This window comes from Salmo salar, chromosome 28 (genome assembly GCF_965601325.2).
Source record: "Salmo salar chromosome 28, fSalSal1, whole genome shotgun sequence".
Classification (NCBI taxonomy): Eukaryota; Metazoa; Chordata; class Actinopteri; order Salmoniformes; family Salmonidae; genus Salmo; species Salmo salar.
This window is the reverse complement of record NC_138318.1, coordinates 10,154,673-10,215,620: the sequence shown is the minus strand read 5'-3', so window position 1 is coordinate 10,215,620 and position 60,948 is coordinate 10,154,673. Positions and strand designations below refer to the sequence as shown.

General features: G+C 43.6%; 1 protein-coding gene across 1 annotated transcript; it reads left to right on the top strand.

The window, feature by feature from the left end:
• The first annotated feature begins 7,278 nt into the window (after nucleotides 1–7,278).
• ipmkb (inositol polyphosphate multikinase b) lies at nucleotides 7,279–30,521 on the top strand. The gene is made up of 6 exons (XM_014179330.3): nucleotides 7,279–8,170; nucleotides 9,547–9,632; nucleotides 10,477–10,573; nucleotides 10,975–11,147; nucleotides 26,139–26,220; nucleotides 26,446–30,521. The coding sequence occupies exons 1-6, from the start codon at nucleotides 7,966–7,968 to the stop codon at nucleotides 27,090–27,092; spliced, it is 1,290 nt and encodes a 429-aa protein (XP_014034805.1). The 5' UTR covers nucleotides 7,279–7,965; the 3' UTR covers nucleotides 27,093–30,521.
• The last annotated feature ends 30,427 nt before the right edge of the window (nucleotides 30,522–60,948 follow it).

Sequence of the window (60,948 nt, the reverse complement as noted above, 5' to 3'; positions counted from 1 at the left end):
CTGCTATTTTTATACTTTTTAACTGGAACCTCCATCAGAAGGTAGCCATCAGAAGCTAGCCAGCTAATTAGCTACTAGCTTTTTAGTCATTGTTAGCCACTGCTAGCAGTCTTTACCTTTAGCTCAGACACTAGCCGCTTTAGCCCGGATAGCATGGATAATACCTGCCAGTCTGCACAGCGCGATATTAGCCCTGAGCATATCGGACTGCTTTTTTCCCACTACATCACCTTATTCCTGCCGCAAGCTCTGGACCATTACACTGGATCATCGCAGCTAGCTAGCTGCTACCGGGTGGCTATTGTGGCTAACGCCCTTGCCCAGAAGCAAGCACCAATCTCCCGGCTAGCAAACGAAGTACACCAACTACAATACCCATCTTGCCTATTGGCCTAGACCCATTGTCGACATGGAGCCCCGCCGATCTGTCATGACTGGTCTGCTGATGTAATTCGGCCGATGTGCTCTCAATCGGCCTATGTGTTATGGATGTCGGTGAAGACCCTTCTGCTTGCCCCGGCCCGCTAGTTTCCTGAACACCATGTCTTCCGCTCGCCTAGCGTAGTAACGACTACCGAACGGCTCCCTGTTTCATCTATTGCTGCTCATTGGACCCTATGATCACTCGGCTTCACAGCTGATGCCTGCTGGACTGTTCATTAACACAATACTTCATTTTGTTTCTCTGTCGGCCCCAGCCTCGAACTCAGGCCCTGTGTGTAGCTAACTGACCCTCTCTGCCCATTCATTGCCATTTACCCATTGTTGTTGTCTTAGCTGTTTACCCGTTGTTGTCTTTACCCATTGTTGTCTTAGCTCTCCCAATCAACTCCTGTGATTGTTTTATTTTACTGCGGAGCCCCTAGTCCCGCTCAACATGCCTCAGATAGCTCCTCTGTCCCACCCCGCACACATGCTGAGACCGCACCTAGCTTAACTGGTGCCTCCAGAGATGCAACCTCTCTCATCGTCACTCAATGCCTAGGTTTACCTCCACTGTACTTGCAACCTACCATATCCTTGTCTGTACATTATGCCCTGAATCTATCCTACCACGCCCAGAATTCTGCTCCTTTTTTTCTCTGTTTCCAACGCACAGACGACCAGTTCTTATAGCCTTTAGACGTACCCTCATCCTACTCCTCCTCCATTTCTTTGGTGATGTAGAGGCTAACCCAGGCCCTGTGTGTCCCCAGGCGCTCTCATTTGTTGACTTCTGTAACCGTAAAAGCCTTGGGTTCATGCGTGTTAACATCAGAAGCCTCCTCCTTAAGTTTGCTGTATTCATTGCTTTAGCACACTCCGCCAACCCTGATGTCCTAGCTGTGTCTGAATCCTGGCTTAGGAAGGCCACCCAAAATTCAGAAATTTCCATCCCCAATTACAACATTTTACGTCAAGATAGAACTGCTAAAGGGGGCGGAGTTGCAATATACTGTAGAGATAGCCTGCAGAGTTCTGTCATACTATCCAGGTCTATGCCCAAACAGTTCGAGCTACTACTTTTAAAAATCCATCTCTCCAGAAATAAGTCCCTCACTGTCGCCGCTTGTTATAGACCCCCCTCAGCTCCCAGCTGTGCCCTGGACACCATATGTGAATTGATTGCCCCCCATCTGTTAGGTGACCTAAACTGGGATATGCTTAACACCCCGGCCGTCCTACAATCTAAACTAGATGCCCTCAATCTCACACAAATTATCAAGGAACCTATCAGGTACAACCCCAAATCCGTAAACATGGGTACCCTCATAGATATCATCCTGACCAACTTGCCATCTAAATACACCTCTGCTGTTTTCAACCAGGATCTCAGCGATCACTGCCTCATTGCCTGCATCCGTAATGGGCCCGCGGTCAAACGACCACCCCTCATCACTATCAAACACTCCCTAAAACATTTCTGCGAGCAGGCCTTTCTAATCGACCTGGCCCGGGTATCCTGGGAGGATATTGACCTCATCCTGTCAGTAGAGGATGCCTGGTTGTTCTTTAAAAGTGCTTTCCTCAACATCTTAAAAAACATGCCCCATTCAAAAAATGTAGAACTAAGTACAGATATAGCCCTTGGTTCACTCCAGACTTGACTGCCCTTGACTAGCACAAAAACATCCTTTGGCGTACTGCACTAGCATCGAATAGTTCCCGCGATATGCAACTTTTCAGAAAGTCAGGAACCAACATACACAGTCAGTTAGGAAAGCAAAGGCTGGCTTTTTCAAACAGAAATTTACATCCTGCAGCACTAATTTCAAAACGTTTTGGGACACTGTAAAGTCCATGGAGAATAAGAATACCTCCTCCCAGCTGCCCACTGCACTGAGGCTAGGAAACACTGTCACCACCGATAAATCCACGATAATCGAGAATTTCAATAAGCATTTCTATACGGCTGGCCATCTACGGCTGGCCACCTGGCTACCCCAACCACGGCCAACAGCTCTGCACCCCCCGCAGCAACTGGCCCAAGCCCCCCCTCTTCTCCTTCACCCAAATCCAGACAGCTGATTTTCTGATAGAGCTGCAAAATCTGGATCCCTACAAATCAGCTGGGCTAGACAATCTGGACCCTCTCTTCCTAAAATTATCTGCCGCCATTGTTGCAACCCCTATTACTAGTCTGTTCAACCTCTCTTTCGTATCGTCTGAGATTCCTAAAGATTGGAAAGCGGCCGCGGTCATCCCCCTCTTCAAAGGGGGAGACACTCTAGACCCAAACTGTTACAGACATATATCCATCCTGCCCTGCCTCTCTAAAGTCTTCGAAAGCCAAGTGAACAAACAGATCACCGACCATTTAGAATCCCACCGTACCTTCTCCTCTATGCAATCCGGTTTCCGAGCTGGTCATGGGTGCACCTCAGCCACGCTAAAGGTCCTAAACGATATCATAACAGCCATGGATAAAAGACAGTACTGTGCAGCCGACTTCATCGGCCTGGCCAAGGCTTTCGACTCTGTCAATCACCATATTCTTATCGGCAGACTCAACAGCCTTGGTTTCTCTAATGACTGCCTCGCCTGGTTCACCAACTACTTCTCAGATAGAGTTCAGTGTGTCAAATCGGGGGCCTGTTGTCCGGACCTCTGGCAGTCTCTATGGGGGTGCTTTATCTTGGCCAGGTCGCAGTTGTAAATGAGAACTTGTTCTCAACTTGCCTACCTGGTTAAATAATGGTGAAATAAAAAATGTATAAAATAAGTGGTGGCTTTATCATGTTATGGGTATGCTTGTAATAGTTAAGGACTGGGGAGTTTTCAGGATAAACAATAAACGGAATGAAGCTAAGCAGAGGCAAAATCCTAGAGGAAAACCTGGTTCAGTCTGCTTTCCACCAGACACTGGGAGAGGAAGTCACCTTTCAGCAGGACAATAACCTAAAACACAAGGCCAAATCTACACTGGAGTTGCTTACCTGGAAGACAATGAATGTTCCTGAGTGGCCGAGTTACAGTTTTGACTTAAATCTACTTGAAAATCTATGGCAAGACCTGAAAATGTTTGTCTAGCAATCATCAACAACCAACTTGACAGAGCTTGAAGAATTTTGAAAAGATAATGGGCAAATGTTGCACAATCCAGGTGTGGAAAGCTCTTAGAGACTTACTCAGTTAGGCTCACAGCTGTAATTGCTGAAAAAGGTGCTTATACAAAGTATTGACTCAGGGGTGTTAATACTAAATTATCAAAGATTTCTAAAAACATGTTTTTTTGTCATTACGGGGTACTTTGTGTAGATGGTTGAGACTTTTTTTTAAATCAGGCTGTAACACAAGAAAATGTGGAATAAGTCAAGAGGTATGAATTATTTCTCAAGGCACTGTGTGCGTGTGGGGGGGATGAATGTTGGAAGTCAGAGCTTAGAGGTTAGAGGTCAGTGCCAATTAAACACTGTAGCCCAAATCCAACACCTCCCCCCTGTTATCTGAAGTGTGCGTTCATTCATTCCCCCTCAAGGACTTAAAAACGTAAAAGCATTGGATTGTTGTAGACTGTAGAATAGATTGAGTTCACACCATATTTCTTCCAACAGTTCAATAATTGCACACTTCAGCGAGGGGGAAGTGAACAAGTGCACACTTCAGGGAGAAGGGCTGTCTGGGCTAAATGGAAGAATATATCTACAGGAAGTGCCCTATTTCTGTGTGTGTGTGTGTGTGTGTGTGTACACCGATGAGTTGATGATACTATCACAGAGACGTAGCGGATCAAAGTGCTACCATGGTGACGCCAGCAGCACTCTGTTTAGCTGCTCATTTCATTATCTTTATCTGTTCCAAGCAAAGTGGCTGAAAGCATACTCTCTCTCTCTCTCTCACACACACACACACACACACACACACACACACACACACACACACACACACACACACACACACACACACACACACACACACACACACACACACACACACACACACACACACACACACACACACACACACACACACACACACACACACACCTGTATCTCTGTGTGAGGGAGAGATAGTGTGTGAGTATGTATGAGTGTGTGTGTTTATGTGTGTGTGGTGTCTAGTGTTACAATAACACCAGGGAACAGAGAGGCTGTTAAACTTTATGGAGGAGAGAGAATGGACACTTAGTGACCTTCTGACTAATAGATGTTGTCATAGCAACCATCATTTCCTCTCACACTCTACCTACAAGGCTGTGTGGACACCCCAAAAACATAAGACACACAGAAGTATGTACCCTATCTCTCATCAACAAGATCTGTAAATGTGACATATTATTAATGAACATCTATTTTTGATGCATTCATTTTGCATGGTTGCATTGTTAATTCTGCGTGGTTACAGTGTTAAAACAGAAACAACTCAAAGGTTAACAATTTAGGCATTCATTCTGTGGAGGAACTTGACTGGCCTGCAAAGAGCCCTGACCTAAACCCCATCGAACACCTTTGGGATGAATTGGAACGCCGACTGCGAGCCAGGCCTAATCGCCCAACATCAGTGCCGACCTCACGGATGCTTATGTGGCTGAATAGAAGCAAGTCCCCGCAGCCATGTTCCAACAACTAGTGGAAAGCCTTCCTAGAAGAGTGGAGGCTGTTATAACAGCAAAGGGGGGGACCAACTCCATATTAATGTCCCATAATTTTGGAATGAGATGTTCGACGAGCAGGAGTCCATATACTTGGTCATATAGTGTATCTTACCTGGCATGCCTGCTGGCAAGGTTGGGAGACTTTAGGAAAGCAAGCAATAACTAAATGTACTGAATAAGACATTCCTTTCAGTCTGTTACCCAGATTTTAGCAGAAATGCAGAGAAGCATATGTAGTGTCTTTAAAAAAGAAACACCAGTCAGAAGGATACAGACAGCTCAAGAGGTATGCTTGGATATGCATAAAAGTTGACACATATTTGACATAGAATTAAGCATAATTTACGCAAATTCTCCACCCCCAAGCCACCGTCACCTACTTTGTGACTCATCAGATTTTTGGGGTGTGTGTCCCCGCCATTAAGCATCATCATGTATTCTCACGGCTAACTGTGAACTGTCAAAGCGCAGTGGTCTGACGCTTTGGCTCCGTGCATCACGAGTTCGCACCAAGTTCTGGGCTGCTCTCATATACACACCAGGGTTGGGTTCAATTCCATTTAAATTCCAGTCATTTTAGGAAGTATACTGAAATCCCATTTCTCTTAAATGCTTTTAAATGAAGAAAATGTAAAATTGGAATTTGGTTCACTTTCTGAATTGACTGGAATTTAAATGGCAGAGACCCCAACCCTGACACACACATACAAACACATTTGTCGCCTACTACCCCTCTCACAGTCTTTTTTTCTACTTTTCCAGAGACCACTGTGAAGGTCTCCCTCCTTACCTCTGAGTCCCTCCGTCTCCCTTCCTCCCTTGGTCTTTATCTAATCTATGTTACTCTTTGTCCTCCCATCACCAGGTTGCTACGCAACTGTGTTCCATTGATCTAGAAGAGCAGGATGACAGGCACACATAACTGTGATGACACACACACGCACAAGTCGACAGACGCACGCACGCACACATTCTCACACACACACACACACACACACACACACACACACACACACACCACGCACGCACGCACACACACACACACACACACGCACACACAGACACACAGACACACAGATACACACACACACACACACACATGCACGCACACACACACACACACAGACACACACACACACACACACACACACACACACACACACACACACACACACACACACACACACACACGCACACACACAGACACACAGACACACACACACACCTTTAAATACCTTTATTCCAATTGCACCGTTGACACAAAACGAGGGACACAGGGAGGGGAAGAGAGAGGAGAAAAGGAGGGGGAACGGGAGAGAGAAAAGGCAAAGAGGTAGGGGGAGAGAGAAGTGGGGGGCTGGGAGATTGATGCAGCGTTTCTTCCATATTGATACAGATTGCCCTGGTCTCCTCTGCCACCTGGTGGACAAGACACCACATTGTTCTTTACGTGTTGTTTTCATGTTTTTTTTTTTTGGGGGGGGGGGGGGGGGGCTATTTTGTGTTGTTCCATGATGGGATTGTTCAGCCTACTTGATTAAAATCCTTACATAATCTAAACATTATGATTAAATTAAATGACTATTATGCATTATGGGTGGGTCTATAAACAGTATACTAATTATCTCCAAAGTTATGATTGTTGAGTGGAAATCTCGAATGCAATTAACTTGTTTAGAAACCAACCATGTTTACAAGATGTGGCTCAATTACGAAGATTTTATAACAGATAAGGCCTATAATTACCACTATAGGGGCAGTGTGATTTGTTCTTGAGTCTTAGTTACAGGATGTGACGTCAATGAAAGCGCTGGAAAGAAAACTAGTGATAACGTACCATGACTCCTTTTACTTTATGTTCGTATTCATATATTTTATTATTTAGTTTTTGCATTGAAGAGAAGAAACCGGCATGTAAGCGTTTAGTTTACCATGAGTGTATATCATGCGTATCTCCGTACATACGACGAATACAACTTGAAGTTTCAGAATGATAAAGTCATCAACTACATTAAATTCATTTGTGCACAGTGATGATAAACCTCATGCAAATGTAAAACATTAAATCAAATCATGGTTTTACCTTACTCATCTAGAATGTAGGCGTAGTCTACATTAGAATTTGTAGGCATTTTTTTTCGACAGTGATGGAAAAGCCACTGCACTGAAGCTGTTGCCAGAAGTAGACAGAATTGCGACAGTAGGGGCAGTGTCGCAAGTGTAGGTTAGGTAGGTAGCCAGCAAGATGACATATTGATAGCCTCCCACATTGGGTACTGTTCGAATGTGAACGTCATTGCAACTATTTAAATATATCGATAGTGTGTCCGTCATTACATTGTTTCCCATGCTTGTTTTTGATTGAGAAACAATTTCGCGTTGAGGAGCCTGTGTGTCAGATGTGATGTTACCGCTAGCAGCCTGTATTTTAGCATTGTGGGACGTGCAAATGTAAGCAGACAACAACGGGGCTTGTTTGTGTGTGTATCCCAAATACCCAACGATACGGTCGCGCTCGAGGTAGTTTCGAAGAGACAAAACATTTTTCGAGATTGCATGCGGATATCGGTCTTGTGTCATCAGAACATTTTTTTTTTGTGAGAGGAGTGTGTACGTCTCCCTTGTGAGGAAGTGGGATGTGGCCAGAGTGTATTAATGTTGCCGACGAAGATATGAAAATCATTGTAGCAGTGCTTTTGGAGCCTCGCTACATTGTAAATACTAGGTTAGACTTGGCGCTTAACGCGAGCCCATTTGACGTATTCGATGAAGACATCCCTCGGTGTTCGGAATCGTGCTGGGGTCGCTCTGATTACATAATATCAACATGTGAATTATAGATTGACTATATTTTTATTTTATTTTTTTGGTTGAAAACCATTGAATTGCTAATGTCAACTCAACGTCAGATAGTGGACTCGTCTTTAGCTTTGGGAAGACTGGAAATCAATAGTCCCATGCTGAACCTGGGAACTTGCCTCTCCGGCTCAGTGAAAGAGAACACCGCTCAGGGAGGATCGCAGGCGGCGCACCTGAACGGATGTGTGCCACTCTCCCATCAGGTGGCCGGTCATAAGTATGGCGTTGATAAAGTAGGTCAGTGACTGGACTTATCAGATATGTTCTCCTTTCGCCGCCACGGTGCATGTTGTTTATCCACCACTGAGTTACATTTAATTGTGCAATCTTGGTCTGCATGGTAGAATAGCTCCCTTTTTTTTTTTTTTCAATGACAATACCTCAGAAAAGCTGACAGAAGTAGGCTAAACTTTCCCCCCAGGATTCTTTATCACCAGGACAACGCTATGGAGCAAACAAGCCATGGTGATAGTTTTCATAATGTCAGTCAATAACAGAATAGACCACCTGCTTGTAGCCTTTTGTGTACTTTAGTTGAAGCCTGTAGTATCTGCTCTCCTATTGTAATCAAGCAACTGAAATCCAGTTTGGCTTCTATCACCGCTATCACTCTTGATCATCCACTTAGTTGTAGCCTACAAACTCACCGAGCAACTTACCCGTGGCTATAGCTTAAATCATGAATTAGGCTCACAAATCCAATGTTTGAAGTAACACTCCCTTAGCTGAAAGGGCCAATGTATTATTTCTGTCCTTGGAGACAGTGACAGAGCGCCAGTGTCAGTCGGATGTAATCCTTGTTGTCTCTCTGCTAAGAGCCGTTCAGTTGAATCCTACCCTCAGCCAGGGCTTGGGTGTCAGACTCGTATTTAGGTCAAGACTCTTGACACACGTTTAACCTCTGCGTTGATTAAACGCTGACGCTCGGAGTGTTCGTTTCCTACCAGTGGGAAGGCCAGGCCGGGGTAAATTCTTTGTCATAGACAGTATCGCTAACTGTAATCCCCAATCCCACAACCAACCTGAGCGTATTCTAATCAGCATAGCCTACTGTATATGACGTAATGTACAGAAACATGCCGGTGCTTTCTTCTCAGTTTTTCAATTTCACTATTTCAACTGATTTTAGTTGGAAGGTTCAATCTGTGCCTGAGGCTGTAACATTTAGTTGAGTGGATTGCATTCTTTCCCCACTCCATTCTATCTAATATTGGAGCCAAGTCTCTGAGTGAGTGTAAAGTGTCTTACTATATATGATACTGGTGCCCAGGCGTCTTTGATAAGGTGCATCGTTTTTTTATGACTTCACGTTAAATACGAGTTAACCTTTGCACTTCTCAGCTGGGTATTACTGGCAAACTGTTTGGCCCTGTCTGAACACTTTAGAAAGGCCTCCTTCCTTTCTCTCTTGAAGTAACTACAATTCGAAAATGGTTGCACAATTGTGAAAGCTAGGGCCCTCTCGGTCACATTCTCCAATCCAGTCATGTCTGATCATTGATTATTTAGCTGGAAGGATGTCCTTTTGAGATATTCTGACTTGACCTTTATGCTGCAACCAGGACTAGATCTTTGCTAAGTGTCAGAATGGCCCACACCTTTTGTTTCAACAGGCATATTGCAACATCCTGATGGCACAGTACTCAAACAGCTACAGCCCCCTCCCAGAGGTCCTAGAGAGATGCAGTTCTACAGCATGGTAACCATCCACCTTTTAATGCAAAAAATAAATAGATATACATGTTATTGTCTGAAGGTACAATCATTTTCACTGTACAGTGTGCGCTCTATGAAATTGCTGTTCTGCATCACTTTCGATTCATTTCATTTTTTACTAGGGAGCAATTCTCCCATGTCAGTTTGAACAAAGTTTATGTTCAAGTTGACGTGCAGATTAAATGAGTAAACGAAAAGTGAGCGATTAGTCCTAAACCATTCTATCGTTCGATCGCCCAGAATAGTTCTTAAGGAAGCCTAGCAGTCTGTCCCCTTTACAGTGGCCCTGGGGGCCTTTGTTATGGCAATACTGGGCACAGTAATGTAGTCCACATCTCTACTAGCTCAATCAATGGGCAAGGTCAGCACACTCCCCACGTATAAACCAGAGGGCTATCTGTTTATTTAAGGGCTTAAGAAAGGTGTTTGCCTCAGCATGTCCACTGCAACAACATTTAGCCAAAGCATTATCAGAGATTTCCACTGGCACCGCTTACTCTACTATTGTTAAAGTGGACTGAATGTACACAGGATGAAATGGTTGCTTTGGAAATACTCTCTTACAGAGGAATCACGTATTACAAACTTGGCTACTTTCACCACCATCATTTCACTGTAGTGAACGATAAAAGGGAAGGAAAATAATGTTTGTTTTGTACTATCGCATTACTCTTAATATTTGTTCTACATGCGACATGTTGGTGAAACAACATCCCAATCAATGAAGACAGACATTCCCACATAGAGATGGTGAATAGTTCCCTCAACAGAGCTGATATAATTCTTCAAGTATAAAGTATGTCCTAACCATCCTTTGCTTCTGACAGGTCTACGCCGAGGACTGCTGTGATCCGTGTCTGTTGGACCTTCAGCGTCACCTCCCCAAATACTTTGGCACCTGGTCCTCTCCTGAATCTCCTAACGGTAAACACCGGCACATAGAAAAATCCTTAAACCTACCTGGGATATTATTTCAACATGTACCAGGGCCTGTATTCACAAATAAACTCAGAGGAGAAGTGCTAATCTAGAATCAGGTTCCTCCCTGCCCATAAAATGTTAGTCATTATGGTCTAAAGGGCTAAACTGATCCCAGGTCAGCACTTCATTCAAAAAGACTTCTGTCATTCTGATGGTTTCACAGCAGAGCTCTCTATCTGTTAAATGTAAACAATCATGTCAGTGTTCTGCTTTGCTACTAGAAACATGACACTGTAGTGGTGAAACAAAGCCTCGTCTATCATTCTGGTGGCCAAATGTGTTGATTTATTTCGAAATGTCTCTCCCACGCCTTATTTCTGCGCCGCCCTCTGATGACATCACAGAGCTGTACCTGAAACTTGAGGATGTCACTCGGCGGTTCCAGAAGCCCTGTATTATGGATGTGAAGATAGGCCAGAAGAGCTACGACCCCTACGCCTCCTACGAGAAGCGGGACCAGCAGATCAAGAAGTACCCGCTAATGGAGGAGATTGGCTTCCTGGTTCTCGGAATGAGGGTGAGTCTCCCTATTCAGCCTCATTATGAGCCCCTCCCATTGGGTTGGAAAGGCCTCTCTAACGGCTACTGCCATTCATGTTAATGAGAGGGGCTATATGAGACCTTGGAGGCAGTACCTTAGGCCGTTTTTACGCTGCAATTACATTTACATTACATTTTAGTCATTTAGCAGACGCTCTTATCCAGAGCGACTTACAGTAGTTAATGCATACATTTCATTTCATGCATATTTTTTTTTTTCTTTTTGTACTGGCCCCCTGTGGGAATCGAACCCACAACCCTGGCGTTGCACACACCATGCTGGCGTTGCAAACACCATGCTCTACCAACTGAGCCACAGGGAAGCAGGGAGCCGGGAGCCACGGCATCGGAAAAAATACTCGCGACTACTTATTACTGAAGTGTAAAGCTGAGAAATTCTCCCGTCCTCTATGCCACCTGTGGAGGTTGTGGGTGAGACTCGGCCAAGAGTAACCCCTCTCCGATGTAAACATGATTGTCTCTTCAAGCGAAGTACTCGTACAGTAAAAGATCTTAATAGCAGAGCAATGTTTTTAAAACAGCTGAAATGTATTCCTTGTTTTATTGAGTTTGTACCTGAAATTGCAGTAAATGCCTATTCCGTTCTGAAGTTGACTGATGAACAGCACAGTTTGTGAAGGAGCGCATGCTTAAAAACATATTTTTTTTCTCCAAAAAAGTAACTTTTTCCAATCTTCCTAAAGAGCCACATGCAGTCCAAGAGTTTTGATTTCTATATACCACCGGAAAGAGCAGATACTACATTTTCTAACACCTACATTACCGTTCAAAAGTTTGGGGTCACTAGAAATGTCCTTGTTTTGGAAAGAAAAGCACTTTTTTTGGCCATTTAAATAACATGAAATTGATCAGAAATACAGTGTAGACATTGTTAATGTTGTAAATGACTATTGTAGCTGGAAACGGCTGATTTTTAATGGAATATCTACATAGGTGTACAGAGGCCCATTATCAGAAATCATCACTCCTGTGTTCCAATGGCACGTTGTGTTAGCTAATCCAAGTTTGTCATTTTAAAAGGCTAATTGATCATTAGAAAACCCTTTTTGCAATTATTTTAGCGCAGCTGAAAACTGTTGTTCTGATTTAAAGAAGCAGTAAAACTGCCCTTCTTTATACTTGAGTATCTGGAGCATCAGAATTTATGGGTTCGATTACAGGCTCAGGGTTTTCTTACAGGGTTTTCTAATGATTAATTAGCCCACTTTTGAATGGTAGTGTACATTTGCCAAACAACTCAAAAAATGAGGGGTTGGGCTCTGTTTCAGAATATCACTTTTTTTGTAGAATCACCATGTTTACATGTTTTCAACATGTGAATACTAGCGACACTCAGCAATAGCTTGTTTGGGGAAAATATTCATTATATTTTTTTCTATTATATTGTAATTGTAAATTATATGTGTTGATTGTCATAAGGACGGGAATTTAAACGTGTCTTGGCTGCTAAATAAACTAGTTGATTTCATTGGCACGGCACAGCAATATAGCCTAGGCTACTAGCACAGACGTAATAACAGATCATAATTATACTCAAAATATGCTATTCTGTTCTTTTGAAATACATTTTCTTAACATCATAATGTTTCTTAATACATTTTTTATTTTTATTGAATCGTTATTTGACTAGGCAAATTCTGATTTACAATGATGGCCTACACTGGCCAAACCCGGACGACACTGGGCCAATTGTGCGCCGCCCTATGGGACTCCCAATCACGATCACCGGTTGTGATACAGCCTGGATTCGAACCAAGGTGTCAGTAGTGATGCCACTAGCGCTGAGATGCAGTGCCTTAGACCGCTGTGCCACTCGGGAGCCCACTTAAGACCCACCTAAACAAAATTATAATGGGTTTCTTTGTGATGGTGTACAGTTGACGTCGGAAGTTTACATACACTTAGTCATTAACACTCATTTTTCAATCACTCCACAAATTTCTTGTTAAACTATAGTTTTGGCAAGTCGGTTAGGACATCTACTTTGTGCATGACACAAGTCATTTTTCAAACAATTGTTTACAGACAGGTTATTTCACTTATAATTCAAATCAAATCAAATTTATTTTTATATAGCCCTTCGTACATCAGCTGATATTCTCAAAGTGCTGTACAGAAACCCAGCCTAAAACCCCAAACAGCAAGCAAAGCATGTGAAAGAAGCACGGTGGCTAGGAAAAACTCCCTAGGAAAAACTCCCTAGAAAGGCCAAAAACCTAGGAAGAAACCTAGAGAGGAACCAGGCTATGAGGGGTGGCCAGTCCTCTTCTGGCTGTGCAGGGTGGATATTATAACAGAACATGGTCAAGATGTTAAAATGTTCATAAATGACCAGCATGGTCAAATAATAATAATCATAGTAGTTGGCGAGGGTGCAACAAGCACGTCCGGTGAACAGGTCAGGGTTCCATAGCCGCAGGCAGAACAGTTGAAACTGGAGCAGCAGCACGGCCAGGTGGACTGGGGACAGCAAGGAGTCATCATACCAGGTAGTCCTGAGGCATGGTCCTAGGGCTCAGGTCCTCCGAGAGAAAGACAGAAAGAGAGAATTAGAGAGAGCATATTTAAATACACACAGGACACCGGATAAGACAAGAGAAATACTCCAGATGTAACAGACTGACCCTAGCCCCCCGACACATAAACTACTGCAGCATAAATACTGGAGGCTGAGACAGGAGGGATCAGAAGACACTGTTGCCCCATCCGATGATACCCCCGGACAGGGCCAAACAGGCAGGATATAACCCCACCCACTTTGCCAAAGCACAGCCCCCACACCACTAGAGGGATGTCTCCAACCACCAACTTACCGTCCTAAGACAAGGCCGAGTATAGCCCACAACGATCTCCGCCATGGCACAACCCAAGGGGGGGGGGGGGGGCGCCAACCCAGACAGGAAGATCACGTCAGTGACTCAACCCACTCAAGTGACGCACCCCTCCCATGGACGGCATGGAAGAACACCAGTAGGCCAGTGACTCAGCCCCTGTAAAAGGGTTAGAGGCAGAGAATCCCAGTGGAAAGAGGGGAACCGGCAAGGCAGAGACAGCAAGGGCGGTTTGTTGCTCCAGCCTTTCCGTTCACCTTCACACTCCTGGGCCAGACTATACTTAATCATAGGACCTACTGAAGAGATAAGTCTTCAGTAAAGACTTAAAGGTTGAGACTGAGTCTGCGTCTCTCACATTGGTAGGCAGACCATTCCATAAAAATGGAGCTCTATAGGAGAAAGCCCTACCTCCAGCCGTTTGCTTAGAAATTCTAGGGACAATTAGGAGGCCTGCGTTTTGTGACCGTAGCGTACGTGTAGGTATGTACGGCAGGACCAAGTTGGAAAGATAGGTAGGAGCAAGCCCATGTAATGCTTTGTAGGTTAGCAGTAAAACCTTGAAATCAGCCCTTGCCTTAGTAATTTCACTGTATCACAATTCCAGTGGGTCAGAAGTTTACATACACTAAGTTGACTGTGCCTTTTAAACAGCTCGGGAAATTCCAGAAAATGATGTCATGCTTTAGAAGCTTCTGATAGGCTAATTGACATCATTTGAGTCAATTGGAGGTGTACCTGTGGATGTATTTCAAGGCCTACCTTCAAACTCAGTTCCTCTTTGCTGGACATCATAGGAAAATCAAAAGAAATCAGCCAAGACCTCAGAAAAAAATTGTAGACCTCCACAAGTCTGGTTCATCCTTGGGAGCAATTTCCAAACGCCTGAAGTTATCACGTTCATCTGTACAAACAATAGTACTCAAGTATAAACACCATGGGACCACGCAGCCGTCATACCGCTCAGGAAGGAGACATGTTCTGTCTCCTAGAGATGAACGTACTTTGGTGAAAAAAGTGCAAATCAATCCCTGAACAACAGGGATTGATTTGTGAAGATGCTGGAGGAAACGGGTACAAAAGTATCTATATCCACAGTAAAACAGTCCTATGTCGACATAACCTGAAATGCTGCTCAGCAAGGAAGAAACCACAACTCCAAAACCGCCATAAAAAAGCCAGACTATGGTTTGCAACTGCACGTTGGTACAAAGATTGTACTTTTTGGAGAAATTTCCTCTGGTCTGATGAAACAAAAATAGAATTGTTTGGCCATAATGACCATCGTTATGTTTGGAGGAAAAAGGGGGAGGATTGCAAGTCGAAGAACACCATCCCAACTGTGAAGCATGGGGGTGGCAGAATCATGTTGTGGGGGTGCTTTGCTGCAGGAGGGACTGGTGCACTTCACAAAATAGATGGCATCATGAGGCAGGAAAATGATGTGGATATATTGAAGCAACATCTCAAGACATCAGTCAGGAAGTTAAAGCTTGGTCGCAAATGGACAATGACCTACATACTTCCAAAGTTGTGACAAAATGGCTTAAGGACAACAAAGTCAAGGTATTGGAGTGGCCATCACAAAGCCCTGACCTCAATCCTATAGAAAATATTTGGGCAGAACTGAAAAAGCGTGTGTAAGCAAGGAGGCTTACTTGACTCAGTTACACCAGCTCTGTCAGGAAGAATGGGCCAAAATTCACCCAACTTATTATGGGAAGCATGTGGAAGGCTACCTGAATTGTTTGACCAAAGTTAAGCAATTTAAAAGGCAATGCTACCAAATACTAGTTGAGTGTATGTAAACTTCTGACCCACTGGGAATGTGATGAAATAAATAAAAGCTTAAATAAATCATTCTCTCTACTATTATTCTGACATTTCACATTCTTATAATTAAGTGGTTATCCAAACTGACCTAAGACAGGGAATTTTTACTAGGATTAAATGTCAGGAATTGTGAAAAACTGAGTTGAAATGTATTTGGCTAAGGTGTATGTAAACTTCCGACTTCAATTGTATATTAAATAGATTATCATTAGTTAAAATAGGCATTGGTGGCTATTGGTAGTGTTAAATAGGCTTACAATGCATTCGGAAAGTATTCAGTATTCTTTTTTCCCACATTTTGTTACGTTACAGCCTTATTCTAAAATGGATTAAATAAAACATCTCATTAATCTACACACAATACCCTATAATGACAAAGCAAAAACAGTTTTTCTTTACATTTCTGGGAATTTATAGAAAATTAAAAATCTTACCTTATTTACCTATGTATTCAGACCCTTTGCTATGACTCGAAATTGATTTGGAGTCCACCTGTGTACATTCAACTGATTGGACATGATTTGGAAAGGCACACACGTACAGTATCTATATAAGCTCCCACAGTTTGAGGGGGAAAAACTATTTCATCCATTTTAGAATAAGGCTGTAATGTACCAAAATGTGGAAAAAGTCAAGAAGTCAACTTGATCATCATGGCGCTTTGAGGTAGAAATGCTCAGAAAGTTTGTCGTTTTTATGCTGTTGGATCTCAAAGTACTGCTAGACTGTAAAATACAGATATTTAGTAAAAGTCAGCGACAGGTGGGTTCAAAGTTATTGACATTACTAAATTGCTAATCGTAAGTGGTTACTTGGCATTAGTAACCATTTTGAGAAAGTAAATGCAGAGAGAAGGGCAGGATATGAGGTTATTTCTATATGAAGGGGAGATTAGAGCGCTATTGATATTCACTGTCTTCATTATATTAATAGTTTATCTGTTATGTCAAGGTTGTCATGGTCAGAAAAATAAAGTTCAAGGAAAAAACGTTTGCCAGACCTCAACTCAATACGCTGAGTGTACTGAACACTAGGAACTGACTAAGTGAATCCAGGTGACAGCTGTGATCCCCTATTGATGTCATCTGTTAAATCCACTTGCGTAGGTGAAGGGGAGGAGACAGGTTAAAGGAGGATTTTTAAGCCTTGAGACAATGGAGACATGGATTGTGTATGTGTGCCATTCAGAGGGTGAATGTGCAAGACAAAGGATTTAAGTGCCTTTGAACGGGGTATGGTAGTAGGTGCCAGGCGAACTGCAGCGCTGCTGGCTTTTTCGCGCTCAACAGTTTCCCATGTCTATCAAGAATGGCCCACCGCCCAAAGGACATCCAGTCAACTTGACACAAGTGTCGGAAGCATTGGAGTCAACATGGGACAGAATCCCTGTGGAACATTTAAACACCCGGTAGAGTCCATCCCCCGACAAATTGAGGCTGTTCTGAGGGCCGAAGGGGACTGCAACTCAATATTAGGAAGGTCTTCCTACTGTTTTGTACACTGTTGTTTTGTACACTCACTAGTATTGAACAAGTAGAATCAATACCCGATGACCTCATCTCCGCCATCAGACTAGTTGTTTTCCGTTAACATTGTAATCACAGGAACGCAATGTCAATAATCCCTCCAAGGGCTTTCACCAGGTGTTGATAAACCTGCCTGGGCAGCCGAACCAGAGCTAGAAGGACGATTCAAAGATTGTTGTGTTTAGGTCAAGTGTTTTTGCAACAATGCCTTATGTTTGGAGTCAATGTAGAAGTGTGCCCTCTGCTCGCCCTTTTTGGTCTACCACCTACTGGTTTAATGGTGCCCGGGCAATGCAGGATGCAATCGCTTTTGCTAGTATCCTATCCAAGAGACGCATAGACTTTGAGTGGGAAAATGTTCACCCACCATAACACAGTTGATGGCGGCAGGATTTGGTTCACTTTGTAAAACTAGTGAACCAAAAGTGTATTTCATTCCTTCTCCAGAGGCCAGACCTCCCCTTTCGACTTGTAAATTGCTTGCTTGACTGTTGATGCTGCTTTTGTTATTATTTATTTTTAAATATCTGATTTGCCTCCATTCTGTATGGCTGGCTTGGTCCTGCTGAGAATCTGCTACCATACTTGTCCATGTACCTTTTGAGTGGGGTTTCTTTGCCCTGGTTCTGACCCCTTTAAGTCCCCAGGACCAGGATTGAGAAACACTACCTTTTGAACAATGTGCATGCCCTAGCTCTCTCACACATTATTTTTATTGAACTATTCAACATCATCAAGCCTTTCGTTGGGGTTGGGTGTGTGGGGGTGTGCACCCTTTTGGGTCCCGGGACCAGGATTGAGAAACGCTGCCTTTTGAACAACGTTAAACTATCCATGACCTTGAGTGTACCTGATCCTCTGACCCATCTAACTGTCCATGTACAGTCCACCTCCAGAATTATTGGCACCCTTGATAAAGATGAGCAAAAACTACTGCATAAAAGAACCTGATGTTCACTTTGACAGAGTTCCTGAAGCATTGGCCTGAAGCATCACCTCTGGAGGAAACCTGGCGCCATCCCTACGGTGAAGCATGGTGGTGGTGGCAGCATCATGAGGTGGGGATGTTTTTCAGCGGCAGGGACTTGGAGACTAGTCAGGATGGAGGGAAAGATGAACAGAGCAAAGTACAGAGAGATCCTTGATGAAAACCTGCTCCACAGCGCTCAAGACCTCAAAATGGGGCGAAGGTTCACCTTCCAACAGGACAACAACCCTGAGCACACAGCCACGACAATGCAGGAGTGGATTCGGGACAAGTCTCTGAAAACTTATACAATTGCACGGATAAAGAGATTTTGTTTAACAAGTAATATTTTTTTCTCAAAGATATACTCCCCTCCATATTTATACAGTGAAGCAAAAATGTGTTCAAATGTTTCATACAGTATGAGGCAACAGTACAGAATGTCACCTTTTTATTTGAGGATATTTTCCTACATACAGTGAGTTACAAAATTATTTGGACAGAGGCTCATTTTGTTGTTTTGGCTCTGTACTCCAGCACCTTGGATTTGAAATCATAAAATGACTGAGGTTCAAGTGCCGACTGTCAGATTTCATTTGAGGGTATTTTCATCCATACTGGATGAAATGTTTAAAACAGCACTTTTTGTACATAGTCCCCCAATTTTACAGAACCAAAAGTATTTAGACAAGTTCACTTAAACTATGTTTGTAACAAAAGTTTAGTATTTGTTCCCATATTCCAAGCACGCAATGACTACATCAAGCTTGTGACTCCACAAACTTGTTGGATGCATTTGCAGTGTTTTGTTTTTTAGATTATTTTGTGCTCAATAGAAATGAATGGTAAATAGTGTATTGTGTCATTTCGGAGTAACTTTTATTCTAAATAAGAATATAATATGTTTCTGAACACTTATACATTGAGGTGGATGCTACCATGATTGCTGATAATCTTCAATGAATCGTGAATAATGATTAGTGAGAAATGGAGAGACACAAACATCATACCCCAAGACATGCTAACCATTAACAATAACGGGAGGCTCGCTTTTTTTGGGGGGGGGGGGGGGTTATGATATTTATGCCTCTGCAAGGCATAGTCTAAAATAATATAATTTAGCTCAATATTTGTATTTTTTTGCTCATTCTATATCAAGGTTGCCAATAATTTGAGGTAACTAACTGTATGAAGTAATCTGAAATTGTAAATCATGACTTGTAATAACCTGATGAAAATGGAACATTGTGTATATGTGCATATATGTGTATGTATGTGTGTATATGTATGTATATATATATATATATATATATACATACTGCTCAAAAAAATAAAGGGAACACTTAAACAACACAATGTAACTCCAAGTCAATCACACTTCTGTGAAATCAAACTGTCCACTTAGGAAGCAACACTGATTGACAATAAATTTCACATGCTGTTGTGCAAATGGAATAGACAACAGGTGGAAATTATAGGCAATAAGCAAGACACCCCCAATAAAGGAGTGGTTCTGCAGGTGGAGACCACAGACCACTTCTTAGTTCCTATGCTTCCTGGCTGATGTTTTGGTCACTTTTGAATGCTGGCGGTGCTTTCACTCTAGTGGTAGCATGAGACGGAGTCTACAACCTACACAAGTGGCTCAGGTAGTGCAGCTCATCCAGGATGGCACATCAATGCGAGCTGTGGCAAGAAGGTTTGCTGTGTCTGTCAGCGTAGTGTCCAGAGCATGGAGGCGCTACCAGGAGACAGGCCAGTACATCAGGAGACGTGGAGGAGGCCGTAGGAGGGCAACAACCCAGCAGCAGGACCGCTACCTCTGACTTTGTGCAAGGAGGAGCAGGAGGAGCACTGCCAGAGCTCTGCAAAATGACCTCCAGCAGGCCACAAATGTGCATGTCTGCTCAAATGGTCAGAAACAGACTCCATGAGGGTGGTATGAGGGCCCGACGTCCACAGGTGGGGGTTGTGCTTACAGCCCAACACCGTGCAGGACGTTTGGCATTTGCCAGAGAACACCAAGATTGGCAAATTCGCCCCTGGCGCCCTGTGCTCTTCACAGATGAAAGCAGGTTCACACTGAGCACATGTGACAGAGTCTGGAGACGCCGTGGAGAACGTTCTGCTGCCTGCAACATCCTCCAGCATGACCGGTTTGGCGGTGGGTCAGTCATGGTGTGGGGTGGAATTTCTTTGGGGGGCCGCACAGCCCTCCATGTGCTCGCCAGAGGTAGCCTGACTGCCATTAGGTACCGAGATGAGATCCTCAGACCCCTTGTTAGACCATATGCTGGTGCGGTTGGCCCTGGGTTCCTCCTAATGCAAGACAATTCTAGACCTCATGTGGCTGGAGTGTGTCAGCAGTTCCTGCAAGAGGAAGGCATTGATGCTATGGACTGGCCCGCCCGTTCCCCAGACCTGAATCCAATTGAGCATATCTGGGACATCATGTCTCGCTCCATCCACCAACGCCACGTTGCACCACAGACTGTCCAGGAGCATGCCCAGGCGTTGTAGGGAGGTCATACAGGCACGTGGAGGCCACACACACTACTGAGCCTCATTTTGACTTGTTTTATGGACATTACATCAAAGTTGGATCAGCCTGTAGTGTGGTTTTCCACTTTAATTTTGAGTGTGACACCAAATCCAGACCTCCATGGGTTGATAAATTGGATTTCCATTGATTATTTTTGTGTGATTTTGTTGTCAGCACATTCAACTATGTAAAGAAAAAAGTATTTAATAAGATTATTTCTTTCATTCATATCTAGGATGTGTTGTTTAAGTGTTCCCTTTATTTTTTGGAGCTGTGTGTGTGTGTGTGTGTGTGTGTGTGTGTGTATATATATATATATATATATATATATACACACAGCATGAAAATTCCTTCGACCTCATGGCTTGGTTTTTGCTCTGACATATTAAAAAAAAGCGACTGATAGGATAACTTACAGTGCATTTGGAAAGTATTCAGGCCCCTTGACTTTTTCCACATTTTGTTACGTTAGAGCCTTATTTTCCATCATCAATCTACGCAAAAACAGGTTTTTAGAAATGTTTGCAAAAAAAAACGGATACCACATTTACATAAGTATTCAGACCCTTTAGTCAGTACTTTGATGCACCTTTGGCAGCGATTACAGCCTCGAGTCTTCTTGGGTATGACGCTACAAGCGTGGCACACCTGTATTTGTGGAGTTTCTCCCATTCCTCTCTGCAGATCCTCTCAAGCTCTGTCAGGTTGGATGGTGAGCATCTCTGCACAGCTATTTTCAGGTCTCTCCAGAGATGTTCGATCGTATTCAAGCCCGGGCTCTGGCTGGGCCACTAGGACATTCAGAGACTTGTCCTGAAGTCACTCCTGCGTTGTCTTGGCTGTGTGCTTAGGGTCGTTGTCCCTAAGCACACAGGTCTTGAGTGCTCTGGAGCAGGTTTTCATCAAGGATCTCTCGGTACTTTGCTCCGTTCATCTTTCCCTCCATCCTGACTAGTCTCCCAGTCCCTGCCGCTGAAAAACTTCCTCACAGCATGAAAATTCCTTCGACCTCATGGCTTGGTTTTTGCTCTGACATGCACTGTCAACTGTTGGACCTTATATAGACAGGTGGGTGCCTTTCCAAATCATGTCCAATCAATTTAATTTACCACAGGTGGACTCCAAGTTGTAGAAACATCTCAAGGATCATCATTGGAAACAGAATACAACTGAGCTCAATTTCGAGTCTCACAGTAAAGGGTCTGAATACTTATGTAAATAGGGTATTTCTGTTTTTTTAATTTTTAATACATTGTGTCGATTGATGAGGAAAATGTTTCATTTAATACATTTTAGAATAAGGCCGTAATGTAACAAAGTGGAAACCGTGAAGCGGTCTGAATACCTTCTGAATGCACTGTAGATGCATCTCATTAGTCCAACGTCACCTGTTCCAATGCCCTACTTCCCAGTTACTGTCTGACTGGCTTCACACCTAACATATGTTTAGGTTAATGTTTATGTGAAGAGTTACATTTCTCATCCGGTTCCATTCTGAAGTCTCTCTGTTTGAACACAGGGTTGGTCGTCACTGACCAATCAATCACACAGGGCTAAAACCAACATACCACTATTCTTCCATTCCATAATGACTTACAGGAGAGTCTTCATCTCTACCCCAAGGACCAAATCCAGCCTATAGTAATATAGTTGAATGGCCCCCTCAACAACAGGATTGTTATGCTTTTACATTGACATCATGGATTAAGTATAGAGCCGCTTTCAGTGTTGCCTTGGTATATGGAGAACTCAACGTGTCTCTTTCCTCAAACTTTGTTAAACAGTCATGCCATTCGCAAGATTTCAATACAGCTGGACTGCAAAATACAACCACGTGCTATATAGTTTTATTGACCAATTCATTGAACTGAACATGGCCTTACACGTCAGCATATTTACACTGCATTCGGAAAGTATTCAGACCACTTAAGTTTTTCCACATTTTGTTACGTTACAGCCTTATTTTAAAATTAATTAAATGAAAAAATATATTCTCAATCTAGACACAATATCACGTAATGACAATATGAAAAAAGGATTTTAGAAATTTTAGCAAATGTATTAAAAGTAAATGAACTGAAATATCTTATTTCATAACTATTCAGACCCTTTACTATGAGACTCGAAATTGAGCTCAGATGCATCCTGTTTCCATTGATCATCCTTGAGATGTTTCTACAACTTCACTGGAGTCCACCTGTGGTAAATTCAATTGATTGGACATGATTTGGAAAGGTACACACCTGTCTATATAAGGTCCCACAGTTGACTGCATGTCAGAGCAAAACCAAGCCATGATGTCGAAGGAATTGTCCGTAGATCTCCGAGACAGGATTGTGTCGATGCACAGATCTGGGGAAGGGTACCAAAACATGTCTGCAGCATTGAAGGTCACCAAGAACACAGCGGCCTCCATCATTCTTAAATGGAAGAAGTTTGTAACCACAAAGACTCTTCCTAGAGCTGGCTGCCAGGCTAAACTGAGCAATCAGGAGAGAAGCCTTGGTCAGGGAGGTGACCAAGAACCCGATGGTCACTCTGACAAAGCTCCAGAGTTCCTCTGTGGAGATGGGAGAGCCTTCCAGAAGGACAACCATCTCTGCAGCACTCCACCAATCAGGCCTTTATGGTAGAGTGGCCAGACGGAAGCCACTCCTCAGTAAAAGGCACATGACAGCCCACTTGGAGTTTGCCAAAAGGCACCTAAAGGACTGTCATACCATGAGAAACATGATCCTCTAGTCTGATGAAACAAATATTGATTACTTTGACCTGAATGCCAAGTGTCATGTCTGGAGGAAACCTGGCACCATCCCTACGGTGAAGCATGGTGATGGCAGCATCATGCTGTGGGGATGTTTTTCAGCGGCAGGGACTGGGAGACAAGTCAGGATGGAGAGAAAGATGAACGGAGCAAAGTACTGAGAGATCCTTGATGAAAGCCTGCTCCTGCTTTGGGACAAGTCTCTGAATGTCCTTGAGTGGCCCAGCCAGAGCCCGGACTTGAACCTGATCGCACATCTCTGGAGTGACCTGAAAATAGCTGTGCCGTGACATTCCCCATCCAACCTGACAGAGCTTGAGAGGATCTGCAGAGAAGAATGGGAGAAACTCCCTAAATGCCAAGCTTGTAGCGTCATACCCAAAAAGACTTGAGGCTGTAATCGCTGCCAAAGGTGCTTCAACAAAGTACTGTCTAAAGGGTCTGAATACTTATGTAAATATGATATTTCAGTTAATAAAAATGAAAAACGTTTTGCTTTAATCACTGGTTACTGTGTGTGTATATTGATGAAGGGGGGGAAAAAACTATTTAATCCATTTTAGAATAAGGTTGTAACGTAACAAAATGTGGAAAAAGGAAAGTGGTCTGAATACTTTCCAAATGCACTGTACATACCTGAAAAGTACAAGCAGACAAAGGTATTTGAATGCATGGCAAATAGTCTAATCAGTTAAACGGCCCACTTTGCTGGTCTATTATCTTGCCTGTGTGACTAATTCTGTAGTACTAGTTGTTTGTAAAAATGTAAGCCTTGTTCAGTGTATGTAGTGTTACAGGCTAGGGTTTCGTTAGTCAGGATTTGTTTCACCTTCGCAAGCCCAGCTGGTATTTAAGACCTGCTGGCCCAGTGCATCAGTTGGAGAGGAGATGTTGGGAGAACTACACCTCACGTTAGCTCTTCCATCTTGGAGAGCCGAACAAAGCCTTCATCTGGCAGTTTTTCTTCATATCCATTGGTACTTCCTATCTTTTTTGTTGTTGTCTTTTCTCCGGCAAATCTAGTGGGCGTCCACAGTGGGTGTTTTTTATTAAGACCCTACTGGAGTTGCTTGGCCAGCACCCAGTAGTCACCCACATTGATGCCTTTTAGAACCCCTTCTAAACCACACCTGTTTTGTGTTTGTCAGTGACTCATTTGTTCCCTTTCTCTGTGCGCGACGACATTTTGAGTTTGTCTTTTGGTTTCCGAACAGCAGCCTCTTGGGAGGTCAGTAATAGGAAGCCTCTAGCCATCAGTAGAACAGGATGGAGCTTGCTTCTATCTGACTTATCTCAGATCTGTTGACTAGGACCTTTCCTTTACCCCAATCACCATTATGCCCTCCCCTCCTTTGGGTGTTCCTCACAGGTCTCTGAGGGTCATGATAACATAACTGTTCTTCTCCTTTAGTCCCACGCTGTGGAGTAAACAGGGAATATGCTACAATTTTGTCTCTTTTCAAATACAAACTATATAATATTAACTCAAATGTCAATCAGCAAATGAATGAGTATTGGTGCCTGTCGCACTCTGCTTTGGGAAATGAATGTTTAGGACCACCGGTGTATTTTTCACTTCTGGAATATTTGCCTCCATGGCCTAGGACCTGCACTGGCAAGCTCTGTCATACCAGGTTGTCTTCTCACCCATCTTACAGCTCCTCTTAATAGGTAGACTAGTAAGTGAATGAGATTCATCATAGTGTAGGCTTTGTAAGAACACAGACCTTCAGCACGAGGGTCATCCACTGACATGCCCTGTTTTTGCCCCAGTTTTAAAGGCTTTCTGGCACAGAGCATGGAAAAATCTGCTTATCACCACAGAGTGATAAGACTAATTACTGATAATGATGTTCCAGATTGCAGTGATAGAGCGAGGAATCCCTCTGGTGTAGACAACAGTTTTGCTCCTCTCAGCGTGGGAATGGAATTATCTCAGAGTCCTCACAGACTTCTGGGTTCTACTCGCATTGCTATTAATATCACCGGAAAAAATATGTATCATATTATGTCACATATATATGTGCATCATATTCAAAATGTTTTGAGCAAATTGTGTGTAAAAATAATTTCACCACCAGAGGGAGTATTCCACCCATGATTGTTATCACTTTGAGTTTGTTATATGGAGACGGGTCATCTCCTTTTGAAGTTAAGCATTGCTTGTTAGTGCTTCCATATGAGAACAAACAATAGGCCTATGTGCTGCGTCTGTTTCTTGGCCGCCCGAGCGGCGCATCAGTCTAAAGCACTGCATCTCAGTGCTAGAGGAGTCATTGCAGACCCTGGTTCGATCCCGGGCTGTATCACAACCGGCTGTGATCGGGAGTCCCATAGGGCAGCGCACAATTTGGCCCAGCGTCGTCCGGTTTAGGGGATGGTTTGGCTGGGGTAGGCCGTTATTGTAGAATTTGAATTTGTTCTTAACTGACTTGCCTAGTTAAATAAATGTAATTCTTCCTTTCTGTCTTTCGAACCCTCCAGGTGTACAAGGTGAACTCTGACGGCTATGACTCGTATGACCAACATTACGGACGAGGCCTCCTCAAGGACACCGTCAAAGACGGTGAGCTCCTGAGACAATAATAACCCCGGCACAAAATAAACAACATGTCTACCCTTCTGTCTATTTGGGTTTCACTTGTAGTTGCTAGCCAAACTTGCTCTCAATTAGACGATGCCCGACGTGGTTTCCTAAACAGATTAAATCATCGCCGTCATTTCTTATCAGAAAACATTGTATTCCTCAACAACAACAATAATTGCCTCTCCCGTTCCTCTCCTCTCCCAGGTTTATCAAAATTCTTCCATAATGGGACGAGTCTGAGAAAAGACGCCATCACTGCCAGTATCCTCAAGGTCCAGAACATCCTGAGATGGTTCGAGGGCCAGATCCAGTTAACCTTCTATGCCAGCTCCTTGTTGTTTGTATACGAGGGCCTGCCTCCTCCCAACCCGGAGGGCCACATCCCCAGGGGCCTCCCAGAGAAGACCACGTATGCCGCCTGCTGCGAGCCCAACGAGGACGTACTGGAACACAACAATAACGTCTGCGTTGCCGTGCCGCTCGACTACAGCCTGTCCACCATGTACACCATGCACAAGAAGGGCTGCACCCGGGGTCACCATGGCAACGTCACCGCCACCGGCGGCAACGCCACGACAGACCCCAACCCCCAGGCGCACAACAGCACGTGGAAGTGCCCAGGTCTGGTGTCGTCGGAGCAGCCCAACGGCAACGGTGTCAAAGCCCAACTGGAAGAAGAGGAAGTGGGGGAGGGAGGCCGGGGTGAGCCGCAGCCAGAGCAGAGGGCCAGCGAAGTGGAGGTGAGGATGATTGACTTTGCTCACGTCTTCCCCAGCGAGAGCCAGGACCAAGGCTACATCTACGGCCTGAAACACTTGCTGGAGGTGCTGCAGCAGATCCTCCACCAATAACCTTCTCTCTCCAGTGGTTTGTCTTGTCTCTCATTGGTCAAGTGTACCTAATCTGTGTTTTACAGTCCCAGTCCCTCGTCCCCTTGCCCCGTGATTCACTGCACTATATGCACTATATCAATGAAGTCATTTCTCCGTAACTCTTTGTCCGACGTATGTGCTTCTTGATTTCTAACCACTGTTAACAGGTATCTAACTCAGGTAAACTACTGTAATCAATACTCAAATGATTATCCCTCGTTTTGTTGGCTTGCATATGATATGTTGTAGGTTTTATATAATTTGCTTAAGTGTATGTCTTTTTGTTTTATTTCAGATCCTTTTGTATTTTAAATTGTCCCAGAATGATTTGTATTTATCCATTTTTAAGTTATACTCAGTAAAGGGTGAGTACTTTTAGCATTGCTGTTCTCTATCTAGCTATATGTTTTGCTTCCAAATTGCCTTACCTGTTCTTCTTAACCTGTATCCTTGCAGTGGTACTTGTTCATGATTGACTTTTAAGATTATATTAATCTCGGAAAACAAGAACTAAAATGTTGTTTAATTATGTCAGATGCTCTGTTAAGTTCTCGGGGGAGATGTTAAGAGATACTAACGCGACTTGTGAAGTCGTCGTCGTCGTCCCCCCCGCCCGTCCCGTCCCCAAGTTTCAGGCAAGTCTATGGGCCAAATGTCCCCTTCCCGAAATTCGAAAGATCCGAGCACCTGTGAAATCGTGATTCGTCCAAACGATTAGTGACACAAAATCAGCATAGCACAAAAGAGTTCCTCGTAAGTCATCACATCCCACAGTCTGTCGACAGATGCTACTACCGTTTATGTTACGTGCGTCTTTCCAATGAGAGCTGAAGATGATCTGTATGACGTAGATTGTCCTCCCTCTGCCCACTACACTGTGTGTCATGGTCTGTTCAATTGTGAAGAAATGCAATACGCTGCTGTGATGACAATGAATGAACAAACTGACCAGAGAGAGATTTTGAGTTTGTTTTATCTAGTGATTCATGTTCAGAGGAATAGAATGCCAAAGTACTGGTCTTTTTTTTTGTTTGTTGGAGAGGGAGCAAGGTCTGGATAGAGTTCTAAACCTGAAGGCCTGGAGGTAGATTAGATTCTCGTGGTGTTGTCTCTACCCCGACGATGCTTCCGCAGTGTGATCTCCATCAAGATATTGTCAAATCGTTTTAAGTGAAGAGAAATGTTGTTTTCATTTGCTTCTTCTTAACCCTGATAGCTATAGAATGTTTGATTTTGTGTTATTTTTAACAGAGGATATGCAGATATTTTCACAGATACGCCGACCGCGCTACGTTTTTATGTTCGATTTTGAAACTAATACCAAAAGACAAATGATTTTGCATGATAATCGTATCAGTCAAAAGAACTTGACGATTTAGTACATATTTTAAATGGTAAGGAGGAACAACCTTTTTATGAGAGATGTTTACAGTCTTTTGAAGATATTTTGACTGTTATTATCACTGCCTTATTTCTTTCTACTCCGTATATTCCTTTCAAAACGTTCGTCATTCTGGCAGCTTTACATTTACTCAAAATGTCTTCATGTTATTGTTCCGACAACTCCTTAGCAAGCGACCGGCTTCAGCATTTTGCAACAGGGCGTTGTTTATTTGAGTCAAATTCTCCAAACTGTAGGTAAAGAACGGGTGGTAATGATTTACATGAGTGACACGATCTTCATTAAGTAACTCGTAACCCATCTATAAGCACTTTCGACTTTTTGAACATTTCATAACATTTCGTGTTTTATAAGTGGTCTGTTTCTGGAGGTACAGTAACGTCCATCGTTACTAAATAAGGTACCTCCTAAGATGGTTGTTTACTATTGACTCCCTCTGCAGCTCTTTTGGAAGTTGTGACACATTAGAGCCACAACGGGTAGATAGGACTCTGTACAAGGAATTTACGTTTCGTCTGGCTGAAGTCAAATTACGACTTGTTCTACAATGAATTGAAATCTCTTGTTTACACACCGGTTCTATTTTCTGGGTGAACGGTGTCTTCACATAGTTAGTGGGCAAGAAGTTAACAAAAATGGTTTTGTGTTTGCTGAAGTCTGCTATTCTTTAAAAACATAAAAATACAAATAATGCACTGAAAAACAAATGAATATAGTTAATGTATAAAATCTGTCCCTTTGCTGTGAGCTAACCAATGGCTTTCCCATAGTGGAAATGTTTTGTTTATCCACAAAGTTGTTTTCTATAATACCTGACTGAAATGTTTAAGTTGGTGTATTGAAACACTCATGGGGCATTTGGCAAGACTGGATTTTGTCTGTAGACTTGAGCTAATCAGAAGTGAGTTATCGTTATTGTATATACAGGACAAACTCAATTTCTCTCCGATTTTTTTTTGTTGTTGCAACAAACTGTAGCTAAGTAATCAGATTGATTTGGTTAGTGAATCAACATCTTATTTTCCAGCTTGTTGTAATTATTGTTCTGAAGCCTTATTTACAAAGGCTGCATATAGACAGGTAGCCCAATTCAGAATTTTAATTACAAATTTGGTCTTTTAACCAATCAGATCAGTCCTGAAAAATATCTGACGTGATTAGTCAAAAGACCAGTTGGTGGAAAAACGCATCTGAATTGGGCTGCCTGTTTAAACGCAGCCATATTCTCAGAGTATGAGTGCAGAGGCGTATTCAGTTCGCTTCAACGTTTGCTACGTTGCGTAACGGCTTGTACTAAACGACACATTTCCTCCAAACATTCTTGTACGCTTTTGAAAAGACCGGTACGTTTGCTCCCATTTTGGTGGGTGTGGTGAGGTGTGGCTTGTAGCAATGAGTGACGTATTTAAAGAGCAGTGGCCATGCTGACAGCATTCCACAACCCAACCCCTCCCCGTTTCAACTGGGCGTTCAGTACAGCACCGTTTCCGTTCAATTGGACGTTCCAAAACGTAAAAACCTGCTAAACGCAGCCCTGACATGGGATCAGTTCTGCCTACATTTGGCATCATTAATACGATTATATGGAGAGGTGGGACCTGAACCTAGATCAACGCTCCTACTCTGAGACACTTTGTAAATACGGGTCCTGGGTTTCATTGAGCCTTGACTGGTCTCATGCTTCTTCCTGTGGTCTGGAGTAATATGGAGTATAGTATCAGTGCTGTCAGAATGTTCCATCTCCTACTCCCGTTGGTTCTGCCGTCTGTCCATCCCGGGGGAAGGCTGATCATCTTCTTCAGTTCTGACGTATCCAGTAACATGAGATGCAGGGAAAATGATGACGTGTATCTGCTGTTTCTCTCTCATATCTGATCGGATTGAAATTGATGACTAATTACTACTTTTTGTAATTGACTTATATGAGAATGTATAATAGGTAGAGAGATTCTATAATGGCTGTATATTTGGCAGATTATTATTACTAATAAAATTCCCAATTGAAATTCGGGTTCTTTTTAGCGTTTTCTTGTGGTCTTTGAATCCATGTATGTTCTCCCCAGACTGAATAAAGAATAACCTGTAGCTTACAGTATAACGGAAGTGCAGAAAAAGAGGGAATTGTCGACTAGAGCCTCGGGTTTGGCTTGTCTCTAGCTCAATGCCATTTTTTTATTTACTGCTATTACCTTGTCTCTATAGCTACCATTATAATACAATATAGCAATTCTCTGGTTTCAGCACCATAAAAATAAAAAGACATGAAATGAAATTACACGAATGAACAGTGAGAGAGAACCGTGAATGTGACAGAAGTAGACTACCGCCGGAGGAGTTGGTGCTCCTGAAGGTTGAATAGTCATCTCGCAGCATGTTAAGGGTCAGAGGTGAACATGTTTCCTCCAGACAGCCAGGGTCTTACCACTGAGGGGGGGGGAGGACAATCTGGGTCTTAGCCCTGACATGTCGCTGGGAGGAGAGAAGTGACAGTGACACGCACCCTGCTTTATGTCACCACGGCCATGCCACGGCACGCAACCCCAGAGCAATGATACGATCCCTCTCTTTCTCTCAATTCACTGAGCAGAGATGTTTTAAGTCCCAGACGAGTTATGCTTGGAAGCCATGGAATCCGGATTGTGACAGAACACAGACAGCACAGACATGACTGTTTGAGGTAGAATAGTTGCACCCAATGACTGGGTGATCCTTTTTCAATGCATGCGTAGGCTCATAGTCATATAAAGACATGATCCTAAATGGATTCTCACAAGTGGGTCGGTCAGTGAAATACGTCACCAGATACAGTACCAGAGAGCTGTGGAGGTTAATGGTTAGCCAGACTTGTGAACCCAACTTGAGGCTGTGGCTGTCGAACTGTCTGGCCTTCTATAGGCACCGTCTGCAGGTGCTACCTGCCTGCCTGTTGGGGTTTAGCTATTTATGAGGAGCAGAGATTAAGGTGAATATTTCATCGTACCAGTTTCATTTGGCCCTTGATGCAACACACGAGTAAGCTTAAATAGAATTGCCATGTAATATTTTTGAATCTGTTAATTAAATCTGTCTTTAGTACTTGCTGCGTGCGCCTTTTACTAGCGCTGTAATATCCGTTTTTAGCATGAAGTCAGCTGTTCTGAAATTCCCCTGCAAAATGTTTGTTGCCGTAGGCTGCCTTGAATGACGTTGCATCATAGGACTTGTCTTCAAGTTTTTGGTTTTCTTTCCCGCCCCAGACTAGGACGAATACTGCAAAGTACTCCCATTCAGTCAGAAGAAATAAGACGCTTTTAGGGAGACAAACCACAGTTCAACTGACAGTTAACTGCTTCCACCGTTCAGACGAGATGCTTTCTGAAGTGCTATTGCAATGTTAATTATAGCCTAGTGCATTCCTGATACACAAATTTGGGTATACAAAACCCACAAATAGTGCCATTGGAATACTTACCTTTCCGTAATTCTAAATTATGTCTGTATTCAGAGACCAGATTGGATGTTTTTTTTCCTCCTGTAAAACAGTTCTGATAACTGTCCACCGGATTCAGACATAACTTTAATATTCTGTCTGGAAATTATATTTTTGCACAAATATTCATGTCTCTGAACCCCTGGGTCCTGGACTTCCTGACGGGCCGCCCCCAGGTGGTGAAGGTAGGAAACAACACCTCCACTACGCTGATCCTCAACACATGGGCCCCACAAGAGTGTGTGCTAAGCCCCTCCTGTACTCTCTGTTCACCCATGACTGCGTGGCCACGCATGCCTCCAACTCAATCATCAAGTTTGCAGACGACACAACAGTAGTAGGCCTGATTACCAACAATAACGAGACAGCCTACAAGGAGGAGGTGAGGGCCCTGGTGGAGTGGTGCCAAGAAAATAATCTCTCCCTCAACGTTAACAAAACAAAGGAGATGATCGTGGACTTCAGGAAACAGCAGAGGGAGCACTCCCCTATCCACATCGACGGGACCGCAGTGGAGAAGGTGAAAAGCTTCAAGTTCTTCGGCCTACACATCACTGACAAAGAGATTTGCTTGGCCACTAAGACCCTCAAACTTTTACAGATGCACAATTGAGAGCATCCCGTGGGCTGTATCACCGCCTGGTACGGCAACTACACCGCCCAAACCGCAGGGCTCTCCAGAGGGTGGTGCGGTCTTCCCAATGCATCACTGGGGTCACACTGCCTGCCCTCCAGGACACCTACAGCAGCTGATGTCACAGGAAGGCCAAAAAGATCATCAAGGACAACAACCACCCGAGCCACGGCCTGTTCACCCCTCTATCATCCCGCAGGCGAGTTCAGTACAGGTTCATCAAAGCTGGGACCGAGAGACTGAAAAACAGCTTCCATCTCAAGGCCATCAGACTGTTAAATAGCCATCACTAGCCAGCTACCATCCGGTTACTCAACCCTGCACCTTAGAGGCTGCTGCCCTATATACATAGACATGGAATCACTGGCCACTTTAATAATGGAACATTAGTCACTTTGATAATGTTAACATAGTGCTTTACTAATTTCGAATGTATTCTACTGTATTTTAGTCAATGCCAATATGACATTGCTCGTCCTAATATTGATATATTATATTAATTCCATTCTTTTACTTTCAGACTTGTGAATTGTTAGATACTACTGCACTGTTGCAGCTAGCAACACAAGCATTTCGCTACACCCGCAATAACATCTGCTAAATATGTGTATGTGACCAATACAATTTGATTAGACTTGATTTTATAATGCATCATGTGGGGAGGATTTCTGTATTTTGAAAGTGCTCTGTAGGGTGTATCCACATGATGGCGCCAGAACACCTGAAACCAGAGTAAACATACAGTATCAATCAGACCCAAGATAGTTTATTAGTTTAGTCAGTGCCAATGGAACATGTAATACACTTAAGAGGTTTTTAAATGCAGATGGATGGTGATGTGTAGTCTTATTGGCCTATTCACAACCTAACTGTGAGCACAAATAGGCCTTAAGAATGCACATATTAGAATCCTTATGCTGTCTCTGTGAGGGGAAAGGAAATATCTGTACTGTTGGGGAATGATTCCATCTACTGCAAGCCTGGCTAAATGGACAACAATGAATGCATATGATATAGCTTAGAAATTCACTGTGGGGGTAATATTTTATTCCCCTGCTCTGAAAAGCCAAGCGTTTTAATTCACTCAGTGTGCCCTCTGAGCCCCCAAGAATGACATTTGACAAATGCGTATCACCTCCTGACAGCTCTCATGTAATGATTCTGTCTGGTTTAATTGAAAGTTTCAGAATTATGGAGGCCGTCCGCCGCCTGCATTCCTCTCAGGCGCGTGTCTCCAGGGGACCATCGTACTGCCTGTGACTTTGTACAATATCCCAACTCCCTCCCCTTGCCTTCAAAATGTGTTGACAAACATGCTCAGGAATTTAATCTCTTAAATGTGTTTTATGTTGTGTTTTTGTTTTGCGGCGAGACCTTGAATCTTCATGGGGAAACAAATGCAACAGTCCAATTACTGGCTCTGTGTCAGTCTGTGTCTGGAAAGGTAGTGGTGGTGATCTCACTATGTGATCTGAACTGCTGGAGCATTGTTGTATTAGCCTACTCCAAAAAAAGCTAACTAGGCACACTTTCAATGATTCTTGGTAGATCAGCATCAAGTAATGGTGTAAAATGTCCAATTGAAGTCATACCATACAGTCAATGTTTTGGACAGTTTTTTTCTCTACCCCAATCTACACGTCATTGTGTTGAAAGGCAATTTATGGGTTTCTCCAGCGTTAACTGTCGAAAACCAACATGGCCACCAATTGAAAATCCAGAAGTTGCCTTTCAACACAATGGCAGGTAGATTGACTTTCATCGAAGATGGTCTATTATATGGACAAGATATTTGAGTGACTACTCTAACAATTAAAATACATGTCCTCAAAGATGGAAGGCAGGCGGGAGGAGGCAATATTAGGTAAGACCATTCTAGTCAATGAGAGGGCAGATACGTGAACAACAGGTCATAAAGGTCATAAAGCAGCGCTGTAGATACTAATACTTTACAACGGAACGATTTGACTAGTGCAGTGTTACCTAGCTAGCTACTTAGTTGTCTTTGTCATAGCTTGATAATTGTTAGCTAGCCAGCCATCGAGGTTAGCTAGCCAGCTATTTCCGTCCCCCGCGACGCCATTTTTCCTAACCCAGCCAACTATTACCGACGAGCAGCATTGTTGAAACTAAATACACTACAAGGAACGTCTTGATTAGTGTTATGTTAGCTAGCTAGCTACAAAGTTGCTTTGTATCATGACAAGGTGTAGTACTGAAACTACCGAGGTTACCTAGCCAGCTACACGTTCAAAGTCAACAACGCAGCCACTGCTAGCTAGCCTACTCCACCAGCCAGCAGTACTGTATCATTTTAGTCAATAAGATTTTTGCAACGTAAGCTTAACTTCCTGAACATTCGAGACGTGTAGTCCACTTGTCATTCCAATCTCCTTTGCATTAGCGTAGCCTCTTCTGTAGCTTGTCTACTATGTGTCTGTCTATCCCTGTTCTCTCTCCTCTGCACAGGCCATACAAACGCTCCACACCGCGTGGCCGCTGCCACTCTAACCTGGTGGTCCCAGCGCGCACGACCCACGTGGAGTTCCAGGTCTCCGGCAGCCTCTGGAACTGCCGGTCTGCGGCCAACAAGGCTGAGTTCATCTCAGCCTATGCTACCCTCCAGTCCCTAGACTTCCTGGCGCTGACGGAAACATGGATTACCACAGATAACACTGCTACTCCTACTGCTCTCTCCTCGTCTGACTACGTGTTCTCGCATACCCCTAGAGCATCGAGCCAGCGGGGTGGTGGCACTGGAATCCTCATCTCTCCCAAGTGGACATTCTCTCTTTCTCCCCTGACCCATCTGTCTATCTCCTCATTTGAATTCCATGCTGTCACAGTTACCAGCCCTTTCAAGCTTAACATCCTTATCATTTATCACCCTCCAGGTTCCCTTGGAGAGTTCATCAATGAGCTTGACGCCTTGATAAGTTCCTTTCCTGAGGATGGCTCACCTCTCACAGTTCTGGGTGACTTTAACCTCCCCACGTCTACCTTCAACTCATTCCTCTCTGCCTCCTTCTTTCCACTCCTCTCCTCTTTCGACCTCACCCTCTCACCTTCCCCCCCTACTCACAAGGCAGGCAATACGCTTGACCTCATCTTTACTAGATGCTGTTCTTCCACTAATCTCATTGTAACTCCCCTCCAAGTCTCCGACCACTACCTTGTATCCTTTTCCCTCTCGCTCTCATCCAACACTTCTCACTCTGCCCCTACTCGGATGGTATTGCGCCGTCCCAACCTTCGCTCTCTCTCTCCCGCTACTCTCTCCTCTTCCATCCTATCATCTCTTCCCTCTGCTCATACCTTCTCCAACCTATCTCCTGATTCTGCCTCCTCAACCCTCCTCTCCTCCCTCTCTGCATCCTTTGATTTCCTCTGTCCCCTATCCTCCAGGCCGGCTCGGTCCTCCCCTCCTGCTCCGTGGCTCGACGACTCACTGCGAGCTCACAGAACAGGGCACCGGGCAGCCGAGCGGAAATGGAGGAAAACTCGCCTCCCTGCGGACCTGGCATCCTTTCACTCCCTCCTCTCTACATTCTCCTCTTCTGTCTCTGCTGCTAAAGCCACTTTCTACCACTCTAAACTCCAAGCATCTGCCTCTAACCCTAGGAAGCTCTTTGCTACCTTCTCCTCCCTCCTGAATCCTCCTCCCCCTCCCCCCCCCTTCCTCCCTCTCTGCGGATGACTTCGTCAACCATTTTGAAAAGAAGGTTGACGACATCCGATCCTCGTTTGCTAAGTCAAACGACACTGCTGGTCCTGCTCACACTGCCCTACCCTGTGCTTTGACCTCTTTCTCCCCTCTCTCTCCAGATGAAATCTCGCGTCTTGTGACGGCCGGCCGCCCAACAACCTGCCCACTTGACCCTATCCCCTCCTCTCTTCTCCAGACCATTTCCGGAGACCTTCTCCCCTACCTCACCTCGCTCATCAACTCATCCTTGACCGCTGGCTACGTCCCTTCCGTCTTCAAGAGAGCGAGAGTTGCACCCCTTCTGAAAAAACCTACACTCGATCCCTCCGATGTCAACAACTACAGACCAGTATCCCTTCTTTCCTTTCTCTCCAAAACTCTTGAACGCGCCGTCCTTGGCCAGCTCTCTTGCTACCTCTCTCAGAATGACCTTCCTGATCCTAATCAGTCAGGTTTCAAGACTGGGCATTCAACTGAGACTGCTCTTCTCTGTGTCACGGAGGCTCTCCGCACTGCTAAAGCTAACTCTCTCTCCTCTGCTCTCATCCTTCTAGACCTATCTGCTGCCTTTGATACCGTGAACCATCAGATCCTCCTCTCCACCCTCTCCGAGCTGGGCATCTCCGGCGCCGCCCACGCTTGGATTGCGTCCTACCTGACAGGTCGCTCCTACCAGGTGGCGTGGCGAGAATCTGTCTCCGCACCACGTGCTCTCACCACTGGTGTCCCCCAGGGCTCTGTTCTTGGCCCACTCCTATTCTCGCTATACACCAAGACACTTGGCTCTGTCATATCCTCACATGGTCTCTCATATCATTGCTATGCAGATGACACACAATTAATCTTCTCCTTTCCCCCTTCTGACAACCAGGTGGCGAATCGCATCTCTGCATGTCTGGCAGACATATCAGTGTGGATGACGGATCACCACCTCAAGCTGAACCTCGGCAAGACGGAGCTGCTCTTCCTCCCGGGGAAGGACTGCCCGTTCCATGATCTCGCCATCACGGTTGACAACTCCCTTGTGTCCTCCTCCCAGAGTGCTAAGAGCCTTGGCGTGACCCTGGACAACACCCTGTCGTTCTCCACCAACATCAAGGCGGTGACCCGATCCTGTAGGTTCATGCTCTACAACATTCGCAGAGTACGACCCTGCCTCACACAGGAAGCGGCGCAGGTCCTAATCCAGGCACTTGTCATCTCCCGTCTGGATTACTGCAACTCGCTGTTGGCTGGGCTCCCTGCCTGTGCCATTAGACCCCTACAACTCATCCAGAACGCCGCAGCCCGTCTGGTGTTCAACCTTCCCAAGTTCTCTCACGTCACCCCGCTCCTCCGCTCTCTCCACTGGCTTCCAGTCGAAGCTCGCATCCGCTACAAGACCATGGTGCTTGCCTACGGAGCTGTGAGGGGAACGGCACCTCCGTACCTTCAGGCTCTGATCAGGCCCTACACCCAAACAAGGGCACTCCGTTCATCCACCTCTGGCCTGCTCGCCTCCCTACCTCTGAGGAAGCACAGTTCCCGCTCAGCCCAGTCAAAACTGTTCGCTGCTCTGGCACCCCAATGGTGGAACAAGCTCCCTCACGACGCCAGGACAGCGGAGTCAATCACCACCTTCCGGAGACACCTGAAACCCCACCTCTTCAAGGAATACCTGGGATAGGATAAAGTAATCCTTCTAACCCCCCCCCTTAAAAGATTTAGATGCACTATTGTAAAGTGGTTGTTCCACTGGATATTATAAGGTGAATGCACCAATTTGTAAGTCGCTCTGGATAAGAGCATCTGCTAAATGACTTAAATGTAAATGTAAAGATAGATAGAGGACTCATCTGTGCCATTGTAGCTCTGTGATTGCCTCAATGACACTGCTCATGCTATCTCCATTTTAAAGTAGTACATCCCCACCCAGTTGACTACTTTAAAATGGTGGAAGCCCTCAGTGGCATTGTCCATGCTAAAACAGGTTATATCCATGATGAGTCCTCTATCTATCTCTATGACAACAGACACAACTCAGATATAAAGTAGTTTTTTTCTAAGTTGCCAAAATGCCACGTGCCTCCACTTATATCTGTGCTTTCGTAACAACCTAATCGAAATATCTATTCAATCAAATAACCCTCACGTAAGAAATTAGCAATTACAATTTTTTGTTGACCAAGACTCTCATTGACCTCCATACAAAAATTCCTTACTTCATGGGCTTATTTTTATGGACAGATATTGGGCAGAGTAAAACATCTTGCTTCATTAGAAACATATTTTTTTGCATTACTGATAAATTTCAATAATATGTGATTACGGCTCGCAATTTGTGACGTTCCTGCATGTGGGCATTCCCCCTCGAGCATCTCATTGGTTCCTGCATGCTGGCAAAGGACACTGTCTACCGGTGTCCTAGCTTGTTAGCTACTGTTGTCACCCCCACCTCTTCTTCTTCTGTCAAGTTTATCAGCGGTTGGCATCCAATGTTATGGACGGTGCATTACTGGCACGTACAGTACTAGACAAACCAGAAAAAAAGCAAAAGATATTAAACATGTTTTTTACCATGTGAGGAAGTTCCTTGACACTTTAGCTGCCGCACATCTAGAATTTCCCAGCATCTTTGCAGGAACTAGTAATTTCGATGTGCGGCCACGTGTAGAAGTAGATGACAGCGCGTCACACAGTGCGACCAAAACTAAGATCTGCAAGAGACATTTGTCACTTGATACTAAACATGGATTTCATATCTTTCTTAGTTTTCTCTGTTTTTTGTAGAACCACCTGCAACTGGACACGGTATTGCCAAGGGCAGGTTAGTTGAAAAATCTATGGCGGAGTCTTGTATAAGCTAACCTGTAATGGCTAATGTAGCATCACATTAGCCCGCTACAATGGGCTAGCTAGGTTGTTAGCCTTCAGTTGTACAGCAGGTTAGAGAAAAATGTATTTATGCACATGCACTTCAGTTTTGCAGTCAAATCCTTTCCCAGCAGATGCGCTTTTGACACGCACGTAGGAGACTTTTGAGACATACATTTGTACAAACCGAGCTATATCTTATTGAATAATCATGCAGACCCCTGGAGTACTTAAACTCAAGTTACTCCCCTGTTTCTGTTATCCATTATCCCGATAACAGGCATGATATGACACATGATCTACTGTGTGCCATAAAATGTCCCAGAAGGTTGTGGTGTTATTCATGTGTTGAAGACCTGGAGGGAGCATGATGCTGGGATAGAAGTATGATGCCTTCTATTGGCTGGTGTCATAGGCAATAGAGGTCAGAGGTCAGCCTTGAGCAGTCCTCCCTTCCAGATAAGGGTAATGTTCCACTGCTCAGACGTTGCATGCATCAACCAATGGTTGCGTGCCACGTCATCGCCTGACAGATTGCTATAACATATGATGTGATTAAACTGATACTTAAAATATCTATCCAGGAGTTGTAAGATCTGGCATGTGTCAGCAACTTCTGGGTAGAGGAACGTGCCTAAAGTCATATTAGACTTCTGGTAGGGGTGTCCAGATTGGTCAAAACCAGACACTTTCTTATAAATGTGATTCCCATACGAAACCATGACCAAAGAATTTCATGATTTTCACTATCCATGGAATGGTCCTTTGGAGGAAGGATTGTTAAAGCCCCAATGCAGTATATCTATATTTTATCATCGCTGTATGTTTAATAAATCTGTTTTTTTCCCCCAAAAAGCTCTTACACTAAAAGGGCATTATCAAAATGTTCACAATTTCAGTGTTATTTCGACCTCAGTGTGGAAAATTACATTTTACATTTTATATATTTGACATTTGTCTCTTAAAGCAGAATTGAGAAATAATTAATCAAAGTTGGCATATTTTATGACATTTTGACTTTACCCAGACCTTCTTTAAGAGTCCATGTTTCATCTGCTACAAATGTTTTCATATGAAGCTGTACGCTTTCTCTGAAATATTAGTATTTTGATATCCCCCCAAAAATATTGACATTAATTTATGAATATTGAAATAAATACACATGAATATTGAAAATATAAAATGTTTGATTTGGCACATTTTTCTATATATTGAACATAATATACTCTATGGGCATATTGAAGTTCCAGAGTGGGATCTCTGCTAGTTTTAATTTTATGATCCAATTTGTAAGCATTATCAGAGAAAATGTGAAAATAATTCAAAATATGCCGACTTTGAATAATTATTTCTCAATTATACTTTTATATACAAATGTCAAATATTTCAACAATCCTTCCTCCAAAGGACCATTGTTAGGATTACATTTAGTTAAAGCTGCAATGTGTAACTTTTTTGGTGACCCGACCAAATTCATATAGAAATAGGAGTTATAGATCTGTCATACTCATTGAAAGCAAGTCTAAGAAGCGGTAGATCTGTTCTATGTGCAAAATGTACATTCTTCATGTTCTTTAGTTTCATTTTTCTTTTACTTTCAGTTTCGTACACTGGCTTGAAACGGTGAAAATACAATATTTTTGGTTATCGATAATATATTTCACATTCATGTGTTTGATACCATTCCATCCATTATTCTGAGCCGTCCTCCCTCAGCAGCCTCCAACAGTTGTAACGCCACTTAATCAAGAGTTGTGCACCACCTTGCCATAGACTGGGAGCAGTAATTGAAGTCTGAAAAGACTATTAGGGTGTTTCAAGTCCTGTCTAATGCAGAATTAGATCCCTTCTTCTCAAGTTTCCATATGCTCTCATTGTATATTCCCCTGCTCTTATATGGTGTTAATAAACTCAGTGGTAATTCCGATTGTACGGTACTATGCTCAAACATAGGACACGAGGAAGGTTGTCCAGGATAATAATTCATGGGTAAAAAAAAAAATGTTTCAAGACATGATTGAAGCTTCAAATACTTTATCTTTTCTTCGCAAATTAGGTCTTTCAACATTTTATATTGATACAAACCGTTGAAAGATCTGTAAGGTATTTATCATGTTATTCTTCAAAATCAACAGAAATGTGGCATATTTCCCGTTCATGAAAAAAAAAGGAAACGACTGCTTGCACGCATACCAAACAGCCCAGTGGCTCAATGCGATCCACCAATCATCCGTTATGCTAATGTCCCGACCTTGAGTCTTTATAATCAGATGGGGATGGTACATGTCATGGAAGGTTGTTCAGATGAATTGAATCACAGCACAGTTGAGGTAGATGATATGCTTGACAGTTGACAGTTCAGTTGACATTAGTCTAGTGATCCTGGTCTTGATTGGCTTTGGTTGGGATTGGCCAGCCGGTGAGTAACGTAGTGTGTCTGCATGTTTTTCTGCAGGGAGACAGAAATAGCAAATAATAAACTAATAATGATAGTACATGAATGTATAACTACATTATCAAATGCTATAATATTAATGAATTGCAATATGAATACAAGTAATATACAAATCAATACCAATATGCAGAAAGCATATATGTGATTAAGCTATGCAAATATAGCATCAAGATAACTGATCAATTAACCAAAATGGCTGTTTTACATGGAATATTAGCATTAGCGGCCGAAAATGCTACACAAAACAATTGTTCTTATTGAGTGAATTCCTTTTCTATTTCCTTTTTCAATGCGATAACATTTTGTACTCACATTTTCATTGACACGTACTTTCTTGGATTGTTTTGGAGCGTTTCATCTGAGCGTTCGGTGTGCTTTCACCTGTCGTGAAGGACACGAATATAAAGGAGGCGACAGCAAACTTGCCTGTTTTTATACTTGACCATAGAGTTTGTTAGAGGGCACACCTGCCACGAATGCCCTCTCTCCACCTCCATGCCTCAGATTGTGGGAATTCTGAACAGTACAGCAGTACAATGTTTGATGTTCACATTTTGCCTTTAATCTAAACATTTGTCTTCTGATATGAAGGTATGAAAAAAATAAAGGTTCAATTTCACAAAATAACATTCTCCCTAGGCCCTATTTAGACATGAGATAAGTTGATTTAACATGGACATTTATATATTTGTTTTACTATAGTAAATGTTTTTATATAGTCCATGTTAAGTCTACTTATCTCAAATCTGAATGGAGCCTCATGTGCTGAGTGTAACAAGGGTGGTTCAACAGTTTAGTCCTGAAGACTGGTTGAATGGACTATGGTAGTGTTTTGATAAGCAGGAGATCCAGGTTCACATCCACCTTCTCCATCAATATATATGCTATAAATCATTTGTAGTTAAAAAAACATTTGATTCTATGAGACCTTTACTGGACATGCACTGAAACACCAACAAGTTTCACAACACTCTCTCATAAAACACTCGTATTCAGATTGAAGAGCCACTTTGGGTGTTTTAGAATACTTCCATTCTGCTTTGAAATACATTTAGTATATCATGACACTTACATAGGGTTTACACTCAAACACCCTCCAAACACTAGATATCAGCTTAGGTGCATTACTTTTCATGGTTTTACTACACAATTATGGTGTTTTTGAGTCTTTCCATCTTAACAGTTTAGTTGTCAACAGCCTCAGCTTCATCCTCAGTCTCCCTCCACCAGGAAGGAACAATGTGATAAGACAGCAGTGACCCAGGGACTGGCACCGCCACTGGCTAAGCAACCCTGTCATGCTAATCAAGCAAACAGGAGAACGGTCGCTCATTGCTTGATCCAAGAGGATCAGACCAGGAACTACACTGTAGAATAGAACAGTCATGCATTGTATATATACTGCTCAAAAAAATAAAGGGAACACTTAAACAACACATCCTAGATCTGAATGAAAGAAATAATCTTATTAAATACTTTTTTCTTTACATAGTTGAAGGTGCTGACAACAAAGTCACACAAAAATAATCAATGGAAATCTGATTTATCAACCCATGAAGGTCTGGATTTGGAATCACACTCAAAATTAAAGTGGAAAACCACACTACAGGCTGATCCAACTTTGATGTAATGTCCTTAAAACAAGTCAAAATGAGGCTTAGTAGTGTGTGTGGCCTCCACGTGCCTGTATGACCTCCCTACAATGCCTGGGCATGCTCCTGATGAGGTGGCGGATGGTCTCCTGAGGGATCTCCTCCCAGACCTGGACTAAAGCATCCGCCAACTCCTGGACAGTCTGTGGTGCAACGTGGCGTTGGTGGATGGAGCGAGACATGATGTCCCAGATGTGCTCAATTGGATTCAGGTCTGGGGAACGGGCGGGCCAGTCCATAGCATCAATGCCTTCCTCTTGCAGGAACTGCTGACACACTCCAGCCACATGAGGTCTAGCATTGTCTTGCATTAGGAGGAACCCAGGGCCAACCGCACCAGCATATGGTCTCACAAGGGGTCTGAGGATCTCATCTCGGTACCTAATGGCAGTCAGGCTACCTCTGGCGAGCACATGGAGGGCTGTGCGGCCCCCCAAAGAAATTCCACCCCACACCATGACTGACCCACCGCCAAACCGGTCATGCTGGAGGATGTTGCAGGCAGCAGAATGTTCTCCACGGCGTCTCCAGACTGTCACGTCTGTCATGTGCTCAGTGTGAACCTGCTTTCATCTGTGAAGAGCACAGGGCGCCAGTGGCGAATTTGCCAATCTTGGTGTTCTCTGGCAAATGCCAAACGTCCTGCACGGTGTTGGGCTGTAAGCCCAACCCCCACCTGTGGACGTCGGGCCCTCATACCACCCTCATGGAGTCTGTTTCTGATCGTTTGAGCAGACACATGCACATTTGTGGCCTGCTGGAGGTCATTTTGCAGGGCTCTGGCAGTGCTTCTCCTGCTCCTCCTTGCACAAAGGCGGAGGTAGCGGTCCTGCTGCTGGGTTGTTGCCCTCCTACGGCCTCCTCCACGTCTCTTGATGTACTGGCCTGTCTCCTGGTAGCGCCTCCATGCTCTGGACACTACGCTGAGAGACACAGCAAACCTTCTTGCCACAGCTCGCATTGATGTGCCATCCTGGATGAGCTGCACTACCTGAGCCACTTGTGTGGGTTGTAGACTCCGTCTCATGCTACCACTAGAGTGAAAGCACCGCCAGCATTCAAAAGTGACCAAAACATCAGCCAGGAAGCATAGGAACTGAGAAGTGGTCTGTGGTTACCACCTGCAGAACCACTCCTTTATTGGGGGTGTCTTGCTAATTGCCTATAATTTCCACCTGTTGTCTATTCCATTTGCACAACAGCATGTGAAATTTATTGTCAATCAGTGTTGCTTCCTAAGTGGACAGTTTGATTTCACAGAAGTGTGATTGACTTGGAGTTACATTGTGTTGTTTAAGTGTTCCCTTTATTTTTTTGAGCAGTGTATATTTCCACACTATGAGGTTGGAATGAGACTGTGAAATTGTGAAAATTATGATAATGCCTTTTTTTTGTGTAGAGCTGTTTGTCATTCCCAGCTGATACAGATACTGTGCCTATTGACATTTTGTCTGGTGGTACCTTGGCAAACATGTCAGAGTGGTCATACCTTCTTGTGTGGTGTCCAGTATACAACAGGAGTTCTTTGATCCTGCTACAGAATACTCAGGGTTTTTCCTTCCCCATATTGACAGTATCCAGTGTGCCAGTGCTACCACTCATACCACCGCTAGCCACCAGTAGTTTCTGCATGTGCAACAGCAGGAGAACGAGAGCGGTTCGCGCTCGCGTGCGGGAAGAAGAACCGGGGAAGGAGGAATTTCCCAAGATTCTAAAATGAGTAATTAGCTAGTCTGATGGGCAATTCTTTACAGAACAGGAGAGAAAAGAGACTAGAAGTAAAATAAAAATGTATTAATAACAAAAATGCTACCAATCTGAAAGGACACTTTTCTATAGAAAAGCATAAGGACAGGTGCTCAGGCACTCAGGCACCCCTAGAGTCTGATCTATACAATTGCCTGATTGTATAGATCAGGCTATGTTTTAGACAGTAATTTGTTTTCATGTAATGTAAATGTGCTTGAACATGTGTGATATGACATGATGCTATGGATCAGGCGTGCTTGGCCCTCTGCCAGTGACGTGCTCCAGAACTGTCCATCCGTCATCCCGTAAGGGCTTTTGTTTCTGCTCTACTGTACCGTCACAATCCTAGGAGCCATGAAAAATGCATGTAAGCCGGTAACACAGCTCTAATTCAGTGTGGCGCTGACTGAAAAAAAAAAGTTATGTGGACCCAGGCACACCCCTTGAGTTCCCCTCTCAAATGTCAAACAGTCAGAATCCACAATAAGGTCAAAGGCAATCCTCGTGTTCCCGCGACACAAACAACACAGATATAGCCCCAAAGTATTAAAATGGCTTCTTGAGCAGATATTTGGACATTCAAATGATTTGATTGGGATACAATATGAAGTGATAGAGATCTAGGGAGATATAGTCTTTCACTACCCCTCAATAACAACTACAGGTATTCATTTGATGCAGACTCAGGTTTGGTCCTCTAGACAGAGAACCAATCTAACACTTTGAGATGGAATCATACCTAGACTTTCCTATTGTACAGGACTTGGCCTGAGGAAAAACAAGCCATCAACTAATATTTATCGATCCTGCCGCTTTTCTCTGACCGCTCCAATCCATCAAAGTGGTGGTCGTCAATCAGTCCGTATTGAGAGGTGAGGCTGATGTACCAGTGCGTTGCTTTTGTTCTCCTTTCATCACTTTAATCACCCAGCTATGAGGACGAAGTGATTCATTAATGTCTGGACTTAGCAAATCAGCAATGCCAAACTGTCAGGCTGCTATTTGTCTTGGACCGATGTCGCTGAATTCTACAACCCCTTCATCTCCTACGTGTCGTCTGATTTGTGTTCCTGTTTGTGTTTAGTCTGATTGACCTCTCACCATATCGCTTTTAGAAGCCAATTCAAACACTGTATCTGACATGCAAAGCATATCATGGCTATCTGAACATTTCTCACATTTTTTGACCCTCTGGTTTATAGTCAAGCACAGCATGCTTGACTATATACAGTATGCATGTATATACAGTATGCATAATGCTATATCGAAGATATGTGAAAAGGAAATTCCTTTTTGTAATATTGTTTCAAGGGTTTTGTGCTTCACCACTAAACTGAAAATATGCATATCATCCTAGGCCAGGAAATAACCCTAATTTAGTTCCCATGAAATGAGAGCAGGCCTACATGTTGTTGTCTGACTCCAGAACAAAGTACATTGAATATATATCATAACCTGACCCTTTCATGTACCTCTAACCACCTGTACTAGCAGGTATGAATTATTATGTGAAATTAAGTTATTTGTTACATTCTGCATTTCAAAATATTACATTCAAGCTCTTGTAAATGATTGCCCCAATGAACTCATGTTCCCCCCCAAATCTCCTTGTTTGGAGACAGAGAGAGCATGAGGCGGTGGCTGCTTCCTTCAGGCTGTTCTGTTGAGACGGGATGAAAAGCAAGGTATGTATTTACCTCACTGATGAGGGGATTTGTCATGAGAAATAAGGACAACGTTCTAATTCTGTCAGAGATTTTCATGTTGAACTTCAAAAACACAGTAAACTGTCAGAAAGAGAGCGAGGCCTTGTGGGGAAACCACAGTGCCAGGGAAAATGTGACAGGAAGAATGGAGTAGACGTTTACCAGTTTTCCACCAAAGATAGGCTGTGGGCTTGTGTTTGCTTCTGAGATGCTGCTGCTGCTGCTGCGTGTGTGTGTGTGTGTGTGTGTGTGTGTGTGTGTGTGCGTGTGTGCGTGCGTGCGTGCGTGCGTGTGTGTGTGTTTGTTTGTTGTGTGCGTGATTGGGCATTTCAATGTGTTGTGCAGTTTGTTTTGTTCCAGTACATTCGTCGGGTGATGAATCGGTTGCCAGACAAAAGGGGAATGATTGTTGGCATAGGATTAGTCAACATTGTTCTCAAATAAATGTGTGCGATCATTTTCAAGACATTGAATGGGAAGCGAGAGGCGATGAATGAAATGGAATTATTTTTGAAGATGATTAGAATGTGAACACCCATAGGTATAGTAGTTCAGCCACAGATGGAATACAGTGAGCTAGTCCCAGTAAGCAAAAAATATGTATTTTCAACATCTTTTCCAGACGTTGACGTCAGGTGCATTTTAGGTGCTGAATGAAAGGTGAAAAGACGTGTTTTCCAGACTTCGAAAATACATCATTTCTGGACGTCGAGAGACATATTTTCCCGGACGTTGAAAATATCTATATTCCGGGCGTCATTAATTCTATGGCCAAATTTAGACTGCACGTACAGGTAACTGCCAAAATAATTGAAACAATTGAGTAAACGAGGGATACAAAGTATATTGAAAGCTGGCTTCCACAAAGGTGTGGGTCCTGAGGTAATTAAGTAATTAACCTCCCATCATTCTTAGGGTCATGTATAAAATTGCTGGGCAGGGCATTATTTTGGCCATTATTTTGGCTACCATCCACAGGGCACAAGTGGCAACTGAATGATTTGACGAGCGTGAAAACAATGTAAACCATATGCCATGGCCGTCTCAGTTACCAGATCTCAACTCAATGGAACACTTATGGGAGATTCTGGAGCAGCGCCTGAGACAGCGTTTTCCACCACCATCAACAAAACACCAAATTATACAATTTCTTGTAGAAGAATGGTGTCGTATCCCTACTCCCGTTGCCTGCTGCACTGCTGCTTGGATTCCACCTGGCGATCTGTTCACTGTCTGCCCAGGTTGTCTCCCCCTGACTGGTACAGGTACCCCCACCACACTACCCCCTCTCTGTTCACCGTCTGCCCTGGTTGTCTCGCCCTGTCTGGTACAGGTACCCCCACCACACTCCCCCTCTCTGTTCACTCTCTGCCCTGGTTGTCTCCCCCTGTCTGGTACAGGTACCCCCACCACACTCCCCCCCTGCCTGCTGCCCTGGTGCCCCCGGCGGACGGTCCCCCCCCCCCCCCCCGTCCTGCGCCCTGGTTGTCTCCCCCTGTCTGGTACAGGTACCCCCACCACACTCCCTGAGATTTTGCTTGCCTCCAGCACACAGCACACAGCCCCAAGTCGTTATATTTTTTTTCTTGTGCATTTTGCTATTTTGCTATTTGCCTCAGGACTCCTGCATGCTTTGTTGACTATGAACTTTCTTGTTTACCCAACAGTGGGACAGACAATGTTTGTTCCCACACTCGGGACTCTGACTCTCTATTGGTTACACAGACTTTTGGCCTCCCATCCTATTCTAACCACCTCTCGCCGGCTTTGTATTCATGTTATCTGATGAAATTGCTGTGTAATATGATCTTGTTGCCATCTATTGCACATTCAAATGTCATAAATCAACACTGCAGAGCTCACCATGTACTCTGCCGTGCTTTGATTGTATTACTGTTGATGATATCTGGAAATGTGCATGTACACCCTGGCCCATCTACTGTTGCTAGCCCCAATTCTGACTTGTGCTCTGATATCTGTTTCACTGATTTCTGCTCTCGTAAAAGCCTGGGTTTTCTGCACGTTAACACTAGAAGCTTATTAAATAAAATGGATCAATTGAAAGTGTAGGTCCACAGCTCCAATCCAGATGTGTTGGTCATTACTGAGTGTTTTGAATACTGATGTTAACCTTTCTGGTTATAACCTTTTCGGCAAGACAGATCTTCCAAAGGTGGGGGAGTGACAATCTTTACCAAGGATCACCTTCAATACTCGGTTGTCTCCACCAAGTCTGTCCCCAAACAATTTGATTTGCTGGTTTTAAGCATTAAACTTTCAAATAGCTCTTCATTGACTGTTGCTGGGTGCTATCGTCCTCCATCAGCACCGGCCTGTACCTTACCTGCCCTAAGCTCTCTCCTGGCCCCTTACACTAAGTCTGAATTTGTCCTGCTAGGTCACCAAAACTGGGACATGCTTAAACCACCTGACCAAGTCCTAAAGCAATGGGACTCCCTCAATCTTTCTCCGATTACTACCAATCCCAAAAGGTATGACTCCAAACACCCAAAAAAGGCTTTCAGAGTTACTCCACCTCAAGACTGGCTCTCGTTCAGGCAAATGAGAAATACGTGCACTCAGGCTACCTGGAAGGCCAAAGTTAGTTACTTTAAGGAGCAGTTCTCTCTCTGTGGGTCTAACCCCAAGAAGTTCTGGAAAGCGATTAAAGACCTGGAGAATAAACCCTCCTCCTCACAGCTGCCCATGTCCTTTAAAGATGATGATGTGGTTGTTACTGACAAGAAGCACATGGCTGAGCTTTTTAATCACCACTTCATTAAGTCAGGATTCCTATTTGACTCAGCCATGCCTCCTTGCCCATCCAACAATTCCTCATCTCCCACCCCTTCTAATGTGACTAGTCCCAATGCACCTCCCTCTTTTTCCACTGCCCCGCTACAAAGTTTCTCCCTGTAGGCGGTCACTGAGTCCGAGGTGCTAAAGGAACTCCTTAAACTTGACCCCAAAAAAACATATGGGTCAGATGGTTTAGACCCTTTCTACTTTAAGGTTGCTGTATCATCGGATGGGGCCACAGTGTCTTCTGATCCCTCCTGTCTCAGCCTCCAGTATTTATGCTGCAGTAGTTTATGTGTCGGGGGGCTAGGGTCAGTCTGTTACATCTGGAGTATTTCTCTTGTCTTATCCGGTGTCCTGTGTGTATTTAAATATGCTCTCTCTAATTCTCTCTCTTCTGTCTTTCTCTCGGAGGACCTGAGCCTTAGGACCATGCCTCAGGACTACCTGGTATGATGACTCCTTGCTGTCCCCAGTCCACCTGGCCGTGCTGCTGCTCCAGTTTCAACTGTTCTGCCTGCGGCTATGGAACCCTGACCTGTTCACCGGACGTGCTTGTTGCACCCTCGACAACTACTATGATTATTATTATTTGACCATGCTGGTCATTTATGAACATTTTAACATTTTAACATCTTGACCATGTTCTGTTATAATATCCACCCTGCACAGCCAGAAGAGGACTGGCCACCCCTCATAGCCTGGTTCCTCTCTAGGTTTCTTCCTAGGTTTTTGGCCTTTCTAGGGAGCTTTTCGTAGGGAGTTTTTCCTAGCCACCGTGCTTCTTTCACATGCTTTGCTTGCTGTTTGGGGTTTTAGGCTGGGTTTCTGTACAGCACTTTGAGAATATCAGCTGATGTACGAAGGGCTATATAAAAATAAATTTGATTGAATTTGATTGCTGCCCCTATAATCGCCAAGCCTATCTCTGACCTTTTTAACCTGTCTCTCCTCTCTGGGGAGGTTCCCAATGCTTGAAAGGTAGCCATGGTTCATCCTTTATTTAAAGGGGGAGATCAAGCTGATCCTAACTATTATAGGCCTATTTCTATTTTGTCCTGTTTATCAAAAGTATTGGAAAAACTTGTCAATAATCAATTTACTGGCTTTCTTGATGTCTATAGTATTCTTTCTGGTAGGCTGTCACAGTTGTCTGAAGAATGGGACCAAAGCGCAGCGTGTGTATCGTTCCACATTTTTATTATAACTGTGAAACTATGCAAGACATACAAATAAACTAATGAACAAAACAACAAACCGTGATGAAGAAGTGCAACATACACTTACTCAAAATAATCTCCCACAAAACCTAGTGAGAAAACCAACAACTTATATATGATCCCCAATTAGAGACAACGATGACCAGCTGCCTCTAATTGGAGATCATCCCAAAAAACAACAACATAGAAATACAGAAACTAGAACCACACATAGAAATACAGAAACTAGACAAAACCCGGCATAGAAAAAAGAAACTACAACCAACATAGAAATAAATAAACTAGACAAAACCCCCTGTCATGCCCTGACCTACTCTACCATAGAAAATAAAAGCTTTCTATGGTCAGAACATGACAGTACCCCCCCCCAAAGGTGCGGACTCCGAACGCAAAACCCTAAACAAACAAAAAACAGGGAGGGTTAGGGTGGGTGTCTAATGTCGGTGCGGCTCTGGTGCAGGACGAAGAACCTTCTCATCCCGCGGATCCTCCTGCATCGGAGGAGCAACAATCAAAGCAAACAATCAATAAAAAAAGAATCAGAAGAATCTGTCAATCAGTCCGTCAGTCAGTCAGTCCGTCAGTCAATCAGTCAGCCAATCAGTCCGTCAGTCAATCAGTCCATCAGTCAGTCCACAATGTGTCTGTCTTTGTGTTATTTGATGGGAAGGGGTCTGGGCTGGCAGTTGCTCGATGGAAGTGGCTGGTCAGTGCTGTGTCCAGGCAGAGACCCGGGCTTGAAACCAGGGGTTGGTGCTAGTAACTGGGGCTGCTGCAGGTGCTCGGTTGGGATCTGGGTCTGAGAGGGGAGGAAGGACAACCTGAGGAGCAAGCAGACACACAAGGGAGCCTTAGACCCAGAGATCAATGGTGGTACTTCCCTGTGGCCTGCTCGCTCCGGGTGAAGGGCTTTTCTGTGATCCCTCCTCCGTGCCTCATCTGGTGGTCTGGTGCTGGGGCTTATGCTGGAAACCGGTCACTGGGTGGATGCTAGTGCTGGGACTGTTGCTGGATCTGCAGAGGGGAAGAAGGACAACCTGAGGAGCAAGCAGGCACAGAAGGGAGCCCTTGACCTGGGGCTCCGTGGTGGAACTCCCCTATGGTCTGCTCGTGCCGGGGGAAGGTCTGTTTTTTGGTCCCTCCGCCACGCCTTTTCCAGTGTTCTGGTGCTGTGACTGGGTCTGGTGCTGGAACTGGTGTTGGACCTGCAGAATGAGCAGACACTTGAAAGCCCAGGACCCAGAGGTTTGTGATGGTACTCCCCTGTCGCCTGCTCCCTCCGCTTGCACTTACGTTAGCTTTTTCAAAAGCTTTAAAACCTACAGCATGGTTAAAACCTACAGCATAAACTAACAGAACACTTTAACTACAATAACATTCTCAGTAACGGTTACAGATATTTTTACTCTTGCTATGACTATGATATGTTGTTTATCTACCTTAGATGAATGCACTGACTGTATAAAAAAACGTGCAAAGCAGTAGAGTATGGTACGGTACAGGACAGGACAATAGAGTTTTATTCAGTAGAGTAGAGTACATACAGTACATTATAGTTTAATTCAGTAGAGTAGAGTACATACAGTACATTAGAGTTGAATTCAGTAGAGTAGAGTACATACAGTACATTAGAGTTTAATTCAGTAGAGTAGAGTACATACAGTACATTAGAGTTTAATTCAGTAGAGTAGAATACATACAGTACATTCGAGTTTTATTCAGTAGAGTAGAGTACATACAGTACATTAGAGTTTTATTCAGTAGAGTACATACAGTACATTAGAGTTTAATTCAGTAGAGTAGAGTACATACAGTATATTAGAGTTTAATTCAGTAGAGTACAGTAGAGTACAGTGCAGTGTAGTTTAATTCAGTACAGTAGAGTACAGTGCAGTATAGTTTAATTCAGTAGAGTAGAGTACAGTAGAGTACATTGCAGTATGGTTTAATTCAGTAGAGTAGAGTACAGTAGAGTACAGTGCAGTATAGTTTAATTCAGTACAGTAGAGTACAGTGCAGTATAGTTTAATTCAGTAGAGTAGAGTACATACAGTACATTAGAGTTGAATTCAGTAGAGTATAGTAGAGTAAAGTGCAGTATAGTTTAATTCAGTACAGTAGAGTACAGTGCAGTATAGTTTAATTCAGTACAGTAGAGTACAGTACAGTAGAGTTTAATTACGTAGAGTACGGTACAGTTTAGTAGGGTACAATACTTTTCTTTACTGTACTGTATTTACTGTGCTCTACTGTACTCTACTGTACCATACTCTACTTTTCTGTACTGTAATGCATTGTACTCTGCTGTGCTCGACTGTACTGTATTGTGCTGTACTGTGCTGTCCGGACGTCTATTTGTCCCAAATGTCTATGTTTGGGCCATATATAGACCGGTCTGGACTGGACCAAATCTGAACCGAACGTGGACGTCTTATGTTTGGTTCAGAAAATCTATATCCATGGACGTTGAAATCTAGGACAGTCAGGACTGCACCAAAAGAAGACAAAAAAAAAAGACTTATGTTCAGTGGTGTAAAGTACTTAAGTAAAAATACTTTAAAGTACTACTTAAGTAGTTTTTTAGGGTATCTGTACTTTACTATTTATATTTTTGACAACATTTATTTTTACTTCACTACATTCCTAAAGAAAATAATGTACTTTTTACTACATACATTTTCCCAACGACACCCAAAAGTACTCGTTACATTTTGAATGGCTAGCAGGACAGGAAAATTGTCAAATTCATGCACTTATCAAGAGAACATCCCTGGTCATCCCTATTGCCTCTGATCTGGTGGACTCACTAAACACAAACGCTTCATTTGTAAAGTATGTCTGAGTTTTGGAGTGTGCCCCTGGCTATCTGTAAATAAAAAAAACAGAAAATGATGTCTTCTGGTTTGCTTAATATAAGGAATTTGAAATGATTTATACTTTTACTCTCAATACTTAAGTATATTTTAGCAATTACATGTACCCCCGCTCCTCCGCTCTCTCCACTGGCTTCCAGTCGAAGCTCGCATCCGCTACAAGACCATGGTGCTTGCCTACGGAGCTGTGAGGGGAACGGCACCTCCGTACCTTCAGGCTCTGATCAGGCCCTACACCCAAACAAGGGCACTCCGTTCATCCACCTCTGGCCTGCTCGCCTCCCTACCTCTGAGGAAGCACAGTTCCCGCTCAGCCCAGTCAAAACTGTTCGCTGCTCTGGCACCCCAATGGTGGAACAAGCTCCCTCACGACGCCAGGTCAGCGGAGTCAATCACCACCTTCCGGAGACACCTGAAACCCCACCTCTTCAAGGAATACCTGGGATAGGATAAAGTAATCCTTCTAACCCCCCCCTTAAAAGATTTAGATGCACTATTGTAAAGTGGTTGTTCCACTGGATATTATAGGTGAATGCACCAATTTGTAAGTCGCTCTGGATAAGAGCGTCTGCTAAATGACTAAAATGTAATGTAAAATGTACTTTTAATACAAGTATATTTAAAACCAAATACTTTTAGACTTTTACTCAAGTAGTATTTTACTGGGTGACTTTCACTTTTACTTGTGTAATTTTCTATGAAGTTATCTTTACTTTTACTCAAGTATGACAATTGGGTACTTTTCCCACCACTGCTTATGTTCTAGACAGTACCAAAATAAGACACCTTTTGGTAAATGCTTAGAGGGGTGTGTGTCCAGTGCCACCTCCCTCCTCATCCAGAGATCCCAGTGAAACTGTGGTCCTATAATGAGAGAGGTTAATAACATAATTCAGAAGACGGGCCTCTGAGCAGTCAGCTGTTTTATGCCTCTCAAAATTATACTGAACACCAGTCATATCGCGTGGCACATCTCCTTCGCATAGAGTTGATCAGGCTGTTGATTGTGGCCTGTGGAATGTTGTCCCACTCCCCTTCAATGGATGTGCAAAGTTGCTGGATTTTGCGGGAACTGGAACCCGCTGTCATACATGTCAATCCAGAGCATCCTAAACACGCTCAACGGTTCACATGTCTGGTGAGTATGCAGGCCATGGAGGAGCTGGGACATTTTCAGTTTCCAGAAATGTTTAATTGAATGTTTTATATATTTGCATCAAAGAAAGTCATAGACAAAATACAGATACAATTTTTTTTAAGTATGGTGTGCAGGTGTGGTTGGAAGCCCAAGGGCTTATATGAAAACCACACCACAAAAAATATACAATACATAGGTACAAAAATAAAAAAGGTTCATTAAATGTATAACTGTATAAATGAATTGATCAGTGATCGCAAAAAAAGAAGACGTTTAATGTCTGTGTGCATGTGAGTGTGTGAGAGTCAGGCTACGAGAAGGAGATTACTGAATAGTTTGGTTCATCAGGCTGACCCCAAGTCTTTGCTTGAAGATATTGCGGGATGATGATGTTTTGGCAATGTGAAGATAAGAATTACAGAGTATTGTACCTCTGTATCTGACAGACAATTGACTATGTGAGGTGCGACAGTGGGGAGGGTGAAGGTTCTCTCAGTGTCTTGTGTTATACGGATGGATTTCAGAATTAACCTGGAAGAATCCATTGAAGGGTTTAGGTAAACTGTCTAGGAGGTATGAGTATTTGTATAATTGGCGTACATTAATGTCATAAATAGACAAGATAGAGTTTCTTAAACAAAGGTGCAGATGGAGCCAGGTAATTAGAGGAGGTCTTGCTAATTTCTTTTGTATCATGAATAATTTGTGTAGGTGTACAGATCCTTGTGACATGGGGCCGTGCATTATCATGTTGAAACATGAGGTGATGGCGACGGATGAATGGAATGACAACGTCCTCAGTGTCACGACTTCCACCGAAGGTGGCTCCTCTCCCTGTTCTGGCGGCGCTCGGCGGTCGTCGTCGCAGGTCTACTAGCTGCCACCGATCGCTTTTCCTTTTTGGTTGGTTTTGTCTGTCTTGTGTTATCACCTGTGTCGAGTTTAGGTTCGTTAGTGGGGCATTTAATCTCGCCCTACCTGTGTGGTTTTGTGCGGGATTGTTTGTGTGTACCTGTCGTTTGAGTTGCGCTTTATTTTGTTCATTTAGACAGGTGTATTTTTTCTGGACTGTGTTCCGGATCGTTTGGTGGGCCGCTTGTTTGGTCCTGTGCCTGTGCTAATATGGACTCTTGAATAAACGCCTTCTCTACGTTTTTCTCTCTCTCCTGCGCCTGACTTCACACCCACCTCTCCTAGGGAGATTTGACACTCAGGATCTCGTCACGGTATTTCCTTGCATTCAAATTGCCATCGATAAAATGCAATTGTGTTCATTGACCATTGCCTGCCCATACCATAACCCCACCGCCACCATGGGGCGCTCTGTTCACAACGTTGACATCAGCAAACCACTCGCCAACACAACGCCATACACGTGGTCTGCGGTTGTGAGGCCGGTTGGACGTACTGACAAATTCTCTAAAACGACGTTGGAGGCAGCTTATGGTAGAGACATGAACATTCAATTATTTGGCAACAACTCTGTTGGACATTCCTGCAGTCAGCATGGCAATTGCACGCTCCCTCAAAACTTGAGACATCTGTGGCATTGTGTTGTGTGACAAAACTGCACGTTTTAGAGTGGCCTTTTATTGTCCCCAGCACAAGCTGCACCTGTGTAATTATCATGCTGTTTAATCAGCTTCTTGATATGCTACACCTGTCAGGTGGATGGATTATCTTGTTCACTAATAGGGATGTAAACAAATGTGTACCCAAAATTTGAAAGAAATACGTATTTTGTGCATATGGAACATTTCTGGGATCTTTTATTTCAGCTCATGAAACATGGAACCAACACTTTACATGTTGCTTTTATATTTTTGTTCAGTGTAATAACATTCTATTCCCTGATGGAAAAAAATAACTGATCATGACATTTTAAAAATAAATGGCACTTGGAATTTCCCCAGATACTTATGGAGCTGAATGTCATTGTAAAGATGATAAAAAATCAATAAACCATTCTTACATGTGGCATTTTCAATTCATTTTCTAGGAGGCACATCCTGCAGGGAGTGACAGATGAGGTTCATGTTTCGCCTCAGAGAACAAAGGTCATTACCAGGGCCAAAAACAACTGGAAATCAGTAAACCCACCACTCTGGAAACATCTATGGTCACTATGGACACAATGGCAACCGTATGGCCAAATGAAGGAAGAGGTGGTAGCCTCAAACACACATGCACTACATGACAAAAATATGTGGACACATACTCATCGAACATCTAATTTCAAAATCCTGGGCATTAATATGGAGTTGGTCCCCCCCTTTGCTTCTTTAACACCCTCCACTCTTCTGGGAAGGCTTTTCACTAGATGTTGGAACATTACTGTGGGGACTTGCTTCCATTCAGCCACAAGAGCATTAGTGAGGTTGGGCACTGATGTTCGGCAATTAGGCCGATGGTTTTTGATGGGGTTGAGGTCAGGGCTCTGTGCAGGCCAGTCAAGTTCTTTCACACTGATCTCAACAAACCATTTCTTTATGGACCTCGCTTTGTGCACGGGGGCATTGTCATGCTGAAACAGGAAAGGGCCTTCCCCAAAGTGTTGACACAAAGTTGGAAGCACAGAATCCTCTAGAATGTCAGTGTTTGCTGTAGCTTTAAGATTTGCCTTCACTGGAACTAAGGGGCCTGAACCATGAAAAACAGCCCCAGACCATTATTCCTCCTCCACCAAACTTTACAGTTGGCACTATGTATTGGAGTAGGTAGCAATCTGCTGGCATCCGCCAAACCCAAATTCTTCCGTCAGACTGCCAGAGGGTGAAGTGTGACTCATCACTCCAGAGAACCCGTTTCAACTGCTCCAGAGTCTAATGGCAGCGAGCTTTACACCACTCCAGCCGAAGCTTGGCATTACGCATGGTAATCTAAGGCTTGTGTGCGGCTGCTCAGCCATGGAAACCCATTTCATGAAGCTTCCGATGAACAGTTCTTGTGCTGACGGTTGCTTCCAGAGGCAGTTTGGAACTCGATAGTGAGTGTTGCAACCGAGGACAGACGACCTTTACGCACTACACGCTTCAGCACTCGGTGGTCCCATTCTGTGAGCTTGTGTAGCCTCCCACTTTGAGCCTGAGCCGTTGTTGCTCCTAAACGTTTCCACTTCACAAAACAGCACTTACTTACCGGAGCAGCTCTAAATTTGATGAACTGACTTGTAAAGGTGTAAGGTGTTGTAAAGGTGGCTATGACAGTGTCACGTTGAAAGTCACCGAGTTCTTCAGTAAGGCCATTCTACTGCCAATGTTTGTCGATGGAGATTGCATTGCTGTGTGCTCGATTTTTACACCTGTTAGCAACAGTTATGGCTGAAATAGCCGAATCCACTAATTTGAAGGGGAGTCAACATACTTTTTGATATCTAGTGTATATTTGTAGCCTCAAACATAGCAGACGAATGTATTGCTTTGCAAAATCATTGCTTTGCCTGAATAAAAACACCTCCTTATCAAATAACTAAACTCAAAAGGTGCTGAAGTTTCAACTCTGTGACGCTTAATAATAATAATAAATAATAAATGATTTACAGCACAAAATATGTTTACCCACTAGAGAGAGAGAGGCAGGCAGGAGAATTTGAAAACAGCTCCCAAGCTCTGCTCTGCTCCTTTCCCATACAGAAGCACTAATTAGTCTCTGCCTCAGAAGAGTTTTAAAAAGAGAATTGCCCCTCATCTACAAGGGTAATGATAATACAGTGCAACCATACCTTCAGCAATTAAAACAGAAGCTGTAATACCCAGACACTAATGGTCATAAGTTGCAAGACTGTTTATATTAACAGGAACGCTCTCCTTCGGCTGACTTTTCACACTTTTACGACTCATAATAAAACAAGTTACAATCGTCAAGAGGGCGATATAGTGTTTACCAAAGTGAAGAGCGAGACATTGTAAATAGATTTTTGAAAGGTACCGATCATGAGAGAGACAGGGAAGGAGAAACTAAAATACAGAGAGAAAAAAAGCGTGCGAGAGAGCCCGTTTTATTGGTGGCCAAAGACAAATCGTCATCTCTCTTTGGACAGACTGTTTTGTTCTGATGACTCTCTCTGTGCTGTATTTCCTTGGCTTCACAGAGCGCTCCATCAATACCCTCTGCGGGGGCCACTCAGTCAGCTGAGGACAACGGAGCTAAGGGCAGCATCCTGACTGTCACAACCGTGGCAGGTACAGTAAACTCCTTTCCACCAACCACCAGACACATATCACCTCTGATGCATTGTACACCCCCATCCGAAATAACCTTCCAGTGCCCTACTGTAACAATGCCCCCAAACTGGCAGGTCTAAATCTACATATGAGCTATCTGAAATACAGTATTGTCAGGTTATAAATCATTTTAGGACACTGAGGGGCTGTGGGGGTTGTGTTGTGTGGGGTGTTGCATTTTCATGGTCTAATCTTGGGTTTCTTTACAAGCTGATTAGGATGATGGATTTGGTGCTTGGTGTTTTAGTCTGTTACGCTCTACTGGTTGTCATCCGGAGGTCTTGTCACGGCTGTAGACCCAGCCTCTCTGAGAGAATGATGTATCTGTTCAAAAAGGCCCCCTGGAGAAAGAGCCAGAAATATTGAATTATTGCTATGACTCAAAATATGATCTGGAAGAATAACCTAACTGGTAAACTCCCCTCACAGGCAATGTTCCCTCTAATTTTTCTCGGCACTGAGCAAATTGTAGGTCCGCTGAGCGCAAACTTGAACGTTGTGAAGATTCTGTGCAACGTCCATTGCGCGTTTACTGTGAACTGTCCCTGCTTTAAGTTACAGTTTTAACAGTGGCCAAGTAGACTACTGTGGTTATTTGATCATAATGTAGGCCTACCAGTGTCTTACCATCAAAAACAATCCCACAACATTTTAACATGGAAATAGCTGTTCTATCATTCAGCCTACAGTAGCAGCAAATGTGTGGTGTTCAATGTAGGCCTACATTCCATGAGACTTTTGAAAAAACCATGCAGAGCTTGACATTAACCTGTTTATCCACTTGTCCTTCAGACAAGGAGGAGACTGAAAATAGTGTTGTTGTGTTTGATGCAAGAAACACCTTTACAAAATAAAATGCATTATTATTCCTATAGCATTATTACAGAGAATCAGACAAATTATGCTACCCTCTGCCTAAACAAAGCTCTTTACCTGACATGCTTTTCAAAGATTTCTAGAAATGTACACTTTTTGTGCTCTTGTAGGAAGCAATCCCTCCCCTACTGCTGACTAAAAATGATCTACAACTGCGCTAATAACTCACTAACTAGCAAAGGATATGAACAAAATGTGCACACGTGGCTACATGAAGCTCTCGCTTTGAGCTCAAAACAAGCACATCTACTCACGACCACAGCTGTAAACAGTCCAGATCATAGTAAATGGCATAGATACATATGGCAATGATCTATTTGCATATTGGCCAATTGCAGCTCTGATTGGTTATGCCGCACCGGTCTGTGTAGAGTAGGGGCTGAGTCGTGTCAATGCAATAGAATCCTACTCGGATGCGTTATGCCTAGAACAACATCTCTTGCATAGTTCGTTTTCTTTTGATATGTTGCATTCAAAGTGGCTAATATTGCGTTGATTCGATCATAATTGCCACAGTAAAGGGAAACGTTGATAGTGTTAACTAACAGGGACATCTCCAGAAAGTTGAGTTAAGTTCAATCTCGTGCATCTCTCCGTGGGCTGATACAGTATTTATTCTGTGCGACAGTCCCGTGGGCAGTGTTGCCAACTTGGCAACTTATTCAGACCCCTCTAGCGACACATTTTCAAAAAAGCGACTAGCGACAAATCTAGCGACTTTTTCTGGTGTTTTTGGAGACTTTGATGTGAAAGCACGTATCGTTCTTACTCTTCTCAACGAGCAGCGGGTGCTGCCGTGGGCCCCACCCCTGTCCCAAAGCACTCACAGGTGGCCCAGTCCTCACGCAGCAGTTCCTCCCAGCTGCAGTCAGAGCAGGAGATGTTCAACCCTCCATGTCCAGACTGCAAATGAATCGAGCATGCGGCTGCTTTCAGGGCGGGATGTAAATGTAAAATGTTCTTTGTCTAAAATAAATCACTGCATTTAACTCACACAGCCTCAGTCACTTACTCACCAAGTCCACTGTGTGTGTGCCTCTCTGTGACATAAGCTAAACATCTAGCTGGCTAGCTCATCAA

Bases quoted from the DNA above. Each gene is read 5' to 3' on its own strand.
- ipmkb (XM_014179330.3), top strand. From the start codon at position 7,966: ATGTCAACTCAACGTCAGATAGTGGACTCGTCTTTAGCTTTGGGAAGA. The intron at 8,171-9,546 runs GTCAGTGACTGG...TTGTTTCAACAG, and splicing joins GTATGGCGTTGATAAAGTAG to GCATATTGCAACATCCTGAT. The intron at 9,633-10,476 runs GTAACCATCCAC...TGCTTCTGACAG, and splicing joins AGATGCAGTTCTACAGCATG to GTCTACGCCGAGGACTGCTG.